The sequence below is a fragment of the Ananas comosus genome, linkage group 13, assembly GCF_001540865.1.
Source record: "Ananas comosus cultivar F153 linkage group 13, ASM154086v1, whole genome shotgun sequence".
Classification (NCBI taxonomy): Eukaryota; Viridiplantae; Streptophyta; class Magnoliopsida; order Poales; family Bromeliaceae; genus Ananas; species Ananas comosus.
The window spans coordinates 8,818,334-8,890,422 of record NC_033633.1 but is presented as its reverse complement, the minus strand read 5'-3'; the positions used below and the strand labels follow the sequence as shown (position 1 = coordinate 8,890,422).

General features: G+C 37.7%; 1 protein-coding gene and 1 long non-coding RNA gene across 2 annotated transcripts; one reads left to right on the top strand and one right to left on the bottom strand.

Annotated features, from left to right (window-relative positions):
* LOC109719281 lies at positions 36,056–39,888 on the top strand. Its single transcript, XM_020245856.1, has 2 exons — positions 36,056–36,200; positions 39,524–39,888. Exons 1-2 carry the CDS (start codon positions 36,056–36,058, stop codon positions 39,886–39,888), a joined length of 510 nt encoding a protein of 169 aa, XP_020101445.1.
* LOC109719155 lies at positions 41,171–46,272 on the bottom strand. The gene is made up of 3 exons (XR_002218626.1): positions 46,042–46,272; positions 43,673–44,102; positions 41,171–42,498 (listed from the first exon to the last, which is right to left on the bottom strand). It is a non-coding gene; the product is annotated as an uncharacterized LOC109719155 (long non-coding RNA).

The window sequence follows — 72,089 nt, the reverse complement described above, 5'->3', positions numbered from 1 at the left end:
ATTTTAACACCTTCGGACTTTCCGAAGTGTACCATCCTCGCACTTTGGTCAATTTGACTAAAGTTCGATATCTACTTTTCGAATTTTCGGTATATTACAGAGAGAGAGAGAGAGAGAGAGAGTCTAGCTGGGATACTATCGATAGCACCAAGCGCTTAGTGCTACCGAGTTTTTTGCCATTAGATTTAATCCTTTGACTATTTTTACCCATTATATTATACTATTCAAGCAATTACTAACTCAACCTCACGGGACCCACATTATCGTAACCGTATAATTTTTCATCCAAGGGCCGAAAACCTAATAACATCAATAGCTTGGTGCTATTGATAGTATCACAGCCTATATATATATATATATATATATATATATTGAGCTCCAAGTTATTGGTGCTTTTACATTATTAGCCATTAGATTAAGAGATGTGCGGTTAGGATGATGTGGGCCCCCTAGGGTTGAGTGGGTGGTTGGTTGAATAGTATAATCTAACGGATGAAAATAATCAACGACGTAGATCTAATGGTAAAAACTTTAAAGCACAAAATGCTTGGTACTTTTACAAGCATCGTAGCTGGACTCTGTATATATATATATATATGTATATATACATATATGTATATATGTATATATATATATATATATATATGTATATATACATATATGTATATATACATATATATATATATGTATATATACATATATGTAAGTATATATACAATACATATATATATACATACATATAAACATTAATATATACATACATATACATATATACATATATACATATACATATATATTTATATATGTATATGTATATATATAGAATATATAATTATATGATTATATAATAGATATATATATATATATGTATATAATATTATATATACATATATATCTACATAAATATGTAAATATATATATGTATATTGTATATATATGTATACTATACATATATATATACATATATATATATATATATACATATAATATACATATATATATATATAGTATATTATTACATATATAATATGTATATATATGTATAATATATATATATATGTATTATATAGTATATATAGTATATACATAATATGTATATATATATATACTATATGTAAATAATATAATACAATATTATATTACATATATATTAGATATAATATGTATATATACATATATAATCATATATATACATTATATATCTAATAATATACATACATATACATATATATCTATATATATACATATACAATATATATATACATATATATTATATGTATATATGTATATACAATATATATATATATATCATAATATATACTTACATATATAATAATATATTAATGTACATATATATTATATGTATATTGTATATAGTATATATATATAGTATATGTAATTATACATATATAATTACATTATAAATTATGTAGTAAAGTATATATATAATATATATATATATATATATATATATATATATATATATATATATAATAAATTTCTGCTATTAGATTAACCCCTTTGATTATTTTAGCACGTTAGATTATACTATTCAAACCAACCACCCACTCAAACCGCCAGGGGCCCACACATCATTAAACCGCACATTTCTCGATCCAGGGCTAAAAAACTAATAGCACTAACAACTTGGTGCTATGGACAGTATTCCAGCCTATATTATAATACATATATATATATATATATAATAATATAATATATATATATATATATATATATATATATATATATATTATATACTATATATAGTTGAGCTAGAATATTATCGTTATTAAACGACCGTTTTACTAACTCATTTGTTTTCGATATAGAGCTCAAAGTTGATCGATCGCTCCGTTGAAATATGATTAAACCATTTAAAACTATCCAGAAATCCAATTTCAAGCACTTTCAATATTCTTCTTTTATCCATCCAAGTGAACAAAGAAAATAAATGTGAAATGAAAATAATCATTATTAAAAAATAGATATATGCTTGTAATCAGATCAAGAAAGAATTTTGTTTTAAATTGTTTAAAGAATTGTCTATACAATAAATTCAATTGATTTTGGATATTTACAAACCGTTAAACGAAAAATACCCTTTCGACCATTAATATTATAAAAATTTGAACACGCTTTGAAATCATCAAGCAAATATGTCGAATATATTTGAAATTTGATTTCCTAAACACTTCAAGGTATATCGATCATGTTCAGTAAACGACCGATCTCAATTGGAAAGTTCTATCATCGAAAACAAATCGAGAGTAAAACAGTCTTCATTTACTTGCCGAAGGAAGTATTCTAGCTCACTCATCTCTCGTCCGTCTCTCTCTCCTCTATATATATTATATAATATATATAAGGAGAGAATAGAAGAAGAGAAGAGAGATGATAAAGAGAGAAGAGAGTTGGCCAGAAAGTGGTGCTAGATATACTATTGGTACCCCCACCGCAAAAGCCTTTTTTGCTATCAAGATTTTAGCCTTAGATCAATTTTTCAATCATTCTAGCCTTTGGAATAAATATTATAATCAGTGGGGACCACTCAACCCTAGGGGATGCATCAATACCATAAGAGACTAATATTATCCTAACCACTCAATACATTTTCATCCAAAGGTTAAAACTAATAGCAAACAAAGACTTTTGCTTATTCAATAGTATTCCAGCCCAACTCTCTCTCTCTCTCTCTCTCTCTTCGTCTCTCTCTCTCTCTGCTCTCTCTCTCTCTTATATAATAATAATATATATATATTATTATAGTTGAGTCAGAATGCTATCGCTGGGCTCCGTTGCCACTCATTATTTTTTGATGATACAGCCTCAAAAATTGAGGAGTCGGGCACATTGAACATTGGAATTTATACTACTTAAAGTATCTGAAAACTAAATTCAAATAATTTGACATCCATTAACCTAATGATCAAAGGGTTTCAAAATTTGTAATTTTGATGGTCGATATAAGGCGTTTTCTCATTTAATGGTGTAAAGATATTTAAATCAATTGAATTTTGGTTAGAAAAATTTTAAACTATTTAGAACAAGATCTATACTCTTGATCTTGATTATAAGATTCATATCATCACTTTTTAAAGGATATTCATTCTCAACTGTTCATTTTTGTGTCCACTTGATGGACAAGAGAATAATATCGGAAAAGTATAAAATTTGATTTCTAGATGATTCAAATAGTATAAATCATGTTCAATGGTACTAATCATCGATTTGGAAGCTCCATTATCAAAAACAAATGGGTGGCAACGGAACCCGTTTGCTATCGACAGTATTCCAGCTCAACTCTCTCTCTCTCTCTCTCTCTCGTTCTCTCTCTCTCTCTTTCTCTCTCTCTCTCTATATATATATATATATATATATGGCCACTATACCTTTATAAGTATGATCTCTTCGTACTCATAAGTTATTTTTGATGATGGAGATTCCAAATTGACGATCCATATAGTTAAATATGATAATATTTAAAATTTTTAGAAAATAAATTTGTATTTTTTTAAAATTATATTAAAGTCCATCAAGTGGGAATAAAATGAATGGTCAAAATTGAACGATTTTCTAAAATAGATGATCGAATTCTTCAATTTAAGATCAGAGTTATTGATCATTATTTAGATAGTGGATAGAATTTTTCCTAAAAATTCAACCAATTTCGATTCTTTTATACCTTTAAATTAGTAAGTATTCTATACCGACCGTTAAAAATTATCAATTTTAAGATAATTTGATCATATGGTAAATGATGTGGAAAAATTAAAAAAATTGATTTCTAAAAGTTTTAAATTCTCTAAATCATGTTTAACGGTATGGATAGTCGGTTCGAAAGCTCTATCATTGAAAACGACTTAATGAGTATAAAGACGATCATACTCATTAGAATATAATAGTCGTCCTCTCTCTCTCTCTCTCTCTCTCTCTCTCTATATATATATATATAGCTAGGCTTCTACGCTTTCGACAGTACGAAGGAATCTGTGCTTGTAAATTTTGATGATGGAATATCTGATTCGACGATCGGCTTTGTTAGACATGATCTACGGTATTAGAATTATTTAGAAATCAAATTTCATAATTGTTTGACTCTATTTGCTTTAGTGAATGAGTAACCTCAAAATGAACGGTTGAAAATAAAAATCTAACAAAAAAAAGTGATCTAGTATGCTTTTAGAAGCCCAAAGCCCTCCATACTTCCAAGTTATTTTTTATGTTGGGGCTTTTGAATCGACAATCGGCTCCGTTAGACTTAATCTAGAGTATTTGAAGTACCTAAAAATTAAATTTTAAAATTTTTCGATATCATTTATCTAGTGATTAAGGAAAGCGACCTAGACAAAAAAAGCACCTCTTTTCCTTTATTTCAAAATTATTACAAATATCAATTAACGGCCAGGGATCATTGTGCTCACCTTATGGAGGATCGCACAGGCTCGGATGGCCGAAGAGGTGCAAAAAGGCTACAATGAGCCCTAGCTCAGCAAGGCAGGGAGCACCTCAGCTCTGGCCGACTGCCGGCGACTTGCCGGCACGCTCGCCGGCTGGGGTTGGGTGCGGAGGCCGAGGGGAGTCCGGTGCTCGTCCTGGCCGGCGACGGGGAGCGCTGGTGGTAGAGGTAGGAGGAGCTCGGCCAGCACAGATCCCGTCCAGGCTAGAAAATACCAAGCTGCAGGGACGGCGGCTGGGGGAGGTTGGGATCGTCGGCGGTAGACCTTCTAAGGTTAGGGAAGACGGCGGTGATTGCGAGGAACGGCGGCGATCGCCGCTTAGATAGAGACGGCTCCTCTCTGTCCGAGTCTGTGCAGGAAGGAGCCCGGCAATCGTGGCTGCCTTTATGGCACTCGGGGTCACCGTGGGAGGGGTCGCCGGAGGTGGGACAATGCATGGAGGGCCTGAAGGAAAGGCACAGCTCTCCATGTAGCTCGAGTCATAGAGATAAAGAGATAGGGAGAGAGAGACTAAAAAAGTGAGAAAGCGAGGTTAGGGAGCTTCTCCAGCAGCCGGAGGAGGTCGCCAGCGGCCGTGTAGGGGCGCGGCACACGCAGAGGAGGTGAAGAGGCGGTTAGGGCTAGTGAGGGGTGAGGGCGGCTAGGGTTGCGGCTGGGAGGGAGAGGAAACCCTAATGCTCAAATGTGTAAGAATAAAAAAAATTACACATAAATCCTCCAAACATCAGAATTTCAATCCAAGTCCCTTAAAGCACGTGAAAAACGCATGATGACACCTTAACGTGCGATCTCGCGTGATTCAGTACATAAACTGTTGGGGATTTTGCAAAAATACTGATTTCCAACTCTGAACCCTCCTCGAGAAACATGCAATTTTGGGTTTTCCGCTTGTCGGATCTGCGAATGGACTACGCAAGCGCTTCCGGCACTACCTGTAGTATCCTTATACCTATGTATATGATGACACGTGCCCCCATGCATGCATGCATGCATGGATGCTTATCCATTAGAGGGTTGCAACCTCCGTCTCCTTAATTAACTTTGCATTTTCTTCTTCTCTCTCTCTCTCTCTAGAACCGATTGTGAGCAAGGTGGAGTTCGGGTGGAGTTTCGTCGCCGACGTGGTGCCGCGGAGCCGTTCGGGNTATATATATATATATATATATATATATATATATATATATATATATATGTATGTATGTGTGTATGTATAATTCAAATTTGAAATCAAATTCGATATTGGTTTGAATTCCTCAATTCCAAATATCCCAGATATCAGGCTAGGTTCCTTAGAGCTGAGTTTTGGTAGGCTCGATTTTTCGGCAGCTGAAGACTTCGATAAGCTTATGAAGTGTGAGTACCACACTCTTGGGACCCTGTGGAGTGCTCTGCTCACCTTTCTTGCGATCGACGAGGTCCCAGTGAGTGCGATGATCTCGGTCGCTTTCGGGATCAAGTCTTTGGTAGACTTTCTTGTTGTTTTGAAGCCTTCCTACTGTTGTTTGCGCTTCATATAGTGAGCACGAGTGTCATCATGTTGAGACGAATCAAATTGATTGGTTGGTGGGATCCGTTGCAATGTGGATTATGGTAATGATCTTGAAACCTGATTTTATGTGTTAATACTAAATGTAATAAAGTAGCAGCATTTATTGCTAAATGCCGCAATATTTGCTCCGCAACATTTATTTAAATCATGTCAATTAATATATTTAGTAGCATTACTTGATAATTGCCACTAAATTTAATTATTTAGCAGCAATTTACTATTAATGTTGCAAAATAGGATAAATTAGTGAATGCCGTTAAGGGTGCGTTTGGTTCGCACTATGAAATATTACTAGGAGTAAAAAGATATCCGAGAATCTTATTCCTATTCATCCTATTACTAAGAATGTAGTATTTCGGTATTTGGTTCGTACGGTCATATTATTTAGTCATGTTATTTAAGATTACGAAAAATATGTAATTAATTAATTAATTAATTTAATTTTAAATAATACTATAAAAAATTTCAACATTTTTTAATGGTTAGAAAGAGAGAGCATAATTAAAGAAATAGAGTCGATGTTAGAGAGAATGAGACGGTTGAGATTTTAGAAAAAAGGGAGAAAAATAGCTTAGTTTAGAGAGAGAAAAAGAGTTGAAGTTTAGAGAGAAAAAGATAAGTTTAGAGAGAGATATGAGGTTAGAGTGTAAAGAAAAATAATACCAACTAGTCGGCGGGTGAGAAGAAAGAAAGAGATTAGACATATTATAATTACTCCAATCCATTAATATAAAGATACCCACCTTCCCTCAAAGGAATGAGATTAGTACTTTGGGATGCATCTTATTCCCAAGTAAATCCAGTATTACCAACTATATTACTTAATGCGTTTGGCCAAACACCGGTATATTTTTTTATTCCTATTGATTACTAAAATCTAAAAAGATAGCGCGAACCAAAAGCACCTAAATATAATAAACTAGCAGACTTGTTACTAAATATTATAACTAATTATATATAATTATTAATATATTCTTTTTTTAGAATTAAAAATTTAAAATTAAAGTTTAAATTCGAAACATATAATTTTAAAAATTAAACTTATAATTTAAAATTTAAAAATTTTAAAATTTATATTTTAATTTTAAATTCTAAAATTATGTTAAATTTTTAATTTTTAATTTTTAAATTTTTAAATTTTAAATTTTTAAATTCATTTTAAATTTAAAATTTCAAATTTAAAACTATTAATTTTGAAACTTAAAATTTGATATGTGAAAATTAAAAATTTAAATTTAGTATCTAAATTTAAAATTTTAAAATTTAAAATTTTAAAATTTAAAATTTTAAAATTTTGAATTTTAAAATTTTAAAATTTTAAATTTTAAAATTTTAAAATAGAAGACTTAAAATTTAAAAAATTAAAATATACATAACTAATAGTCGCTAGCCCAAATAGCAAAGAGCTTGGTGGTTGGTACTCGAGGTCTCAAGTTTGAATCCTAGTTGATTCTCTTTTCCGACAAAGTTTATTTCTAAAAGAAATAAACGAAGCGGGTAGAATCTCAAAAAAATTAAAATTGAATTTAAAAAGAAAATTAAAATTTTAAAATTTTAATTTCTAAAATCAGATATTTGTAGTAGCGGCATTATATTTATGTGCCACTAATAAACAATTTAAAATTAGCATTTAATCTCTTTTAGCGGCATGTTCCTAATGATACAAATTGATCTACATTGGCGGCATTTATAATAAATGCTGCTAATACTTTTAGCAACATTGGTATAGGCAGCATTTGGTGTCATATACTGTTAAAATTTTTCGCAGCATTTGTTGATCATTTAGCAGTATAAATATTAGCCACTAATGACTCATTTTCTAGTAGTGTTATTTGATTAGTGTTTAGTGCAATAGTTGAATTGTTTGCGTGTTTTTGGTAATTAGGACCCTGTGCACTGCCCTGGACAGCATGTAATCGCTGTTAGCGACCTCTTGACTGATTGTCAAAGGTTCGAGTGTTAGATGTTTGCCTTAGAAACCAACCAGGCCGACATATGAATTCTTTACAGAACATAAATTTATATTTGACTTTAAAATATTATGAATAAATTTGGATTCTTATTTCTATTCATGTTGTGTATGTGTCGATGAATCATCCAAGGAAGTAATAAGATGATGACATATATTCTCAATAGTTGAGAATTTGAGACATATGTCATTGGTGGTTAATTCCTAAATGCTCCCGATTGATGGATTATCACGGGAACGGTGATTGATCCGGTGAGATTGGTGCATAGGTCCCTTCCTTTTTGGGTAGACAAGTCTCGAGTCGACAGTGTGGGGACACTGAAGCGAATATACAGGTAGCTGTTAGAGAACAAGGGTACCGAGCGTGGCCATCGCGAGAAGTCACTTGGATGTCTACTTACTCGTCAGTGACTTTCTCAATGTCGTAGTAGTGTGACTGGTCCTTTGACCTGCAGTGCCTCGGCTATTCACAATGAGGTTACTGTAGGTTGGCTGTACATACACTTGGTCCCTAGCTATTCGGGTCCTTGCGGTGCATGTAGGCTGCAATAGGTTAATTGTAGGAATATGGTGTGCACTTATATGGAATCTATCTCCCTTGGTAGATAGGGGCATTAGTCCTATATGATTTATAAGACCGAGTTTAGAAGATCTTGGCTAGGGCAGAGTTAATAGCGGAAAGAGTTTTCGATATTAGAAACTCGAGGCGAATAAATTTAACATATGACAGACAATGGGGTTTGACGAATTATTCCATTACCTCCGTCTAGTCAGGACTCATGATAGAAGGATTGTATCACACGGTAACTGCACCAAGAGGTTCAGTATTCCTGTCACGCCCCGAGACCGGTCTTATTTGGTCGGTTCGGGCACGTCGAATAGACACCGAACGGACAGCACCTCCTTATCCGCCCAAGGCTCAACACAAGTACAATCAAGTAGAGATATTGCACATGCAGAAACATACATATATGGGTTGCACGAGGGCAAGCAATAGCCAAAGTGAAAGTACTAACTAAACATCATACAAGTAATATGATTTACTTTTAACCACATACATGCATTCAATATTTGTATTCTCTTTACATCTTTTGCATCATTTCTTTTTACATCACATATTTTCCAAAATAGAACTCTTTACATTCTTTTATTAATATATTTGCATCATTCATACAACTATAATCATCAAAGTACAAAAGATGATATATAAAAGGTATGCAACTACACAAAATATAACCAACACGGGCGGTCTCTGTCTATGGCGCGATACCTTTACTGCGATCGTCGGCCGGCTCACTTGGTCCCGGCTCTGTGGAAATAGTGGGGTGAGAACTACAACAAAGTTTCCAGTGGGTTCGGCCGCCGATCTCGCCGACTTTCCCACTAGGTCTAAATCAGGTATAATAGAAGAATAGAGATAGATAGTAGCCAAACTAACAAATGCAGCTAATATGCCTGAACAAGATATAATCAATGATTATGCTCAATAGAATGCTAATGATGAATGCAAGATCACTTTCCAATTCTCGGTCATTTTGGCTAACCCATAGGTTTCGCCTCAACCAACAACTTACCAATTCCGATCCCTATTATCGGGCCCTTAGCTTTCTCCCGACGGGATCAATAGACTCACCAACCCAAATCCCTCATATCGGACCCTTAGCTTCCTCCCGACGGGACCGTCTTTTGGGGCAAACACCTTTCCAGTGATGACAACTCCGGAGCTCATCGCTCGAGGGGGAGCGACCTCCCTCATGGCAAGACTTATAGGCGAGTATGATCAATCCTTAACTTTAAGGATTCCAAGTTCAATCCAATCCTTCACTATAAGGATGCAATGCTCATATGACCCTTAACTTTAAGGTTGTTATGTCATAATGTCAACTATCTCATATACTTGCATTCTTTAACTTTCATGATGCCACACACACTAAGGGGCCGTTTGGTTGTATGTAGTTGCAGCTGCATTGTAGTTGTAACTGCATGTAAATGCAAATTTCGTGTTTAATTTGATGTATTTAACTCCAACTGCTGCAGTAGGAACTCTAGGAGGAGGCCCAACTGCAGCAGTTCAAACTACGCCCAAATTGGCTATAGTTCCAATTACAGCAGTTGGAGAGAGTAACTTTAAATAAAAGGTATGCTTACCTCCTCAATATTTTTCAAACAAAAATTTTATTTCTTTTTTACATTGGAGGTAATCTCACCATCATATATATAAAATAATAAAATTTTAAAATTATTTCTCAACTGCATGCAACCAAATAAATTATTTATACTTACAGCGCTTTCTACTACATCCAACCAAACAAAATTCATATAGTTATAGCTGCTGCATTTCCAACTACATGCATCTCTAACTGCACTGCAGTTATAATTACATCTAACCAAACGGCCCCTAAGTGTTCTTTAACTCTTTTTCATGCATTCATTGTTCTTATTAATGCCACACACTAAGTGTTCAACTGTAGCAATCAAATCTCATTGATGCCACTCAACTAAGAGTCCAATCTCTAGCATTCATAGTCTTTACAAATGCCACACAATCCATATATCATAATGTCATTTTATTTTTTACCTCATCTAGGTCTTTGTCACCATTCATGCATACATAGGGTTTTCACTTTGTTCAACATTCTCATATGCATCTTTATACTGTAAGCATGCAAATAACATATCTCAACCAACCCTACAATGTATGAAGATACTATACATACATATGTTAAAAAATGACACTTTAGATATAAGAGGAAATTCATCGATTTCGGAAAGCACCACCTACATCGTATGGTTGTAAAGGTGCTACGGTTTAAATATCGTGATTTTTGGGCGCATATTCTCTCGCCTGCCGCAAAACGAAGTCAAATTAGGCTTTTTTTCCAATAACTTTGCGTAGACTCGTCGGATTAGCGAATCAAGTCTACCAACGAGTTAGAAATATTCCCAATTTGGTTTCTATAAGATCAATTTTTTTTAAACCAACCTAGGGCAAAAGCCCCAATTTTGGTGCCCTAACAATGTCATTTGCCAAATACTTTGGTTTGATCTTTAAAATAAGCAAAAGCAAGCTTGATCAACATCTAGAAGCTCATCTAAAACCATTTAAACCATTCTTAGGGCCTCTAAAACAAACCCTAAAAATCCACCATGAGAGCTCATGGAGAAACTTGGATTTCATGAAATCTCACGGTCTCTACAAGGTTTCTATTCATGTAAGAAAACCAAAACCAAAGGATTTAGAGCATAACACCAAGCCCTAGCCTCCATCTCACAAGAAACCTTACCTTGGCCTAGAAGCTCACAAAGCTACACCTTGTAGGAGAGCTCTTGATTCTCCCAAAGCTCCAAAACCTCCAAATCCTTCTCCAATCTTCTCCAAATCTACCTTGGAGTAGAGTTTCTAGAGAGAGAGGGAGAGAAATGAGAAGGAAAGAGGTGTTCTCTGCTGTGAATGGGAGAGGAGGGGTTGAAGTCTTTTTATAAGCTGTTACAATAGCAAAAAGACCCTCCAAACCTTTTTATATGCAGCAGACTGCAGTTGCTGTTTCGCAGCGAGCGTACCAGTACACGGGATTTTTGTCACCGGTTACACCGTCGGGCAGAGGCTAACACGAGAACTGCTTCTCTCGGTCAGCAGTCTGGTACCGGTACAAACCAGGGGTGTCACCGGTTCAACAGCCTTAAGCACTCAAACCCGAGAGCTGCTTCTCTCGGTTTGATGTAGGGTACCGGTACTACCCAGGACTGTCACCGGTTAACAATGCTCCAGAATTTTAGTTTTGCATTGTTTCGACTTTGCTTCGCGTCGAGCAATGCTAAAACCTTTCTAACTTACTTGGAACTCAACTTTAACCCTTCCAACATCGTTGGAATGTTAAGTGGACTTTGTCTAAACATTTCTCTCGCACACTTTGGTCATTTTGACTAAAGTTCGACATACTCTACCGAAGTTTCGGTATATTACAATTCCATTCTACTTAAATGCTACTACATGCTGCTAGGGGTTACTGGTGGATTGTGAGATTCATGAGAATTATCTAGATGATCGATAATTCTCGTTAGGCTGAGTTGGAATTATTCCGATCCACTGAAAGGAGTTTCAGTGATATTATTGATAGTGATCAAAATATTTCTCACTACCAGAGAGAATAGAACCTATGGGATCACACACATAAGAGGTTGTGATTGATCGGATAGCTAGATCGTGATTTTTGAATCTTCGGAGGACCTAATTGTCAATATGTTGATAATTGGACTAATTTGTAATAATTACAAATTAGTGGTATTAAAGTGTAAATGTTATAAGAAAGGACTTACTAATAGTTAGTAAATTATCTGTTAGAAAATTGCGTACAGTAAAAACGCAATGAAAATAAAATCAAACAAATTTGATTTTGAAAACTCTTGAGATCCGATCTCAAAACCACGCAATTAATATCCCTCATGTTCTTTAAAATTAAAGGAGAAAAATAAGATCCAATCTTTACCTTTGCATGCATTCCTTGTGGCAGCGAGTGCATTGTGGGTAGTCTCGATACCGAAATAGGTATTCCAAAATCTGGTTGGTTTTACTTTTGGAGTGTGGCTCTCATTCTTGTGCGTTTCATATGCGGTTGTCTCAGCACCTAAAATACCGTGTTTCTGTACAGCGGTTGTGATTTGGAACTGTGTGGGATTACTCAAGACACTTCGTGTGTTGAAGTGGCATCCTGATGAGTTTGTATGAAAATCGGCAGATTTCGAAAATTGGTAAGTGCATTTGATATTACAATTGGGTCGTTGTGTAATGTGGGTGACTTATCATGTTAAGAGTATGTAGATTGATTTAGCTATTGATGTTGGGTTTTTCTATTATAGTGGTTTATGAATTCTTGATTGTGATTTTGAAGTTATTAGTAGTTGGTATAGTTAGTATTTATACATCCTTGCTATTCAGATAGATTGTGGTTGTATATCTATACTCTTACGCCGTGCATATATAGGGGAGATTTTGTCCGCATGGATAGAGAATATTCTGTAGGTGTGGAGGGTTTGTGCTTGTCTCGGACAAAATTTTTTTTAAAATAAAATTATACGCTTTTTCTACAAGAATCTGTTTTGAAAATGGAAGGATTTTTTCGAAAATGCTTTCCAAAGAGGTTCGGAACGTGACAATATAGGACTGTAATGACTATAGATTATAAGCGCTTACTAATTATCACAAAAGTACGTACTGATAGTAAGTTCGAACCCATCGCACTGAAGGATTCAACCATAGCGCTTACAGGTTTCGACCCAACTCAGCCCATCTGAACTTTAGGTATATTGTTGGATCTCTTGCTGTTAGGTTTATTATGGACTGCAGTCTCACTTAATTTATTGAGCTCAACGCAACTCAATTTATTAGTCCCTTGACAAAAATTGGGATCTATTTTAGTCAATAATAAATAGCCATCGGTGATGTCACAAAAAACCAACTTATTCATCTCTCTAATTTGGCAGGGAATAAAAAGTGGAAATAATTAGCGTGGAGCTGAGATGTGAATGTTTTCTTAATTTCAATTTCCTTCAATTGGAACTGTGCAAAATTTGCTTGCCAACTAAAGCTGATCAATTACTAACGTTTGTACCTATTTTGCAACTCTCATAATTGTTGCACATCTTCTTGCAAAGTAAAGGGCCTTTTTCCTCTCCTCTTGTAAAGAAAATATCCGGCTTTCACCTTCTCTCCTTCTGCCCTGTAATCGATGTTCCCTCAAGTGCTGAATGCATTTACAATCTCTGCCAAGAATTGCCCCGGTTAAGTCAAGAGTACAAACACTATTAAGTTGGGTGAATTGTACCATTGAAGTTCATCAGCTTTAAATTGGTCAGTTCGGTACGCATTTCTATGCTTGATGTTTGAGATTATGGGAAAAAAAAAAAATCTTGAATTTTCACAAAGTTTAAACATTATATATTTTACCTAATTCATCACCAAATTTGTAACTGAAAATATGTCACCTTTTCATCCATCTTAAATTTTCCGCTCCACCGTCCAATTTGTAATAAAAATAAAGGTTAATTTTATACATATTTTCGCAAACATAATGAATTGCAGTTATATTCCTACAAAGTTCAATTTTTATAAGTTATTCCTGCAAAAGTCCTAGGGCATGTTTGGTTCGCTTCTTTTTCACCCCGAAATCGGAATCGGGATCGGAATGAACGAATCTGTTTGTGGTGTTTGGTATGCGGGAGTCCTATTTCGATTCCGATTCCCGAGTAGAATGGAAATCTCCCAATCACCTATTTTTCAAATCCGGCCTAGGAGGCCGGATTAGAAGTGGAATTCGGACGGAATGGATATTTATTCGAATTAAATTTATTTTTTCAACTTTTTTTAATTAAAATATGAGTTTAAATTCAGAAATTAAATATATAATTTTAAATTTTAATTTGAACTTGAATTAAAAATTAAAATTTAATCAAGTATTTCGAATCTAACCAGTGAATTTGAATTTAAATTAAATTTTAATTTATATAAAGTTTTATTCAAATTTTATTTAAAACTTAAATTAAATTTATGGATTCAAATTAAAATTTAAATTGTAATTTTAAGTTTGAATTTGAATAAATCAAAATTTAGTATCATATTTTGAATTATCCACTCAACTTCAAAATTTAATTTTTTTTAAAAAATAGATTTAAAATTTTTACATTATTTCAAAATTTTGATGTAAATTTTTGATATTTAATTTTCAATTTGAATTTAAATTAATATATTATAAAGATAAAGTTAGTATATTAATTTGATTACGTTTTTTATATCCACCTGAACCAAACAGCGATAATGGAAATGATTTATTCCGATTCCGATTCAAGTGATGAACCAAGCAGAATTAGGTAATTAGTCATTCCAATTCCGATTTCAGCTTATTTTGATTCCGATTCTGATTCCGATTCCGACTTCGAACCAAACACGTCTCTAATGTATTCAGATATGTATCTATGGTTAGCATCCGTTAGAGAACGGTTTATAGTTTAGTAGTAGGCTTGCGAAATAACATTTTTGCCCCCACAAATATGTCTCTCCAAAACAATTTTTGCCCTCTTCCTCTTTCTCTTCCTTTTCAAGTTGCGGCAGCGGACGGCGGCGGCGGCGGCGACGTCGCGGAGGTTGTCGAAATTGCGGCCGATGAGGACAAAGCTGAGGCACGCAGTGGCGAGGCAGAAGGTGAAGGTGCGGCCGATTCGGAAGTGCTCGTGACGACGGCCCATGCGAGCACGACGATCGGATCATCGACGACGACGACGAAGAAGAAGAAGGAGGAATGCTAACGGCGAGAACATATCTGAATACAGTAGGACTTTTATAGTGATAACTTATGAAAGTTGAACTTTGCAGAGATATATCTGCAATTTACTATGTTTGCGGGAACCTGTATAAAATTAACCCTAAAAATAATTACAGTATGAGATAGGATGAATGAATCAAATGTAAGGATGTACTGAGCGTAGGCAATAATTTGCTCTTTAGAAGTAAATATTTGCAAGAACCAACGTGAAAACTTTTTTAAAATCGAGTTTAGGATCTTTAAGTTGCATACGAAAAGTTTGAGCACAAAAATAATACTTATCCGAAAGATCAGGCACTAGATGCAATTTATTCTACTTGTCCTTAAAAATAATTTTTTTAAAAATGCTCTCTTTATGTATAGCGGATCAGGTGTTAATATACATCTAACAGGTTCTTAATTGGCTTATAGATTACTTTGACAGTGTCAACATTACAACAGAATTACGTTATAGGGACACATATTTGAGACACTTTTGTGTAAGTGTCTCATTTATGCCAAAATATAAAAAAATCTACTAATGCCTAAATATAAAGCCCAATCCAACCAAAAATAAAATGTTACTCTATTCAGCCCACCCCACCCAGCCCATTCGGCTCAATTACAAACAGAAAAGAAAAAAAAAAAAATCGATTACCATCTCTCTTTCTCTCCTCAATCAATCCATTGAAATTCTAGACGAAGAGTCCTTCCCTCTCGTCCTCCTCCGCTACCGCAGCCAACAAGGTAGAGTTCCGGCGGTTGCTAAATGGTTAAATAAGTGTTGATAAATTAGCAGCACTTTTTTTAGGTTATAACGACACTCTTTAATTGTCACTGTATACCCAGCGACCCCACATATAGCAACACTTTTTAAAAGTGTCGGTAATTTAGTCAGCAGCACTTTTTTTGATCTGTGCCGACATTTAAAAGTGTCGCTATAAACCATTTTTTTTGTAGAATGATAGATACATCAATATATCAACGAGTTATAAAAGTAATATTTTAAGCCACCCAGAGATTTCCCTTAATTTAGAGACTCAAAGTGGTTTAAATTGTGTATTATGATACCAATCAACAAAAGAGTAATCTTATTAAGGCTGTGATTACAAATGTATGCAACTTGGTTTATTGGAAGAGTATTATCATAAGTCTCATAATATTATTCTTATAAACTGTTGATATATTAGCACGAATATGTGTGTGTGTGTGGACTAAGACTTGTGTGCTGTTAAGAGCACGAAAGTTTCCGTGCTCCTTAGCTATTTTTGATAATTGAACTTCTGAATCGACGAACTGTTTCATCAGACTTGATTTAGCGTATTCGAAGTATTTAGAAAATATATTTTACGATTTTTCGATACCATTTACTAAATGATTGACGGGTTCAAAATCACCAATTTTTAATTATTGATGTGTCCTGTTCGCAAGTTTAATAGTGTAGTAGTATTCAAATCAGATAAAATTTTGATAAATTTTTTTTTATACTATCTACAGCAAAATTGATATCTCTGATAAAAAATTTTAGTACAATATCATAGCTTTTGTGAGATTTTTATTTTCAACTATTGATTTCGAGTCCTTTCTTCACTAGATAAATGATATCACAAAAACACAAAATTTATTTTCTAAAATCACCGCTTGAAAATATATAGACATTTATATGTGTAGAAGTCCTACTCTCTCTCTCTCTATCTCTATTATATATATATATAGAGAGAGAGCGAGAGAGTTGGGCTAAAATACTATTAATAGTATTTGTCCTTTTTTGCTATCAAGTTTTTAGCCTTTGAATCAATTTTTTTGATCATTTCTAACCATTAAATTAAATATTATAACCCAATGGGAACAACTAAACCTGTCACCCTCGGGCCCCAGCTAGCGAAAGCCTGCCCGGTGCGTGCCCAGACTCGCCACATGCTAAGAACATGTAAGGCGTCTACTACAAACATAACGAAGAAGTACAAGATAATAATAATATCTAACATGATATCAGAGCATAGAATATGGACTACTCTCTAAAGACAAGTATAGAAAAGTAAAATAATTAAACAACAATAATAGTCCTCAATATACAACATGCATTAGGGTATCTACAAAATAAAAGGCTAAATATATAATGGTGGTCTGTATACATCAAGGACAAAATACACTTATCCAACAAAACAAAAAGAGAGGCGACCACCTAGCAGAATCTTCGAGCTAAATCTAGCTAGACGCGACCCTCTTACTGTGATCCCTAGCCTCTCCCGCAGTGGATGACTTTGTAAATAAAAATATCAACAAAATAGGAATGAAAACTATTAGTCAGTAGTTCCCAGTGGGTAAGCCGCCGATATAAGCAAATTACACCACTAGGTCACCGAAGCATAAGTAGTAAAAACATAACTAGAGAGATAGCATGATTATTAAGCAAGTATTGAACTGCTAAGCTACTATGCCTCCAATTAACATAATGTTTAGCATGTAATAAAGCTATTCTATCATGAATGAGTATGTCTAACTAGTATGCACTATCTAGTAGTGATGGTCACATTACACATTTAATGTCATTGTTCAATTCAACTAGGACCTACACAACTGTAGTCCGGCTTGTGCCATGCCTAATGGCCCCATAGTAGTCAACATCCCCCTTCTAGGAATGAGCCTCCCCTACAGTAATCCACTTTGGCGCCCAATCCCACATGGACGAGCAAGTGTAGCATAGGCTAACTCCGGAGTGCCGGCTTGTAGGGAGCGACCCTCACAAGTTTGAGTGAATGAGCACAATGGCAAGTAAGCATGATTAATAATATCCAGTTCTCAGTCATCATGTCTAAAATATGTACAAGTATAAGCGACCCAAAGATCGGATTTTATGTCACATTGTATAGGTTTAGTAATTTAACTAAGTCAAATGTCACTATATGAAGTTCATGTTAACTATGTCATATATACTCCATTTGTCTGTAAGCATGTTAAACCTTTATTTCACTAATCATAACACGATTTCTAACATGATGTGAAGAATATCATCTGACTTGTATGTTTAATATACAACTCTCTCTCTACTATATAGAGGATATAAAGCTTGACATGTAACAAGTATATCTTAAGCATTCGAAAATTCATTTAGACTACATCTAATATGAATATGCATGATTTTCCATTTTACAATATAGAGAATGATATTGGAGGAGTTTACCCATTTCGGTGAGGTTAAATTTACCGGATACTCCTCGAACTCCTTTGTTTGCGCAAACGAAATTGTCCACTAGCCTCCTAGCACCCTAATAAAAATTCTAAGGAGGGTAGGAGCTTTTAACGAACTCCCTACGAAATTCCTCAAAAATCATACCACGCAAAAAAAGGTAGAAAATATCTTAGATTGGGAAAAACTCTTCCAAAACTCCAATGGAGGTTGGGAGGCTTCAATTCCAACCTAAAAGGAAGTTTTGGAACCATCAATTAAGCCTCAAAGGCTCTACCAAGAGAAAACCCAATTTAAATCCTAGTTTTCCAAAAACTGGGTTAAACTCCAAAAATCTTCCCAAAAACACAACCCAAGAGAGTAATCAAGCTACTAACTTTCTTTAAAGCTCCAAACCAAGCTAGGATGAAGCTAGGGTTGGAGATAATTCCTCAACAAAGCTCTATTCTTCAAGTCTAAAGCTTCTCCAAGGTCCAAGAACCACCACCCATGAAAAAAGAGAAAAAAGAGGAGATCAATCCACAAATCTCACCAACCAAATAAGAAGAAAACTAGAGAGAGAAAGAGAAGAGGGCTTACCACACTGTCCCTCAAGATCTCAGCACAAAAGGCCCTTCATGGGAGTGTTGGGGATTATATAGTGATGTAACAATCCCGAAAAATCTCCTAAAAAACACCCAAATAGCAAACTACACGAAAAGCATTTCACTGCACTACGTACCGGTACTAGAATTGAAGTACCGGTACCCGGCACCCAAACCCGCAAAACCCGAGCCTCGGTCATTCGGGTTAGTTACGGTGTACCGGTACCAGCTCGATGCAGTACCGGTACCCGGCCCCAATACCGGGACCCGTTGACTCTGTACCGGTACTCAGTACCCCTCAGCTCAAACCCGAGAGTAGCCCTCTCGGTCAAGCGTCGGGGTTCCGGTACCCCACTGTGGTACCGGTACTTAGCACCCAAAACCTGCAGTTTGCAGATTTTGGTGCTAAGAACTCCCTCTCGCTTCACAAAACATAAGTAATAGGTTGGTACACAGTCAACGACCCTCAAACACACCAAGAATAGTATCAAAATACTATTCGGACACTGGAACCTTACAATTTTCTAAAGTTCAATGTGCTACAAAACCCTAGGGAGACCACTCAACCCTAAGGGACTAATATCATCCTAACCGTACAATTTCTCACAAAAGGATTAAAAACTTGATAGCAAAAGGGTTCAAATACTATCAATAGTATTCCAACCCAACTTTATATATATATATATATATATATATATAGAGTTGAACTAGAATACTCGCAAAAGCACCAAGAGAGTGGTGCTTTTGAGTTTTTAGCCATTGGATGAAGAAATGGGGGGTTGAGATGATGGTGGTAGGTGGTGGTAGGTGGTAGGTGGTGGTAGGTGGAATAGTGTTTAATCCCAAGTCTATTAGTAATCAAGGAGTAGATCCAAGGGCTAGAAACCTAGAAGCACCAAGGGCTTGGTGCTTTTAAAAGTATTCAAGCTCAGTTCTCTCTCTCTCTCTCTATATGTGTGTGTGTGTGTGTGTGTGTGTGTGTGTGTGTAGAAACCAGCTACTATCATTTTAGGAAAATAGAGGCTTTTGTCCTCTTAATTCATTTTCGATAATAAAGATTTCAAATCAATGATCGGAACCGTTAAAGTTGATTTAAAGTATTTAAAGTGTCTAAAAACAAAATTTCATTAATTTTAAAAATTATTTACTTAGTAATCAAAGGATGATAAAATCGATAATTTTTGACAGGCTATATGAGCCTTTTATTTGTTTAATGGTGGAAAACTATCCTGTCACGCCCTTGGCTGATTTTAAAAGCCTTTTTATAAAGAATACTATTTTAGAAATTAGAGTTGTCGAAAATGTGCCTTTTTTTTTTCTTTTCAACCTGGCCTACGTGACGTACAGACCCGCCACAAATACAAAGTTCCTCTGGCCACACGGACAGATTTTCCTTTGCATTTACACGGCGTACCAACAACATTAGGATAACAACAACAACCTACATTTACCAATCCACAAGCAATTCATGCAATGTATTTTCATACAGCTAGCGATCCTTAGAGATGATGCATAGCTCCAAACACTCCTTAGGCGCTGGATGATACGATACACAATATAATATTCATCCTATTTAAAAGTGCTCTCCACCCGAAAGTTTTGTTTTTAAACTCTATTTGATCATTCATGAAAGCCATTCGAAATTTGTTTGAAACTGTTTCCCACTTGGAAACTCCATTTGCAAACCGACTACCTCGAGGGGTAGAAAAACTATGATGCATAAATCCAATGCCAAAGATCTATAAATCTTCAATTATTCCACAAATTCCGTTTGCATGCATAAAAGGAAATCACCAACTCAAATAGTTCACAAATACTCAAACAGTAGTATTGATTATTTAACTGAATCATTTAATTATTTAAATTACTAATGCGGAAATGAAACATAACCAGGGTGACGGTCGCTACTGTAGTCTAGCTAGTACGTTCTCCCATCGGTCCAAAAGCCAACTCCTTGCCCAAGCCACCTGAGGAAATGGGGGGTGAGAAACCACAATCAAGATTTTCCAGTGGGTATGACAGAGCCACGAAGGCAAATCGTATTCACTAAAAAACAAAGGAGATAGGACAACATATATGTATATGGTATAATATAAAAGTAACTACAGTAGTAATAGACACGTGATAGTAAATGAGTAAAAACCAAACTACTACTGTCATAAAAACTCAACTGAACAGATGCCTCAACGGTATATAATCCAAAATCAAACCTAATCTAGTGCTGCCATATTGGTCCACAGACTCAAGCGTTGCCTGTCACAGAGCATACACTGACTTGATTCATGCGTCCACTGACGACCTATCCGGATACGTACACCCCCTGGTCGGTGGCCAAACTAACTGGTGTCTAGAATACACAGTGTTGTGACTAAATCATGCTGATATGCTCAATAAGAAAATCGGTAGAAACTGGTGCCTTGGCCGAAGCCAGATGTAAGGGCGTACAAACACCGAACCACGATCAACTAGATCGAAACAGACGACAAAGGAGTCCATGTTTTGCCTGGACCCAAGGTTCACAGATATACAATAAATACAAGCCTGCTCTACATGTCTACTAACAACTATCATCATACAAGCAACAAGTATAGATAAACGAGCGATAAACAAAAGCAACTGACATGTAGAGACTAAAGTACTGATATACAAGAGTAAGGGAAAGGAAAGCCAAACGATCTCACCGACTACCAGCTCGAAGTACCCACCTGTACTAATGTCGCACCTGTCTCTAAACTATACACGATCATCAACCGGATCTACGAAGGTCTATCGGGTCAGTATCCAACCCACAAATCCAAAATACATGACTCACAAACCCCACACAAATTTTCGAAATCGGTTTTCCAAAACCGATCACTGTAACTCCCCGAAAGTCTTGAAAATCACACCAGGACGCCGTCGGGACCCACTAAGTGTCCCGAAACTGACCGACTCGTGCCACGAGTCAACCGCTGCCACAAAACACATTGATTTGGATGTCTTGGCAGTAAACACAGGATTACACCATCAAATAATTATCGTTGGATAATTATTCGGATCCGGGTTCCCGGAAGTGTCAATTTCGACACCGGAACCCACCGTCGCTCACCCGTCACCTCCGAACCCATGATATGACGATGGTGACCAGCCGACAAGACTCAGTGACAACTCACAGAGCAAACAAACACCGTCGGATGAAATCCGAATCGAAACCATGTTCCACCAGCGAAATTCGCCAAAGAACGCATCGAAATCGACCTCTGATTTCTGCGAAGACTAACGGACCTTGGACGATCAGTCCAAAGATCACCTACTACACGTACGTACTGCCCACAGTAGCCACAAGATGCACAACTGCATAAAAGTCCCTACCTTTACATAAAATCCTATTATTTTATATAAATAAGGTGATTTTGTGGCTCGTTAATGCAAACCGAGGACTTCTGAGGTCCGTCGAAATACGTACTGACAGGTCTTGACGTGCCGGAGGCCGTGCTCATGATCCAGAGCACAACGGCTCACTATAGGAGGCGACGGAGCGACCGGAACATTCAGCAAATAGCGCGTACTCGGGAAAAAACTGCGCTGAAAATATAATTTCGGTGTCCGATTATCCTTTGTGATGTGAAGCACTGTGATCAGCACTGACCAGTGATTATCGTGCTCACCTCCGGAGGCATCAAAATAGCCTCAGATCGTTGAAAAAGCAAGCGCAAACCTGAACAACAACCAAAAACAGCACTGCGAAGGCTTACCGGGCAGTGGGAGCTAGGGCACGGTCGGCGACGGCTCTGTGGCGGGTGCACCGGAGGCCGATGGGTGCGACCAATGTGGGAAGGCCGGCCGGCTGCAGGAGGCGGCAGCGGAGCAAGCCGAGCCCGCACAGGCTAGGGTTCGAGTTCAGGAGCAATGGTATCCAAGGCGGCCGGTAGGGAGCTCATAGACCGCGGCGGTGGGCTACCAGAGGCCAGAAGGAGGCGACACGGCGGACCCAGGCGATGGCAGCGCATGGGTTGGAGATTAGCTTAGCTTCAGCTCAAGCTAGTGTGGGGCAGCTGCAGGGAGCTAGGGCGGCGGCGGCGGCCAATGAGAACGGTGGCGATGGCGCGCGTGGGTCGTCGGAGACCAAGGGAGAGCGGCGCGGCCGATCTAGGGTAACGGCAGCTTGCGGGCCACGAGCTAACTTGAGGCTGACTGAGGCTGGCCGCGGGTTGCCCAGGCAGCGACGGTGACGGGTGGGGACGGCGGGGGAGTCGCCGGAGGTCGGGGCTGCTACCAGAGGGGGGTGCCCGAGGTGAGGATTACCTTGGGTGGTCCACGGGCAGAGGTGGAGTTGAGGGAGAAGGAGGCAATGCAGCTTACTCCGGCCGCCGGAGGCGCATGCCGGTGGCCGGAGTACGCGCGGCAAGGGCAGGGGAGAGAGGTGAAGGTGGCTGGGGGCGCAACTTAGGGTGGCAAAGGCTAGGGTTAGGGTTTCAAGGAAGAAAACCCTCGAATGCTATATATATCAAACTCTAGTTTGCGCAAAAGTCCCTCAAAATCCGATATTTTAAATCGACTCCCTCACAGCGCGAGTGAAATGCGCGAATACACCTCCACATTCAAATTCACGCAAAACGGTACATAAAATGTAGGGCTTATCACAAAATTACCGTTTTACCATCAAAGACCCCTCTTCGATCAACGCGCGATATCAGGAGATCCGTCCGTCAGATCTGTGAACGGATCACACCAGTGCGATCAGCACGACTGAGACATCAAACTCACGATTTTCTTTCACCTGGTTTGGTCACAGATTCGCGACAAAACCCAACCTCTCTCTCTAATAGGTAAAACCATGCACAAATACATAAAAATATATGTATATCCAGATTTCTCGCAATCTGTGCGTCAAACCTGAAATCCGTCAGCGCTAATGATTCTAGAATAGTCAGACCATTGAAAACAAGCTATTGGATTACTGTGAACGGAGTCCGATACGCGCCTGAAGCCATCTCCACTCAATGGCCTCACCGAAAAACCGCATTACTATTCACTTTAAGTGAAAAGTAAAGATCGCGTAAAATCTCCATTCTAACTCTTTTTTCTCCGAAACTTGACGAGTGCTTTTGTAATTAAAATACACACAAAAATATCATCAACAGAGAGCTTAGCTACATTACCAAATTCTCAATCCTTACATATCCAAACAGTTTGAATTTTTGATAAATTTTTTTTTATATATTTAGATAATGTTTGATAACTCCAATCATGAATTGAAAAAGTTTAACATCTCTTTTCACAAGATAATTTGTTTTTGACCGTTTATTTTTCGACTCTTTAATGAACATGATAACAAATTTTTAAATTTATAAAATTTAGTTTCTAGACATTATAAATATAGAATGGATAGAACAGAAAGAAGAAATAAAGAATTTAGAAGAAGGAGAAAATGAAGAAGATTTTAGTTCTGAAGAAGAACTAAGATAAATTAAAGAAATGAAGAGAAAACGAAAAAAAAAGGGCTGAAAGATATAAAAGAGATGAATATCACTTTTAACGATTTCGATTATCGATTTAAAATTCCTATTTTCTGAAATGACTTAGGAGGACGAAGCGCCCTACGTTTTTCTAAAAGAATAGTAGCTGGACTTTCTCTATTTCTCTCTTTATTTATTGATATATTAAAATCCTTTAAAGAATATTCTATGGATGGGGACCAAAACATCTCACTTAGAAATGACAAAATAGTACAATATGGTACTTCTAATTAATACTGCCACATTAATATTCCTGCAGTACAAAATATTATCTGAGGACCATTTAAAACGAGAATGGGGATCAACCAAGATCAACCCAACCCAGTAGGGACAACCACCCACCCTCATGACTCCCAAGGTCCATTTGGAGGAATATAAATTATAAATACATGTAGTTTAAGATGTATACGGTTAAAAATCTTGTAGCTTTATATAGAGAGACAGAGCAAGAGAGTTCAGCTAAAGTACTATCGGCAACAAACGGTTTTCGTTGTTACCGATTTATTTTTAACGATAGAACCTCCAAATCGACGATCGATACTGTTGGATATGATGTCCACCACTTGAAATATCTAAAAATCAAAATTTATATTTTATGATATTGTCCTTTTTATGCATCAAGTAAACAAAAAAATGAACGATTAAATATAAATATCTATCCTTTAAAAGTGATCATATATTCTTGTAATGAAGATCAAAGAGTATAGATTTTATTTTAAATAGTTTAAAAAATTTTCTAATCAAAATTCAATTGAATTAAATTTATTTACACCATTAAAAGCAAACCCTTCAAATCGACCATTAAAATTATAATTCTGCAACCCTTTGAATATTAGGTTAATATTATCAAAAGATTTAAAATTTAATTTTTAGAGATTTCAGGTGGTGTAAATTATGTTCGATGGTGCCGATCGTCGATTTGGAAACTTGATCCATCATCGAAAAATAAACCAGTAGCAATGAAGCCAATTTACTACCGATACTATTTTAGCTCAACTATCTCTCTCTCTCTCTCTCTCTCTCTCTCTCTCTCTCTCTCTCTCTCTATATATATATGTATATGTACTAGGGCGGCTATATATATTTTTATGAGTATAGATCTTTTCGTACTCATCAGTTGTTTTTGATGATGGTGCTTCCAAATTGATAATCTATACCATTATATATGATCTAGAGTATTTGAAATTTTTAGAAAATAAATTTCGTAATTTTTTAAAATCAAAATAAAGTCCCTCAAGCGAGTATAAAATGAACGGCCAAAATTAAACGGCCTCTTAAATATAAAGGATCGGATTCTTCAATTTAAGATCAAAGTTATTGATTTCTATTTAGATAGTGAACAGAATTTTCTATTAAAATTTAACCAATGCCAATTTTTTTACACCATTAAATTAGCAAGTATCTCATACCGATTGTTAAAAATTATCAAATTTAAAATATTTGATCGTAAGGTAAATGATATAAAAAAATTATGAAATTTGATTTCTAGAAATTTTAAATATTCTAAATTATGTTTTATGGTATGAATCGTTGATTCGAAATTTCTATCATTAAAAACGATTTACGGTATGAAGTGTGCTCGTACAATTATAAGAGTATAGTAGCGGACTCTCTCTCTCTCTCTTCTGTTTCTAATTGTTTTATTGGACTCATAATGGGCGAGTAGGGCTACTTATTATCTTATGAGTAATAGGAGCTCTTCGTACTCATAAGTTGTTTTCGTAATGAGCTTTCGACATCGACGATCATCCCATTTAAGCATGATCATAAAGTATTTGAATAATTTCTAAAATAATAAAAAGTTTTATTAAGCGGGCATAAATGATATTTGGTTAAAATCGAACGAACTTCAAAAAATGGTAGATAGGATCGATTTATCAATATAAGATTGGAGTTTAGTGATTTTTTAATCTAGATATGTGAACTAGAATTTTCTTATCCAAAATTCAACTTTATTTTAAGTCTTTTTTTAACACTATTAAAGCATAGCAAAGTTATATCCTTACGGCCGTTAAAATTTATCAGTTTTGGACATTTTTGATCGCAAGGTATAATGATATCGAAAATTATAAAATTTGATTCTAAAAGTTTAAATGGTTTTAAATAATGTTTAATAATATGGATCGTTGCATTCAGGCAAGCATCTATTCATCGAAAAACTAGCTTATGAGTACTGAGAGCGATCTGTTTCATAATGAGTATAGTATCGGGGACTTGCCAATAATTGCATAATAGAAAATCTCACTTGTATATAATTATATTTGTCCATCAAAATAGTTGCGAGAATATATGAGCAAATTTTATTGCTTTATATATATATTGGTTGGAAATTACTTCCAACATAGAAGATAAGAATATCTTTTCAGTGATAGAGGTGTGATTAGGGTTATTAATATTCAATTAAACAGTTGAATTCTGTTGCATTGTAATCCAATATATAGAAAATTTTGACATTAAAATCAGCATGCGTAAATAAATAATAATAATATTATTGTAGTATTATATATGTACATCGTCAAATGACTGCTAAAAGCAAAGATAAACATTATATATATAAAAGATAGGGAAATTTTCAAAAACCCCCTGTTGTTCTAATAGTTTTGACTTTGCCCGCCACTGTGGTGTTTAAAAGTTATTAAATGCCTTGTGGTTTCGTTTTATCTTTTCGATAGCTTTTTTGTTATATTTCATTAAATTTGATATAAAAAACTTCAGATTTAACCCCATCTAGATTTATCAATATTCACTTTAGTACCTTTAATTTATAACTTTATTACTGCATTTAAGAAAAAAATAATAAATTAATAAAAAAGATAGAGAAAAAGAAACCACAAATGGGAGCATTGATACATATTTAAACGCACAGGGGGGCAAAGTGAGATAATACGAAACCACAGGGTGGTTTTTTGAGTTTTCCCAAAAGATGAATGTGGATCGAATATATGTTATATATGCTAGATGACTGATGCACTACAAGTGGGTACTATAACTAGAGGGGAGGAAATTAAGATTCCGTAGCATCCATACAAAAAAACATGTAACAAACGCAAGGAGAGATGCTCCTGTTTCATTTAATTGTTTCACGGGAGTTTGCATTGCCGGTGCGTGTGTAATATATTAATTGCATTGCACGTGAGATTGGCGGGAATGGTGGGTTTGGGATTGCAGGAAGAAACTATTGCCTGCAACGAAATGTGTATATATATATATATATATATATATATATATAAGAACCACAGCTCCAACATTCTAAGATAAAAATCTTAATATTAAAATCTAACTCATTGTATTTGTCTCAAAAGGGCCTGCATATCAAAAGTCATGAAAGTTGGGACGTTCAAATTTTTTTTTAATAAATTAAACAGTGGCCTTTCTCAGTCTAAATAGTTCTATATATAATACATAATAAGACTAAAATTTTTAATCTGAACTATAGTATTTTGGGCGGTGAATAGACTCAAGATGTTTAAAGATTAAGCGTGTTAGGATTAGAATAGTCGTGACCCCATGAAAAATAAGGATGTCACATCTGGCGTATTGAGAAAATAACTTTTCAAACTATATATACGGCTCATTAAATGGTGAAAAATAAGATTGGATCTTTTATATTGAAATACCTGTGACAAAAGCACACGCAATAATTTCTCCTTGGAGAGGCATCTGGTGCAGGTATCCTATGCCCTTCTCTTTTGTTCTGTTACTTTCCTAGGGTTGCGGATTCTCTTCTGCACTTTTTTTTTTTTTTTTTTTTTTTTTTTGGCCTCTCTAGCTCTTTCTTCTATTATACGAAAATTTAAAATTTTAAGTTTTGAGTTTATTTTATTTGTACTTAATATTTATTAATATTTAATTTTTTTATTTATTTTTTTTGGGAAAGAAAATTCAATGAAATTTTTTCTGTTCCAATATTTTCATCTAATGGGAGAGAATATGAGTCGAATATTTTCTAACGTTTAATTTCTTCATTGCTATATATTTCCTTCCCAGTTCATATAGAGATATATTAAAAAGATATAGAAAGAATTTTTTTTTTCATTTTTTCTTAATTTTTCACTGCTTTTCTTATTCTCTTTATTTATTGAGTGTTGAATAAATTTCCGTCAACTTCTATTACGGTTATGCTCGTAGGAGAGTAATTTCAGTATCTTAAGATGGTGTTTTCAGTAATCCCACACGAAGGACAGAAATACGGTTTAAGTTAATACTACGCATGCTTTTCGGATAAATCAATTTTTTTGAACTTTAGTGCTTATCTGTAAGTTCGAATTTATATTTTATTACTAAATTAGTTAGGTAATTTAATAATAATCAAATTTTCGGTGTAATTTTTATAAGGCACTATTAATTTCTATTCTCTTGGGGCTTCGTTTGGTTCGGATGTAAGAACTGTCTATTTCAGAGATAGATATATGTTCAGATATAAGTTTGGAATAAATCAATTTTGTTTGGATGAAAATTGAGTTATTTTCGGAAACAAGAAAATTAATGTTTGGATAGATAAGATAGAATAAGAAAAATAGTAAGTAGTTATAAATAGAAAATAATAATATTGCACCTTATATTATATTTAAATTTAAATTTTTAAATTTTATATTTAAATTTTTAAATTTTATATTTAAATTTTTAATTTCAAAATCTTAAAATTTAAATTTAAATTTAAAATCTCAATTTCAAAAATTCAAAGTTCTAAATGTCAAATTTAAGATTAAATTTAAATTTAAAAATCTAAAATATCAAATTTTAAATTTTAAAAAATTAAAATTTTAAAATTTTAATTTTAAAATTATAAATCATAAATTTTTAAAATTTAAAATTTAAAATTTAAAATTTAAAATTTTCAAAATATTAAATTGGGATGAGATTAGCTAATCCTCTACCAATTCTGGGGGGACAGGAATAAGATTGTTAACCTCACCGCTAACTGGTTATCTTAATAATTTTCATCCCAAAAAATTGTATTTGGGGAAACGAGTGGGCTAACTCCTTATACCCCTATTTCCCAACCAAACGCCTGCCAAGAATTTTTTGACACAAAAGTTGAAATATATATTTTCTTTTTTATTGAAGAGGGTGCACTTAAGAAATCATTGCACAACAAGTGCACAGCGCACCATACCTTTGAACACTATCACTGTAGTGTCAAAATCAAAATTTTACTTTATTTACTTTATGAGAAATGCTCTACGACATTTGAATTATTAAACATCATAAGTTTGCACCTCTAATCTGCTACATGCACAGTGTAAGACCCACTGATGCGATTAGAGGTGAGTATAGCCTTGGACATTGAGGCATTAAATTTATTTTGGGGTATTAGTGGTCGGGGGACCATTTTGGGGAAGGAAATGTAGTAGTTTCTCTTTTTGAGGCTGTGTTTGGTTCGAATATAAGTAAAAAATATTTATTATAAGTATAAGTTCAGATATAAACATGAATTAGATCAATTTTGTGTCTTGATGAAAATTAGGTTTTTCCTAGGAATAAGGTAAATAGTGTTCAGATGATTAGATTAGAACAAGGGGAATAAGAGTTATAATTATAAATTAAAATTATTTTATCTAATTATGTCGTATCCCTATCTGGTACTGTAGGCATAGAAATAGGGATCTCTCTGTCAGTCGTCTGCTGCAGTAATAAATCCTCTAACCTCTTCATCCTGTCCTCCTGTCGGCGCGCAGCATCCATCTGTTGTCGCGCTGCCGATGTCTGCTGTGTCACTAGCTCAGTCAACACTGCGAGCTGATCCCGCAACTCCCGGACCTCACTGGACTTGGAGGTAACAGAGGTCTCTACCTCCTCCACATCAGCTTCCTCAGCCGCCCCAGCGGTTCTCGAACGAGTCAAAGGCATCTTAAGCTGCAGCACAAAACAAACATGGGTTAATAAAAACTTATACTATTGAATCCCCACTTCTGACATAAACCAGCTAATCAAGCGAAAGTAATGGAATGTAACATATACTAACTTCCGATGTCACGTTGTCCGCCGCCAACGTGGCCCTCTGCAAAGTTTAGTAATTGCACATTCCGATCAAACTTCTACCATTCAGAGTTTAGAAATTACCCAATCAAAATACTTTCGCTAACCAAAACCTCAACTAGACCTCGTCTCTCACGAGCCTAATTTTATAGTCCAACCAGCCTAAGGTTTGCTAGGTCTACTAAGACTCAACCCTAGGCTCTGATACCACTATAATCTGTCACGCCCGGTTACCAGCAGAAGCATATCCGGTACGTGCACAGACCCGCCATACACCTGCAGTATATAAGGCGTCTACAAGAAACAAGTCGATAGGAGGAACATAGCAAAATCCTATCCTGATATCAGAGCAAAGTATAAGTCTATAATACTATCAACAGAGGAACAAAGGGTAACCAATCCAAAAATTCCACATCATAAGGAAATATAAAAAAAAAACTATAATATCTGGTTCCACAACTCATATACATCATAGGCTACTCAAAATATAAGTACACTGGTAGTCTCTCTATACACAGGGACATCACCCTCGGCCGTAGCCCGAGTAGCAAGGTGATCAATTAGCAAGCCCCTAGCAGTGTCTAGCTAGACGCGACTCCCTTGCCACGATCCCTAGCCTCTCCTGACGATGGCTCTGTAAAAACAACGATAAAAAGGGCGTGAGAACTATAAACAATAGTTCCCAGTGGGTAAGCCGCCAGCCTCGGCGAATTACACCACTAGGCTCATGATGTACTGAATGAAAGTTAAAGCAGTAATTGCATGATATATATATATATAATGCTAACAAATAATGAGCATGTAATCAACGTGTGATCATTTTCTACAGTAATGAACCATTTGCATAATAAAGATATAGCAACAACTGTAAGCATGAACATCAACATGAACATAAGCACAAGTGTGTAAGTAACTACTGTACACTATAACCGGTAATCATTCATTACTGTCAATTATTATTTAAAACTTTCATTTCATTCACAAGGACCTACACCAAGTAGTCCGGCTTGCACCGCGCCTAATGGCCCCGTGGTAGTATACACTCCCCACGGCAATCCACTTCGGCACCCAATCCCGCACGGGCGAGCAACTGTCGCGTAGGCCAACTCCGGAGTGCCGGCTTGTAAGGAGCGGCCCTCACAAGTATGTGCGAATGAGCACAATGGCAAGCAAGCATAGTCCAAAGTCCAATGTGTCTCAATCATCATGTTTTAACTTGCAATGTTCTCACTCTTGATCCTTTGATCGGAATTTCAATATAATAACCATGACAATAGCTAGTATCCACTAGATTAATAAGCACATGAAAGTAATGCTAATTCATATATGGCATTAGAACTTTCTACTATCAAGATACTATCAAAACAGTCACTAGTAATGTCATTGTTGTCTCCTTTACAAAAGCATAATTAATATGTTCATTAGTTACTCAACTGAACTAAACATAAACATAAATATGAGCATAAATACAATTATGCATGAGTTCTCTCTACTTCATAGAGGTTCTATTTCCATTATGTCAAACATTATAGCAAAGATGTTCCAAATCCTTTAGCAACCACATAGTGACAATAACACACGACTATATCAATTCTATAGTAACATATAGAACATAGGGGAGCTTCACTTGCTCTGGTTAGGTCAAACCCACCAATTACTAGGCTCAAATCAACCCAACGAAGCCCCGAAAATCAGCTCTACTAGGTCTCAACCCTGTTGGAAACAAAACATCGAAACCGTATCAAAATTACAACCGAAATGTCCAATTTCGGCACACTTTGCACTTAGAGTAAAGTAGTAACTTAAATCCCTGTTTTAAGTTACATTCATACCTCAAATGCAACCTCCAAGAGTCCTCACAAGTCAGCTGAAGATGATCCAAGGCTCGATCGCAATCTCGCTGCGAACAACGTCCAAATGGCATAATAATGCTTGTATACGTGTTAAAATAGCTGAAATCTAGTGATTTGAGTTTTCTAACTGAAATTTCAACTTACCCTTAGTTTAACCACCTTCCAAACTAATCCCCCAGGTCACAAAATTAGCTCAACGTGGTTCGCAAACCTGCTGCGAAGGAACAATTCCAAACTGCATCAATTACTCGATTAAACTTCATATATTTCCAAAATTAGGTCAAAACTCATTAGTTATCTTTATTAAGATTTAAAGTAACCTTTCTCTGAGCTAGAGTGGTTAATTCATAGCTAAATAACCCTTCTTTACTGCTGAAAACAAGCTCTAATTCAGTTGGAAGCAAGAAAATCCAAACGACTCAAAATCCGATACAAAACCGCAAACTAGAGAGAAATCAAATTAATTACCTTTCTACAGCTGAGATTCAGCTTCTCTGAGAATAAAACTCGCAAAAATTCAGTGAAACACCTCCTCCCCACGTTCCAAGAGCATCCTTCAAGTCTCCAAGTCAGCAAACATCAAGCGGGACGCGCAATCGACGCGAATCGGCGACTTTCACGTAGAGAGAGAAAAACCCTAGAGAGAGAAAGAGGGAGAAGGTGGGAGAAGCTTTCTCTGAACTCCAGCAAGCTTATCTGAACATCAGGGGTCGAGCAGGGAGCTTGTAGATAAGCTTGGGTAGTGAAATGACCAAACTCTCCCTGCTGCCACGCAGCTGCTGCTTGCTGTACCGGTACAACGTAATGCCTGTACCGGTACACAATGCAAAAATGGCCCAATTCGTAGGAGCAATGCACTTTCTTATCTCCGACAATCCGATCACTCTCAAACTTATTCATAAACATCTTTAAACCCCTTTAGAATATGTAGGAAGGTTCCGCATATCATTCCACACACTCGAACTCCGCAAATTGCAAAAGTTCAGTGTATTACAAATTAATTACATAAAAATATTATTTAAAAATAATTTAATAAATTAATAAATTTATTAGCTATGAATGTTGTATAAGATAATAAAAATATATTTATTATAAATATAAAAATAATTTAACTTTTTAATTAGTTAGTAAATTATTTTAGCTAGATAACTAGTAAAAAAAAATTAATTAGATTAATAAAAATATGGGGAAACTTCAAATACCCCCCGTAGTTTCGCACTTTCTTACTTAATTAGTATCCTATGGTTTAAAGTGTATCAAATTAGTATCCTGTGGTTTCGCACTTTCTCACTTTAGTACCCTGTGATTTCAAGTGTATCAAGTTAGTACCCTGTGGTTTCGCACTTTCTCACTTTAGTACTATGTGGTTTAATATTTCGTTAAATTATATACCCCGAAATGGATAATAAAAAGAGAAAATTGAAACCGAAGGGTACTTACTTGATACAAAATTGAAATCACATGGTACTAACTTGATACACTTGAAATCATAGGGTATTAAATTAAGAAAGTGCAAAACCACAGGGTACTAACTTGATAAACTTTAAACCACAGAGTACTAAAGTGAGAAAGTGCGAAATCACAGGGATGGTATTTGAAGTTTTCCCTAAAAATATTAATTATTGCTCAATATAAATATTAGTTTATGGATAAATACATTAAGTTATTAATAATTAATTATAAATAATAAATTAATTAATTATTTTAATATTTAAGCAATAAATAATAATTTAAATATATTAATTATATTAATTAATAATTAAATATCATAATTAAAATAAAATTTAGACTTTAATTAACCTCGTTTCTATCTGGGAACAAGCTTGTTCTAGAAAAAGGGTAGAACAGTAGTTCCAGCCTTATACCAGTTTATTCCAAAAATTCAAAAACTACTGTTATCGAGTACCAAACGCAGCATTTGGGAACGAAAGGGGCAACAAGAGCTTATCCGCCGCTTGTTTCCCAACCAAACGCAGCCGGGAATAAATTTGTAGTCTTGAAACAGCTCTTCCAGGCCCCTAACTGAAACAAGCTTATTTTCAATTGAGAATAAGCTTAATTAAAGCCTAACTCTAATTTTAATTATGGTATTGAATTATTAGTTAATCTAATTAATATATTTAGTTATTATCTATTAGGGTATGTTCGGTTGGCCGAAAGTGAAGCACCGAAAGTGACACTTTTGAAAAGTGACATCTTATCAGTTTTTTGATTTGTGAAAATAAATATAAAGGTCACTTTATAAAAGTCTATGAAAGTGGAGAGCTTTGATAAGAGATTATATTTAGTCTTAACTTTAATCTTTGAATTTATTTTTAATGTTAAATTTCATCTTAAATTTGGATTAATGTCATGATCACATTATGGATTTTATTTGTAAATTTAAATTCAACATAAAATTCTTAAATTCAAATTTGTGACTTTATATTTTAAATTTTAAATTTTAAATTTTATTTTTATTTAAATTTAAAATGTAGAATTTAAATTTGAATTTTCATCAAATTATTTTTAGCTAAGAATTTCAATTTGAATTTTTTATTTGAATTGTTCCAACTATAAATTCAAATTATTGATTGAAATTTGAATTTAAAATTTAAATTGTACATTGAAATTCAAATTCAAATTCCAATGTATTACTTAAATTTAATTTCAAAAATGAATTTCAATTTGAACTTCGAATTCGAATTATGAATTCAAATGTTCAGTTGGAATTGTAATTTAAATTTAAATTTAAATTATTAATTCGAATTGTGCATTCATATGAAATTTAACATCAAATTATAAATTCAAATTTGAAAATATATTTTAATTTCTGTATTGAATTTATTTTAAAGTTTAATTTTAGTTATGAGTTATCCGAATTATCTCCGAAGCTGTACCTATTTCCGTAATAAGGAATTTCCGTTTATTCATGAGTCAAACTATGCCTCAAAGGTTATACCAAAAGAGACATGTAAACTCTAGAGTGGTGGGCCCCACAAACAAGAAACCAATTGTTTCATTACCTGTATATATATTTTGATGACACTATGTAGGCACAAATGAAAAATAATTATCAGAATCTGAACTGTGAATCATTTATAAAAGGTGTTTCTTAATTACTAGTGTAGTGGCCCGCGCGATGCGGCGGATAGATAGTGTTGTTGTAAAAGATTTTCTTTATCAGATAGACAATAGTAAAAAAAAATAAAAAATGTCTCATAAGTTTTCAAGAAAAATAAGTGACACATCCTAACATTGCATAAATTCTTAAATAAAGAAAGCAACTCAATCAGCTTATATACAATAGGCAAAAGAAGGAAGAAGCAGAAAAAAAATTAAAGCACTTAAAGCTAAAATAAAACAAAAACAGCTGTAATTCATCAATTTTAAACAATTAAAAATCTGATATACTTGAAAACTTTTAAAGATCAAATATAATGAACTTATATATGACTTGGAAGTAAAAAGTAATAGTAATAGTAGCATGACATTTTTTCTCATTCCTCGCGACATAGAAACTGCACCATAGTAATAAGAGTAGCAACCATTTCAAGTATAAAGTAGTGTATGATTTTTTTTTTTTCTTTTTTTCCTAGAGGAGAGATGGGGACGGTGGCGTTGGGGGTGGCAATGGCGTGCACGGCGGCGGATGTGATGGTGCAGCACCGGATGCAGAGTGGGTAGCGGTGAGTGAGGGCGATGGCGATGGTGAGGGAGTCCGAGGAGCAGTGTGCCACGCCTATGGGGAATCTACGGCAGATTACGAATGCTATGACTATGGAGATGCATTCGGAGCTCACCACCGAGGGCAGGAGCAAGCTCAAGATGCTCATCAACTGCAATGGTAACTTCCAACCTTAACTAACAGTTTAGTTTTTGCAACAAATTTTTTCCACCCAGTTAGATACAGTAGCATTAAAAAGGAGTGTTTGAACTTTGTCGACTTTCTTAATATCGCCTGTAACACAACTCATTAATAATGAATTAGTGAATCGAGATGACTTAATACATTATTATTTTGGCCAACACCTAATAGTAATATAAAAATTTAAAGGTCTGACATTCAAATAAAGACACAAATCACAAACTTAATACTAACCATTTAAAAAACAAAAGAAAAAGAAAGAAAGAAAAAGTAGAACTTAAGATTTGCAATAATTGCTAGTGTTTGGCATAAAGCCGGCCTGTTTACAATGCATTTGTAGTTCAATAATAAGGAAAAAAAGAAATAGCTAGTCGGGCCATAGGTCTAAGATGTCCAAGGATTCAAACAAACTAAATAAGAGTAGCATTAGAAAGTAGATACAATATATTTTTGAATATAGAATTGTCTCTTAGCATAATTCAAATATCAAATGATCTGAATGTATCACATGAAAATAAATCAATCAAAGATAACTGATAGATGAAAGCAAAATATAGAATTGTAAGTATAGTGGTAAAGTGTTGTGATGCTCAGACGGACGAATACGCCAATGTACTCTTATCAAATTTGTTTAAATTGTTGGAAATCTTAAAAGCGTAACCAAGAAACCAACAATAGAATTAATTTATAAACAAAAAGCGAAGTGGGAAATGTTGAAGTACATATAGCCGCTAAATATGTCGCATCAGAGTACCGTATCTATCATTATCATTATTTAAAATGAATCAATTTAGGAAGAAACATATAAGAAAATAAAGCTAAGAGAAGGTAAACTACACGTAAAATATTTGAGAATACAAAAAAAAAAGGAGAATTCATGATGTTATTGTTGTTAAAAAAAAAGTATGCAGCAACAAATTTACTTCATAGGTAGATGAATCAGACCAAAAAAAAATAGAAGCTCAGATAAATATATTTTTATAGGCAATTTTGCACAATGTAAAACGGTCTTCCTTATTGCCAATTGAAAGTTTTCAATCATTAGTAGGTGCAAGAGTTGCCCGTAGGCCGTCAAACTTGACCCATTATTTATTTTGCTATCATCATAGCTTATTTTTCTACATGTACTTATTAATTGTAAATTCTTACACTTGTGGAGTTTTAAGATACATATAGTTGTTCAGCTGTAAATTACCTTATTTGACTTGTTTTTTACTTTGTTAGCAAAGCTTACAAAGTCAAACATGGCCACTGACAAATCAACATATTACATATCTATATATGAATGTACATACGAACTAAAAGAGGCAATAAATTAGCACAATATATATCAATAGATATCGATAAATCTCTATGAGTTTTCAATAAGTAAGCCACATAGAGTAAGTGCTAGTGGAGCACCAGTGATGTAGGTTTCATTATATAACTTGGTACTATCAGAGACGGCATCAACCATTAGCATTAGTAATGATGTAAGGAAGAGAAATAGAGGGCAATGTGATAGAGAGGCAAGTAATGGTACTGCTGTTAATTCTCAGAGAATGTAAGAGATACTTCTTAATGCTGCCCAATGCAATACGGAAGCAGAATATGAAGAATAATCCACAAAGCTAAAGTGTAGGATATATGAGCTCAGATATTACCTTCTGTATCATCAGTAATATACAAAGCAAAATATTTTGTTGCTTTTCTTACTTGATACTTTCCAAAGAATAACTGCAAGAGTTGCCATAAGACCGTTAAACTTGTCTTGCGCTTCATTAATTTTGAAAGATTGGTAATTTACTTTTTGTATCATCATCGGCCATCGTGCAAGAACTTTTTAAAAATTGTCAGAACCACAAAAATCAAATTTGTACATGAAAAAAATCCATAAATTTTTAAGTATTGTANTATTATCATTGGTTAATGAAGAAATATTTAATGAAAAGAAGACTCATAGACTATCACCTTAAAAAGTTCAAAATTAGTAAGATAAAATTTGTGGATACTCTTAAAAAATAAAAAATACAAAATTAAAAAAATATATGAAATTTAAAAACTTGTATAATGTTGAGCATATTATAAAGATTTGATAGATATTAAAAACAGAGGGTTGGATTTGGCATTTCATCAAATAGATTAAGGGCAAGAACAAACATTAAAATTAGCAAGATGAACTTCCTAATAAATCCAACAAAAATAGTGAAATGAAAATATCTAAATAGCAGAGTGTACTATAATATAGGACAACAAAAATAGTAAATTACACCAAGCTCTTAGTAGACATTGAAATAGGATGAACACTGACAAAATTAGATAAATCAAAGTAGTACTGTATCAAAATGTCAAAACAAATCTAATTAGTAGAAACAATGGATTCTCATAAAAGAAACTTGTTCGTATAAAAATATTAGAAAGAAAAAGATAATAAATAATCACACTTTCCATCCAACAGATATAAATAGCTATTAAAAATGAACCAAATAATAGAAAATTAAAAAGATGTAAATATTTTTGTTGGTATTTGATAGAAAATGTGAAAGAAGACTTAAACTGACATTTGATCAAACAACTGAAGGGCGATGGCCAACTTGGAGGCAAAGGCTGAAGATAGATAAGCTTCACAAAGCTTTAAAGCAATGGTGACAAAGTGCGTTCGAGATAGGCTGCTATAGCTATAGGAGGTGGAGAAAGAAGAGTAGCAACAACAAAATATGAATGATGAAAAAAAGTAAAAGAAAAGAAACTAAATCCCACCCGATCAGAATATACCTCACAAATCTAAGCATTCTCTGCAAATCTTTGATCTAAGGGGTTACACTTCCGACGATTGGATCGTCTTCACCTCCCGTAGCTGACCATGCAACAGATTGTTGCAGGATCCACCATAGCCTCCTTACCTACAGATTTGAAGCCGAAGTCGAAGCCGAAAGATCGACAGGTTCTGCGAATATGGTAGCAAAACCCTTCGGATTCAACATATTTTGAAAACCGATGCGGTGAAGGGGAATGAAGCGTCGGAAATGAAAGCGACAGGGAGGGAAGAAGGATAGACTTCACACCAAACCCTATTTTCTGTCTAGAAACAATGGGTTTTCTGTCTAGAAACGGTGAACACCAGGAGTCGGAGCGACACCCCGCAGGGGTAATGAACCAATTTACATTAATTACATTAGTTTACATTAAATCGGTGAGAAAGAAACATATGGGTCACATGATTTATGTTGACAGATAGGTCCCACAGCCCAAGAGTTAAGAAAATTCTGCCACGTGGACAAAAAATACGGGGATTAATATAAGTTAATAGATGTGTTGTGTAGGGCCCACGACGAATCTGTGGTGGGCCACGACGAATCTAGATACAATCTATGTGTTGTGTAGGGCCCGCGACGAATCTGTGGACCATCTTTTCACTCAATGCGTGTTTATTAAGTATATCATGGTGATGGGACTCGAGGATGTGCGCACGGAGGAACTGGGTAACGACGTACTTGTAGTTTGGGATAAGTGGATGCGAAAGGCAACGATGCGAGGTAGGAGTAATGGACTTTCCGAATTGGTCGCATGCTGGTGGACAATTTGGAAGGTCAGGAACAACCTTATCTTTATTAATCAAAAGTTCGACCCTGTTTTAGCAGTCGAGAGGCTTAAGATTCTCCTATCTTCGTGGAAAGATTTGCTTTGATCCTTTTTTTTTTTTTTTTTTTTTTTTTTTATGGAGGCCTTCGTTGCCTCATCTCTGTAGCCAAATTCATCCATTTAATGAATGAAGCAGGTAGCGTGCTACCTATTCTAAAAAAAAAGGTGTTTCTTACGAAAAATCTGCTAGTTTTGCCTTGTTGTAAAGATGGGCCATATTTTTCATCTTTTCAGATTAAGTTAAATAAAAATAAAAATAATAAATAATAAATAATAAATAAAAGAAAGTGCAATTTCTTCTAAAATAGTAAAATCCAAGTGCAAATCATGCAATACAGGTGCAACTTTAAACAGATTGTGCAACATTTTTATAAATAGTACAATATTTATGTAAATAGTATAATAAAAACATATTCCTTAAATTATGCAATATTTTTTTCTTTTTTAATATTTTCTTCTTTCTTGTTTTCTCGGTGATTTTCTTCCTTTCTTTCTCTACTTCTTCATTCTTGTTGCATGGGTCCTTGTGTGAAGCAAGGATCATAGCCGGAGCTTCTCTACTCTTGGGCCTCGCTCTCCTCTATCTGTAGCGCTGCTCACCGCAGATCGGCGGCTTCCAAGGACCATATGAAGTGCCTCTTCTCGGAGGCCACCGATCTGTGGCGAGCAGCGCTACACATAGAGGAGAGCGAGGCCCAAGACGGTGCTATCATGTCTCGAGCCCACAGTAGAAATTCCCCGGTGACGTGTCAAGACCCACCGCACGGACAAATTTTTCTATCGGCATGAAGTGTTTGCAAAATATGTACATTGCTTTCCACAAAGGAAAACAGTAATATATATACATGGCATTGCATTGGTGGGCATCTTAATTATGAGCATAAATAGAAAAGTTGATACTAATTTAAACCATCATCCACCCAAAATTAAATAAGATATACAATTACTTCCTTTTCCAAGTAGATACATATACATAACTCCTTGTACATCATGTATAGTTTACTCCAAAATGCAACCATAAATATCACATTATGTTTTTCGAAAACAGCTATCTTGCTTGCTCTACAAGGGTGCATTAGTCATAAATGATTGAGGTAACAACTAGTTATGGCGTGACTCTTTTACCTTGATCACGCTTGCATACCTCTCCGTCAACTGTTGGACCTACATCTAAAAAACCACATAAACCACAAGGGTGAAAAGTTATTTTCAGTGGGTACGGCCATCGAGAGTGGTTTTTCGCCCACACTAGGTCCAAACGAGGAATAATAGTAAAGAAAATGGTACTAACAAAGCTGCAATTATATACAACAACTGATAAATGAGAATTATTCAAGTAATAGAATACACTACACTTTATGCCTCAACAAGAAAATACAGGGTACTTCTCTAGGTTCAACTTATCAAACTATGCATCAAGTGTTATCACCTTACATTACCCCATCTTTGAGGACTGCACCATCGGCTTGTCAATTACGTGTCCAACTTGGTCACTATACGATCGATACAACTTACTAAGTCTATGCTTACATTATTTACATGATGTCACCAGAGACTTAATGTGTCAAGTCCATAAGAGGCAACCTGTGCTCCATATCCAATCCTACTTGAGACCGCCCTTGCAGCCTGGTCTCATATTATTATTATTATTTTTTTGAGGAAACAGGGATATACTCTATTTATAAAGAGGAGGGAAGGTTACAACTGCGTCAGTACAGAGACAGCTATTGCCCTGGTATAAAGCGAACGTAGAAGCGACAAAGTTGGACAAAACACAAAGGTACAGAAAGGTACAGCACAACAAAACAAAGGATAAAGAAAAGAGTCGAAAGCGACAATCAAAAACGCCTCAGTCAGAACCGTCAGGCTTGTAACGCAGCTCGCCACAGATTGATGAGGCTCAAAACTGTTCGTACAGTTTCGTCGGCACCGGTAGAGCGGGCATCGAATATGCGCCTATTTCGCTCCTTCCACAGTTCCCAGCATGCCGTTGCAAAACAGAGATCGAACACCTTATTGTGCCGCCACTACAACAATATAGATGTACACCAGCAGTCAAAACTGCTGGAAAAGATTACAAAGACCGCTGGTAATATTTGCTCCAGCAGTTCTAAAAGTACTGGTAAAAGTGTAAGTGACCATTACTATATCCTTGCTGGTATTATCCTTTCCCAGCATTTTTATTAACCATAAGATAATCTCTAGCAACATTTTTTAAACTGTCGCTAAAACTACTAAAAAAACACTGGCGTAAAGTATATGTACCGACAGTTTTTGACCGTTGGCAATTTAAAACTAAAATGAAAAAAAAATACTAATATCAACAAATTACAATACGTCTTTTTCATTTGATATTAATTGTAAAACCAACAAATCTATAAAATCCGAAAAAAATGAGAGTCACATTACTAAATTGTAATAGAAAAGTCTATAACAAAACAGTAAAAATATTTGTAACAAAACTATAAGATGGTACAATCATGATCTATAACAATGACAAAATGCAACAAAATAATTTTTTATGTTCTAATAGAAATCAATGCAATAGAAAATTTATTTGAATTCCAAATGTTAGAAAGTTAAGAAAAAGAATAGTGAAAAGCTCCAACTACATGTTCTTGAAATGCGAATATCAAATCCCGCTTGTTGCTTCAATCTGAAACAAGAAAAATTGAAACATATAAGCTACAGAAGCTCATTCCAACAGGAAATCTATCATAAGTACCATATAGTAAAAAATAGAAGTATCGAAAATTAAATTTTATCTATTAAAAGATCTGCTACTCAACAAGCTTACTACTATAGAAGAATTCAAGAATCTAACTGAATAAAACAGGTTAGCGGTGTTCTATTTCAAATAGAATAGCGGATAACTCTTTCAAGAGTTCAGCAGCACCTAGTGGTCTACTGTCTTTCCATTTTCAAGTGTTAGGTAAATTGTACCTGAGACAAATTAAAACAACTAACTGTACCTTACTACTTGACTGATCAATAGGTTCAGTTAAGGTTCAAGTGTTCCAACTATCATATGTATTTACTGATAAGGAACATAGCATCAAATTTGACCTTTTTTCAAAAAATTAATCTGCAGCAGGGAAAACCTCTGTTTTCCCATAATTTTATCGCCTGGATTTTGTTGTTTATCAGTATTAATAATTAGAGCTTGGATCAAATGATGATATTAAATTATATTAGGATGTTTACGCCATAATATTCACCAACTTCTTAAGTTTAGGTGGGAAAGGGGCTTTGATTGGCCACGACAGAGACTGACCTCAAGCTATGGGATTATGACAGTTATTAGCTTATATTAATCAAAGTTCCAGAATGATGCTTAAGATCTTCGGAGTTAGCTAAACCAGGTCCAATTAGGTTTCAAACTCAGGCATAAAAACTTAATCAATATACGGCAAAAGATGGCATATTGAAGTAGAGAACTCACACTGATTCACAAAACCAACAAAAGCATAGCTCTCACAATTGATGGCGACACAACATTAAGGACAATTTGGAAAGAGGACCAAAGAAGGGATAAAGACAATACTCGGTTAGATCTTATACTTCAAGATGTTGAATTCTAACTGAATAGTGAAAAGATGAAGTTTAGTTGATGCAGATGACTTTTGCATCAACTAAATTTTTAATTTTTCTGGAAAAATTTGGTCCAAACTTGAGTATCTAGACTTTACTAAGTGAAAATTTAAGCTAGTAGGAAATTGCCAAAGTCTTCATTGTAACAACTATAAAGTGCCAACAAATCTTACAATATAAAAATCTCAATGAAATTGTATAAAAACTAATTCATGTAATCAATTTTAAACAACTCCAACCTGTGAGGAGGTACATCTTTTAGCACAAGAGAACCAACAGCAATCATAGCGCCTTCACCTACAACAATATATTACCAAGAATTGTTGCACCAGCCCAGATAAGAGCAAATTTGCAGAATGGTTACATACATTCATGTATAAAAACCATTATTTATTTACAATACTTACCGCAGACTAAATTAACCCAATCAACCAACAACAAGATAGTTTGGACTGATTCCATTACACAACAAGTGATCACGCACAACTACTTTGTTCCAACTATAGGAATTCGTACATTTCAAACATGGTCATGAAACCACTCCATTTTCGCATGCACTTTTAGAAGCAAAATCGAGAAAATTATTTACTCCTTCAAAGAATTCATATGTCCATCTATTTTTTTTGATCCAACTCTTATCCATTATAATAGAGCGTCAAAAATTTATATCTGCATGTCAAGGAAAAAAATTAGTACAATCAAAAAGCAGTATGTAACTAAAACCTTATAGAATATACTAAAATAACCATATAACTTCTTTTTGAACTATTAGAAGAAAAACCCTAATGAATTATTTAAATATTAATAAGGGAGTTCCACAAAAGCTCTAGTTAATTAAAGAAGATAGGTTGATTATGATGGGCTAGATTTGTTTTTGAGTGAAATTGGGCTAAGAAGATTTGGATCCTATGTGCTAAACTGGGCTTTAGGCTAAATGTTCTTTCTTAGGCCATGAACTGGGCTGTATGTGACTTGGATTTTATTTTGGGCTGAAATGGGTTGGATTTATTTTATATGTGGATTGGATTGGGTTGGGTTTTATTTGTAGACTAAACATTAGCGAAAATATAACAAACAATTGCAATGTTATTCTAATACCTGCCACTTGGATTGCAACAGAGGAATGAAATGTAGAAGCAAAAGCAATAGAAGAAAGTAACCAACCATAGCAAAAGAAGAAAATGAAGGGCCCCCACCCATATAAGAACTAGTTGTGAACAAACATTTCAAAGCCTAAGCAAAAACGGGATTATTTTACATATTCATCATCAAAAAAACTCAAACTAAATATACACACACACACACACATGAGAATAAACCCTACAAATGAACACTAACAGAAAGAGTACTTTGGTTTAATTTAACTACATTCTAAATGTCATTTCAGCTATGAATTTGCCAATTTTTTCCACATGATGGCTCACTATTTGGGAATGCTTGGTTAAAATGTACACAAACCGCCTCAAAATTTTTTGTGTATTCTAAAGTGAAAAAAAAAGAGTAAGTTACATAGTGATCATTTGTTTAATTTAACTATTCTAAATGTCGAATTTGCCAATTTTTAACTATTATAATAATCTAATTAATGGAGCGAACTCAAATACGGAGATCAATTTAGAAAAAGTTGAGAAATGTCATTCCTTAAAATTCATTTCTTAAAATAACAATGTAGGGCCTGTTTCATAATGGCATTTAGTTGAGGGGTCGTCGATTAATTTTTAACTTTGTAAATTCCATTCCTTTCTCTTTCGTGAAAGTTGGACACACTGTCCTGGAAACTTCGAAAGAAAGAGAGTTTCTTTCCTTCGTTTTTAAATTAAGAGTAGAGTTGAATCAGGATTTTTAAATTACGAGAGTAAACCTAAAACATAATCAAATTATACAATTACAATATGCAATTAAATAACAAAATGCCTCCATAAAAATCAAATCAAAAGGAATCAACTTCAAATAAACATAAAACATAATTACATACCACGTGCTACATCGGGCGGTCAGTGGGTTGGACTCTAGGAGACAATATGGTCAGCTCATAATTATATTAGCATGTTGCTTATAAAAAATTGTCTGCATTAGGGCTTATTATTAATTAATTTTTAAGTAATATATTATCAGAATAAGATATTTCGAGTTTCGACTTCTAAGTTCGAATCCTATCACACTCCTATTTTTATTTAATTTTTTTATTTAATTCAAATCTACATCTTAAACTATTAAAAATGTCTTGAGTCCAAATATTAGTAAAATTTTTTAACATAATTTAATTTTTTCGAGACAAAATAATTATTTCTTATTATTTTACAGGACTGAACATGTTATCCGGCTCCCTCTTATGATCTCTCCTCCTAACAAAATAAAACTATAGTTTCAGAAAAAATTAGAAAAAGTAAGCACAGTAAAAGTGATTTTTAATAAATTGTTGAACAATTAATAAAACAAAATGCAAATAACTCAAATTATACAATTAAGAGAGTAAACCTAAAACATAATCAAATTATACAATTACAATATGCAATTAAACAACAAAATGCCTTCATAAAAATCAAATCACAAGGAATCAACTTCAAATAATTGAAAAAATGTGAAATATTGTGATTGGAAAACTCACGCTATAGAATCAGCTGAAATCGGTGAAACCCTTTCTTAGAGAACTTGATTGAGGTCGATTTAGCAGCAAATCGCCCAAAATTTTTGGGTTAATCGTTCTAAGAAGACTAATTTCTGCGTAGATCCGAAAATATCCGAAAATCGCCCCGAAATCGCCCAATCTCTCGAAGCTCGCGGTGGAGAAGCACAGATTTGCAAAAAAAAAAAAAAAAAAAAGGGAAAGGGAGAGAGAGAGAGAGAGCGTGGAGAAGCTCCGATTTGAAAAAAAAAAGAAAAAGGGAAAGGGAGAGAGAGAGAGAGAGAGAGAGAGATGGAGAGCTCAGATCTAATTAATTAGAATCTTCATATGGAGGTCCATGGCTTTTCAAACTCAATATTGGCCCAATTTTTGGCCCAATTGATAAAATAAACTAATAAAATAGAGCCCAATATAATTTATACAATTAAAAATTATTACCACTATATCAGTGGTTTACTAAATGTTACAGAAAAAAATAAAAAATGCCGGTATAATATAGTTTGAGCAGCAGTTAGCTTAACCGCTGGCTAAAAAACTGTTGGAACAAACCTTATTTGTTGTAGTGTGCCCACTCACAGATTTTCTTGCTTGGTTCCATCGAGCAGTCAAATTCCCTGATAAAGAAGCAATCGGTTGTGGGTTGATCGAGATATTATGAAGCAGGTGAGCCCATACATCCGTCGCGTAGCGGCAAGAAAAAAGGATGTGTTCGAGATCTTCACCTTTCTTCGAGCAAAGAGATCACATGGACGGACCATGCCAGCCCCTTTTAGCTAAGAAGTCATCGGTCAACATTCTGTTTCTCGCAGCGAGCCATAGAAAGACTTTAACTCTAAGTGGAACTTTGATTCTCCAAAGAAATAGAAGGCTACCATCATTTACCCCATCAAAACTATGGAAATCATAGGCGCCTTGTACCTCAAACTGACCATTGACATGCCAACGCCAAATAGTTGAGTCCTCAGTATGGTCCAGGGTGATAGTCTGGATCAGCGATTTTAGTCGCGGTAGCTCCTCCCATTGCCCCTGGAGGCAATTCGAAGGTTGGAAACCCAGAGTGTCCAAATGAGCGAAGCGCCGCATCCAGTTGTAGACCGAGAGGCCCTTGTGTGACGAGATGGTATAAAGGTTAGGGAATAGACTCCGAATAGTGTACGGATCCGACCACCTAGCATGCCAGAAAGACGTAGCTTTCTCGTTGCCCACTATAAAAGAAGTGGACGCATGAAAGGGTGCAGCCATATTACAAAAGCCTCTCTAGATTGGGCAGCACCTAGCAGATGTGGTGTCGCGAATAGGTGGCAGCCTGTGCTTGTAATGTTTCTGCATAAGGAGTCTAACCCAAGGTAGGTTGGGCGAGTTGTAAAAAATCCATTGTCCCTTCATCAGAAGTGCTGAATTCATCGCTTGGAGGTTTCGGATGCCCAGCCCTCCCTATTTTTTAGGGCGGCACACTTGCCCCAAATTAACCAGGCAGTGAAATCCATTGTGCAACTTTTTCCCTCTCCAGAAAAAGTGGCGACGAATTTTGTCGATGGAGTTTAAAACCCAAGCTGGTAGTCTAAACAACGAGCAGAGATAGGAAGGTATGGTCGAGAGCACCGAATTGAGGAGGACGAGTCGGCCCCCCCGTGAGAGGGAAAGACCTTTCCACCTTGCTAAGCAGTTATCGACCGTCTCGATTAGAGGCAAGTAATCAGATCTGCAGAACCTCTTTGGGGAGAGAGGCAACCCCAAGTAGTTGAGAGGAAAACTTTTAACACAACACCCAAATGAGTTAGCTAAGGCGGCAGCTTGATTAACCAGCAAGTTGATCGGGGTGAGAGAGCTTTTAGAGTAGTTAATTTTGAGACCTGAGTACGCCGCGAACGAGTCGAGGATGAGCTTGATAGTAGCCGCAGACCTAAGAGAGCCATCGAAGAAGATGAGAAGATCGTCTGCGAATTGAAGGGTTTGGATCCTAACCTGGCCGATTCCAAGATCAGGTAGCAGCTGGGATGTGGCGGCCCTCTGGAGCATTCTGGACAAAACGTCAACGCATAGGATGAAGAGTAGAGGAGAAAGCGGATCTCCCTGTCGAAGCCTACATTTGCAGGAGAAGCTATTGCCTGGAGTACCATTTAAAATCACAGACGTGTTAGCAGAGCGAAGTAGAGCTTGAATCCAAGAGATCCAGAGTGGACCAAACCCTCGCGCCTGGAGAAGGTCAACGAGGAAGCACCAATTGATGTTATCAAAAGCCCTCTCGAAATCAATCTTCAAGAGTGCAGCTGAGAGCTTAGAGGTGTGAAGGTGGTGGACGAGGATGTGGGCGGTGCAGAAATTATCGGTAATGCGACGACCCTTAATAAAAGCTGCTTGATGAGGATTGATCAGAACATCCATAAGGCACGAAGCTAAAACCTTAGATATGAGTTTCGCTATGCTATGTACGAGGCTAATAGGTCAGAAGTCCTTGGCCGATAAAGCCTCTTTTTTCTTCAGAATAAGGCATAACCAGCTGGAGTTTAACTCGTTAGCAGAGTATAAGCTGTTGAAAACAGCCATAATGTCGAGCTTGAGGAGATTCCAGAACCGCTGGTAGAAAATCATAGGGAGCCCATCGGGGCCAGGCGCCTTCTCCGGCGCACAAGAAAATAAAGCTTTCCTCACCTCTAAAAGAGAAAACGGTGCCTGGAGGCTCGAGAGATCAAGGAGTTCATCCCTATAAATCTCTCGAAGATTAATAGTCGCGGAGGATGCATGTTCCATACCTAGCTGATCGGAGACAAAGGAGAAGAGATGGTTGGCAATGGGCTGAGGCGATGAAAGCATAGAGGATCCATCTGAGAGTCGAGAGATGAAGTTTCAGTTCCTACGACCGTTGGCCTTGAGGTGAAAGAATCTAGTATTAGCGTCTCCTACTTTGAGCCATTGGACTCTCGATCTTTGCTTCCACTTCAACTCGTCCTGTAGGTAGAGTTCTTCGTACCGAACCTTTAGTCTCGGTCTCAAGCAGCGTTCAAAGGTCGTAAGAATCCTTCCTTCTTCCGCCTTGTCGAGCTAGTTGATCCAGAGGAAGCAACGAGTAGCTTGTTGTCGAATCTTCGAAAAGAGGCCTGTGCTCTAGGACCGAAGGGCAGATTGAACAGAGTTAATTTTCAAAGAGAATTGGCGAACAGGATCCGTACCAGGTTGAATAGAGTTCCACGCCCTGGAGATCACATCATTGACAGCTTGGTAGCGTAGTCAAAAGGTCTCGAATCTGAATATGTTGGCAGCAGGGATAAAAGAGTAGGCCGATAGGACGAGAGGCGTATGATCAGAACGAGGTCACGGGAGAGCACGAAGGGTGGAGCGGGGAAAAGCAAGAAGCCAGTCGGAGGAAACAAAAGCGCGATCCAGTCTTTCCAATGTTGGGGCGCACCTGCCATTGGTCCAGGTGAAAGATTTGTTCAAAATCGGCAAATCAACCAACCCTAACTCATGCACTACCTCCCTGAATTTAAGAATATCAGAAATACTAGTGGTGGGTCCAGTCTTATCGTTAGCGGAGAGAAGGACGTTGAAGTCGCCAAGAACAGTCCACTCGCCCACAGAATGCACGTTGATTGATCGGAGCTCTTGGAAGAAAGTAGGCTTAAGGTTAGCAGCTGTAGAACCATAAATGTTATAGATCGTAAAGGATCTCCCATCAACATTCCTTTTAAGCACAACTGTGAGAGAAAAAAGGCCAACCCATTCGTGAACACAGTCAAATAGAGCCGAATTCCACGCGGTTAAGATACCACCTCTGGTCCCATCCGCATCCAGAGTCCGAAAGACGCGAAGATGGAATCTGCAGAAGGAGCGAAATTTAATAATAGAAGTAGAGGATAATTTTGTTTCCTGAAGACATACCACACAGCACTTGCAATTACGGATGAACGATTTAACAACAGCACACTTGGAGGGATCGTTCAGACCTCGCACATTCCACGTGAGAAAATGGAAAATTCTATTCCTAGCCATAGATAAACGAAGAGAAACCCAGTAGCACCAAAAAGGAGAACCGGTGCTACGTGCCAAACGTGATAGCACCATCGTTTCCAGCAGCAACTTTCTTAGTGGAAGGCTCTCCCCCCTCGATCGCCCCAGAAATGCCACAGACGGTCTTGATAAGATGGATCTCTTCAGCTGTGAGGGAAAGCGCAGGGTCTCTCTTCAGACTAGGCGTATTGTCTTTCGTAGGCTACATTCTGAGGTGTGTCTTGTGTTGCTCATTGCTGGTCTGCTGTAACAGAGGCGGATGCGGTAGATCCACCGCAGAGGAGGAGGAAGAAGAGGCGGCGCTAGTCGACTTTGCTGCCTTGGTAGCTAGAATCGTCAATTTAACCTTCTTGCACATTAGAGCCTATGCTTTCTGCGAGGAGGACTTGCGGGTACCCTTATTTTTAGCCGCTAGGCGAGGGCTGGGCCTGAAAGCGAGGAGCTTCCCAGTGGAGGAGCGGATGAGGCTTAGGGGCTTAGGTTGCATGGCCAGGTGAGTGTCCAGCGCCGAGGAGGGCTTCTCGGCAAACAATGTCGAACTAGACTGGAGCTAGACTGGAGCGCTTCAACTCAGCCCAACGGAAGATTGGTACTAGTCTGGGCGGAAGGGAGAAGACTGGGGTTCAAGGGATGTCCACCGGTAAGGCCAGCGAAGTTGGGCGATGACCTAGTTAGATGCCTAGACAGGGCGTGGGGCGAGGCCGGATGGGCCAGAACAGTAGGCCCAGTGTCTGCTCCAGCACTCACAGAAAGCACTCCTTCCCCCCCGTGCGAAGGCCCAGATATGGACCCAGCCGAGGTGGGGGTCAAGTTAGATTGGTCCACAGCAGCAGGCCGAGCCGACGGCCCGTCCCCCACAGAATCCGAGCCTTTCCCACAAGGTCCACCCAAACCAGGACGCAGCAGACTGGGAGGGGTGGGGTGGGCGAGATTTGGGTCTGAGGTCGCGTCAGCATGATACGGCACAGAGCCCAGAGCGAGCAGCGATGTAGAAAGTTGGTCACGGGGCTCAACAATCCCATTGACAAGGGCAGACTTACCCCTGTCAGAATGTACGTCCCTGGCCTCCAGGTTTGTATTTTGAAAAAAACCCCCAATCGGCCTCCTAAGCCGCCGACGATGGACGGGGGGAGTCGGCGAATGCTGCCCCAGGGCCGGTCGATGCCTAGAGCGAGCATCTCTGTACTGCAGGATGGGGAAGGATCCCGGATTCAGATACGGGGGAACAGAGGAGAACCCAGTCTGGCGGATGAAAGTTTCCTGCGCCTCTAAGGTGTTGAGGCCGAGGTGTTCGTCGAGACCTTTCCCGAGCAGAATAGGGTTAGCCTCTTCAAACGATTCAATCTCGATAGGGACGTAAAACTGTCTGTCCTCCACCATAAGGTCAATTGCTTCAGGGATGAGAAGAACGTCCTGATAGCGGATCATGAGTCGGAAGAAGGAAACGTTGGTGTGTCGATCACTGGGGCCGTCAACCTCCCAAAGCTCTCCGAAGCCACTAACCGCCGCCTTAACATCCTCCTCGTTCCAGCAGAGAATGGACCAGTTTAGAAGACGGATCTATGCGTTATGATGAAGAAAGCCCCGCTCTTTCTTCCCCATCTCAACCCAGCTTGAGAAGCGGAAGTAGAACTCATCGATCCTGATGGGACTTCGTGAGATAGCAGATTCGCGTGCAACCCAGTAATTGGGGAAGAATACCGCCCTAGCCGTTGGCAGGAAGGAGGCAATCGTGTAGTCAGAACAGGATCCTCCAAACCTGGCCGCTAGGCCACGGGCCAGGGTCTCGTTGACGTTAACGTTACCCGAAAACCGGGCAGGGAGATCGACACGCGCCACACAACCCGCGAGGTAAGGTTGCCAGCAGGAGGAGGTCTAGGGGGTAGAAAAGCCGGGGCAGCGGAAGTGCGGTTGCTGGAGGGGCCCGTCTGCAGAGCGAGATGACGGGTAGGAAACGCTAACGGAAGGCGGGCGACAGAGAGGCTCGAATAGTGGATAGGTGAGTTGCGTCCCGGATCCATAGAGTGGCGAGGAACAGCAGTAGAGAGGGGTCGCGCGCTGGCAGAAGGGGAAGCCCGAGGACAAGAGGCCCGGCGCAACTTACAGTGGAAGGCCTAGTGGCCGGAGCTCATACACAGAAGACAACGACGCGGCTCCCAGCAACGAAAAGCAAAGTGACCCCTCTCAAAACACTGGTAGCAACAACCCTTAAGAGACGGGTTAAGAAGAAATCTGGGAGGGTGAAGTGGCAAGTGAGGGGAGGAGTTAAAGAGCCGGACAGTGGGCGGGGCCCTACGGGGAGGTAGGGCGGAGAGAGCGGCGAACGGAACGGGGCGGGATGTAGGGACGCCCACGAACGAGGCGAGGTAAGCGAGGTTGGAGCGAGAGGCGAACGGAACGGGGCGGGAGACCTACCATTTTTCCCTTGAGGGCAAATTATTGAAGTTTATCGCCTGGTCTCAAATTAATCAAGCATATATAAACTAAATACTAACTTTTACATCATTTCAAACTTCATATGTTACTGTTAAATATAAAAATGTTTAAACATGTTCTCTAACAGGTTAAGCTTTTAGAGTACAATGGTTGTTTCACATAGTATCAGAGCAGGAGGTCTTGAATTCAAGTCACGCCAGGCTCCTAGCATATTAATTTCCTCCCATTTAATTCAAGCCCACGTCATGGGCCGACTAAAAAAGTCTCCAGCCCATACGTGAGGGGGAGTGTTAAATATAAAAATGTTTAAACACCGTTCTCTATTTGCTCCAGAAGATAGATGGACTCTCTATCTACTGCACTCGATTCAGTGTGCCAATGGAGAATGGACCTATGAAATAGGAGTGAGAATTATGAACATAGTTTCTAGTGGGTACAACTGCTCAAGAGAAAAGTTTGGCCCACTAGGATTAAAGGAGACATAATATGCGATAGATATAATGTAACCAAAGATAAACATACGCTAAAAAACTATGTGCAATAAAGGAAATACTTACTATAATGTCTCAACAAAAAAGATAATGAGATCTTCGGAATTCAACTCATGAATATACTTCATGTTACTTACTATTCACTTTACCCAATCAACAAGGATCAAACTCAAAATTCATCCAATCTTGAACTCAACTTAGCCATTATAATTAGTAGCAAAATCATCGTACTTACTTTTGGCATACAAGTCTATGGGTAGCGAAATTATCGTATACACTTGGGGCCAATTAATAAGCAGCAAAGTCATCGCATTCACCCTTGTATGGTCTACACCTCTGGAGGTTTGTGAGGGAGCGACCCCTAATGAGCAAAGCTGGACAAGCTAATGGCCTCTGGAAGCAGTGATCATATGCACATGTTTAAGGGTCACGATTAAACAAGCTCACTACTATTCTAAGATTGGCTCAATCAATCTATGTTATCAACCATTCTAGGTTTCTTGGCACTATTGTCCAAGTAGTGACCCAATCAACTTTTATTCTCAACCTATGTTAGATAGCACTATATTCGATAACTACATACTCATATCAAGTTCTTTAATTTGTCCTAGAGAATGTCATACTAATTTAATAGTTCGTAATATAGATTAGAAGGCTTTTGTAAGGTACTGGACTTTTAAAATTATGAAGTTACGGTGTATATTGGTTTGGTGAGCCATTTGAATGGTTCCGGTGAAGTTCGGTGAAGTTCGGTGAAGTTCGGGAACATTCGGGCGTTTCGATACGTGTAGGCGCGAAAACAGAACCCGAAAGGCTATGTTGGGCCGTGAGCTAAATCCGGCATTAGCGTGGATGAAAAGGTGATGAAAACATGCTCGAAAACGTGTTTGGAGAGTCTCGGTTCGATTTGAAATGAATTGGAGGCCTAACGAGCAAAAAGGAGCGAAAACAGACGAAAAAGCTGAAAAATGCTGAAATTTGGCTAAGTCTAGAAAGTGCTGAAATTCTGGACCTACGGGGTCCGGTCCCTTAAGCCAAGGACCGGTCCCCGAGACCTAAAAATGCCCAGTTTGAGTAGGGGCAATCTTGTAAAGTGGTGGGGTTGCTTCTAGAAAAGGGCTTTAACCTTTCTTCCTTTCTCAACCCAAACGCACACACACATACACATATGAGCTAGAGAGAGGAGCTCCTCCTTCTCTCTAGATTTCTCTTCTCTCTCTCTAGAAGTGGAGCAAGGAGAAGAGATGGTGGAGGAGAAGGCTTGAAGAAGGAGCTCTACTTCTTCTTCTTCTTCTTTGGTCCATTGGAGCAAGCTTGAAGAGGTAAGCTTGATGCTCTTTAATGGCAAGTAGCTAGGGTTTGATTTATAAACTCTAGATTTGATTTTAGATGACTGCTATGATGCTAAATAGTTGGATAATGCATGAATCTAGAGACTAAATGATAGATTATGCAATTGTGGCATCTGGGGCTCCAATTTTGGGGTTTTTGGAAATAGTTGGGTTCGATCTCAATTGACCTTCCGTAAACCTAATTGCTAGGTATTCCGACGCGTTGGCGAAGTCGGTTCGGTGATCCGTCGAACCTACGCGAAGATATTGAAGAAACGGACGTTCGGAGCTTCGTTTCCGCCTGGAGGACCGAGGCGACGTCCAAAAATTATGAAAATGGATTTGGAGCACCGTGGCGGCAAACCGTAGACCTATAATTTCCAGAGCCGTGATTCGACGCATGGTTGGTGCGCAACTGCAAGATTGGGCCGTGCCGGATACGGGTGCCGCGGGAGGCCAATTGGAAGTGACTACAAGCAATCGGAGAGCGAATTGTGGTAGGTTGTGCTCACCGAAGTGACTAGGTCGCCTCTATGTCTAAGAGAAACGTGAATTCATGTTGATACATATAAATGGTAGAAAAATGCAAGGATTAAATGCTAGGTGAATGCATGTTATAATTGCTATACTATAACTACCATAGAATCCATGATGAGCATGTTATAGAAATGCTAGATAATTGTATGATGACATATGCTAGTGGATAGATGCATGTTAATATCTATATGCGTGGTGGAATACATGCTAGGTAAATGCATGATTACATGATGCTAGGAGAGGCATAATAATGTAATGGCTATTAAATAATGCATGTTGGCATTGAGATGAATGCATGGTAACATACACATGATTAGCATTGTGAGGATATGCTAGATTATATATGCATGTGAATTATAGAATACTCGATTGGACAACTAGGATGTCAAGTAGATCGAGTGGCATCAAACCTAGTGTTAGTAAACATAGGTCGGACATAAATGGCATTGAACCTAGTGTTAGTAAACATAGGTTGAACAAGTGAATCTAGAGTCAAGATCTAGGTAAAGATAACATGTGAACCTAGTGTTGTTGAACTTAGGATGAATCATGAGTGGCATCGAACCTAGTGTTAAAGAACATAGGTTATGGATTGAACATACAGTTAAAGTAAACCTAGGTTATGTGATAGAGGCGTTGAACCTAGAGTCAGTTGGACTTAGGGTGGAAAGGACATCGGACCTAGATAGGTTGATACTATAGGGTTTGAGACCAACCCTTGAGTTGTGAAATGGATTCCGAAATCCCTAGTGATGGAAACTTGCAGCAGAGTACAAGAGATGACATTTAGAATCATAACTACGGGTATATGTGGTTCTCCTCGCCCGGCAGTGATTCAACGGGTATGTGTGGTTCTTCTCCCCCGGTATGCCATGAGAATAATGATCCAACGGGTATGTGTGGTTCTCCTCACCCGGTATAAGCTCAAAATGGGTATGTGTGGTTCTCCTCGCCCACTTAGCTTATTGGATGATGCCGCCTGGATTGACTTGAACCATTGCTGGGTAGGGGCGATGCGTGCGCTGCCAGATGGCTGAGTCGTGACCTGAACCATTGTTGGGTAAGATGTGATGAGTTCGCCGCCAGATGGCTAAGTCATGACTCGAGTCATTGCTGGGTAAGGGCGATGCGTTCGCCGCCAGATGGCTAAGTCAAGAGGTGCGGTGGGTTGTGACGGCAGCCAGGTTGAGGTGCAGCCAGTGCGTAGACTATCTGCGAATGATTGACTCGAGGCCGAGTCGGGTGGATAGCTTGAATAAGGTAGTAGAAACCTTATAAGCTAGTGATAGAGGCAAGAGCTAAGGTAATAGAGACCTTAGAAGCTAGTTGAACTCGAATTGTGAACCTAAGGTAGTAGACACCTTAGAGATGAACGACATGAGCTAAGACTAGCCAAGTGAATGTAGAATCAATAGATCTACTAGTTGTTGCATAATATTCATATTGCATATTGTGAGGTATGTTATCTGTTAGTTGCATAATTACATATTGATATATATATCCGTAGATGTTTTTGGACTAACATGATTGCAGTGCCTCCTTGGACCAATTGGTCGAGCTTTTTTCTTGGGTGGATGTACCCACTGGGAACCATGGAGTTGGTTCTCACCCCCACGTTGTTTTGAGGTGTTACAGGTTCGCACGTGAGCGGCGCGACGGCGCGAGGCAAGGGCGTAGCTCCATAGATAACGCCCTACCCCAAAGACCAGAAATAGCGGTACCCCGAGTCGACATAGCCTAGGGGTATAGGAATGGGAAAAGAACACAATGTATCAAACTTGTAAATAAATGATGTAGTAACTTGATTGTATTTGGAGGTTATAAAATGTAATATGCAAGTGTGATGTAAAAATGAATCTAATGGGAATGGTTGTAATAATATAGGATGTGTTATGTTGTTTGATACTTTCCTTATACAATCATTGTACGAATACTGTTCCTGTTTGGAACCTCTTGTATTGTACTGTTTTTTGAGCCTTGAACGTACATGGGAGACTATGTCTGCGGTACAGGGGAAACCCTGTCCGTTCGGCGCTATCGGCGGTCCGAACCCGGCCAAATAGGCGTGGGGCTTGAGGCGTGACAGCTATAACCAACCATATTGACAAGAGTGTGAAAATCTCTTACATCATGATAGCTAACTTATCACAAGAACGTATATCTCACATAAGAATGCACATGCATGTGTATTTACTATACAAGCTACAACATTACACTTATAGGTTCAACATGAAATGGAAAGCAATCCAACCACTTTGGAATAGCACAACCCATCTTCAATTAGAGTTCTATGCCGAAAGCTTACTTTCTCTATGCAATTGTTTAAGCCCAAAGTCCAATTTGGCCAAAATCCTTCAAAATCGGCCAAATCCCTCAATTGGTTGCGATAATCTCATCATAAAGTGATTCTTTGTTGCTCCCCAATTCAATCCACCCTTCAATTTGAATTTTCAAGGTTTAGATGATTTTAAACTCTTTGGGTACAAAAGCCACAATTTTGATCTAGATTTTCCAATTCAAGAGAAATCCTCAATCATTTAGTAAAACATTGAAATCAAATAGTTCGTCTCTCTTGGTTTTTTTTTCAAAATCTCATTTCTATAAGATTACCCCTAAATCCTAACAAGAAATTGCAAGAGAACTCACCTTTTCTTCCTTGTAAGGTTAGCTCTTTAAGTCCTATGAGCTCGCTTCACCCTCTAGAAGAGCTCCGCAACTTGCTCTCGCTCTAAAATCTCCAATCTTTATACAGAAATTGTTAATAAGGGAGATGGATTAGAGTTAGAGGGAGAGGGAAATGTGTTTTAGAAAAATAGGAGGAGTTCTCTCTTATTTGAGGAGAAGTGAAGAAGAAAAAGAGCTGTAGGGATCTTATATAGAGTTGCACAATTGCAACTTAATCCCCCCAAAAGAGATAAATTGCAACAATCAATTTTCTCCTAGATTATGTGAAGTCCAAACTTCTCATTGAAAGTTCGGATCCTGACAGTTCTACTTGAGTTATGTAGGCAAGGTCCAAACATTCCAGTTGGGGTTTGGATCCCGATCAAGATTGCATGACAACATTTGGTGATCTCTCAAAGTTGAAAAAAGAGTTATGCTGATATACGATGACGTGACCTAGTGTTTTTGATTAGAGATCATGTATTTTTGAAGGTTTTGCCATCTAGAAAAATGCAAAGATTTGGAATGCATGAAAAGCTAAATCCACAGCATATTGGACCTTTCGAGGTATTAGAGCTAGTTGGACTAGTAGCATATCAACTTGCACTATCACTGAGATTAGTAGCATAGTGAGGTGCATGCTGCGTTTTATATTTTTGCATTGAGAAAGTATGTGTTTGATCATTCGCATATGATTGATTTTGCTCTAATAGAATTAAGCGAGGACTTCAGCTACAAAATGTGACTGGTTCAAATGTTGCATAAGAGGAAAATTGTGAAATCGGATCATTCCTTATGTGAAAGTATTATGGAGCAATCATAAAAAGCAAGAGGCGATCTAGGAGTTAGAGGATGTGATGCGAGAAACCTACCTTTACCTGTTCGCGACACTAGAATGAGTACATGTTTTAAGATTCGAAAATGAAACTTTTTGTTGGGAATAGGATGTAATCTATTAAATCTTTACAAACAAGCAAGGTTGTAGTATGAGATGATAGTTGGCACTTCTAAAGAGTGCTAGACCGAGTTTCAGCTATTTTGGCACAAAATGGATGCGAAAACAGACTCGAAAAAGTGAACTAAGCTAAAACTTGTATTTTAGAGCAGTTTCAGATACACTGAGGATGCTGTGGGTGCTCGAAAGCACTGAGCCAATAAGTAGATATTATGGATTTTATTGGCGTATTTGGTGACAAGTCGTGTCGAGTTATTATGGGTCGAGTTGGAGCCTTGAAGTTTTGAAAAAGAAAAGATGAAGCTTGAAAACTTGAATAGTGGGCCTGCCTCGATCTCTAGGAGGCCATGATGCAATCTGGGTGGTTGTTGACCATTTGACGAAGTCGGCACATTTCTTGCCAGTTCACACTACTTGGACGAGGGAAAAATTAGCACAAGTATATTTAGATGAAATCGTGCATCTGCATGTGGTTCCTACATTGATCGTGTCTGATCGGGACTGCCATTTTGTGTCTCAATTTTGGAATAGTTTGCATAAGGCTTTGGGCACACAGCTCAATTTTAGCACGACATTTCATCCTCAAATTGATGGTCAGTCGGAGAAAAAAAACCAGATTTTGGAGGATATGCTCCGAGCTTATGTGATGGATTTTAAGGGTACGTGGCATACCTACTTGCCGTTGGCAGAGTTTGCTTATAACAATAGCTATCAGGCAAGTATTGGTATGGCACCATTTGAGGCCCTATATGGAAGGAAATGCCGATCCCCTATACATTGGAGCGAGGTCGGTGAGAAACTGATTTTCGGACCCGACGTGTTGCAAATTGTGGAGGAAAAGGTCCGTTTAGCGCGATAAAGGTTATTGACGGCACAAGCCCGACAAAAGAGTTATGCAAACAAGCGTCGGCGAGATTTAGAATTCACGGTAGGCGACCGCATTTTCTTGAAGGTGTCACCTATTGTAACATACCGAAACTTCGGTAGGATGTACTGAACTGCAGTCAAATTGACCGAAGCATGGTAATAAACGAATTGGAGAGGTCTGTTGGATGTTCCTGATATTTCAGAATGGTTTAATAGGTGCTTGGACCTTGGAGAGCAAAGTTGGTGAAATTCCAAGTTTGCTGCGTTGGAAATGCTCTCGGGGTCCGGACCCTGTCTGTAGGGTCCGGACCCCGTACGGGTGAAAAGTTGGGTTGAGCAAAGTTGTCTTTTGTGTGAGGGGCTATGTGCATTTGTGTTGTGGGAGAGTATATGGATGGGTTCTTAACCCATTTTCCCTCATTCCCCTGACAACTCCAACCAAAGAGAGTTTTCTTTCTCTCTCTAAATCTCTCTCTCTCTCATAGGGTTTGCTCCAAGAGGTGGAGATTGGTGGAGAGGAGTTTGCGTGGAAGTGAAGCAACCTTCTCTTACAAACTTGGCTTGGGAGAGAGCTTGGATCAAAGGTAGGCTTTAGGAGATTTGAGGGTTTTTGAGTCAGGGTTTTGTATAAATCCCTGAAATGAGTTTAAACGGAACCCTAAGTGATTTTGATCTAAGCTATTGCATGAACCACAAAGAAATTTGGATTATATGAGTTTTTATTATTTCGAAAGAGGGTTTTTCGGTTAGGTGGGTTTTGATCTCAATTGATCTCTTGTAGCCCTAATTGGTGGATAAGCTGACGCGTTGGGTGACTCAGATTGGAGTTCCGACGAGTCTACGTAGAGATATTGGGGAAACACCTCATTTCGGCTTCGTTTGTGGTGGGTCGAGGGTGATCGGCGACCATAAAACATGAAACTTAAGTTGTAGCCTTCCGGCATCACTACGAGGTGGGTGGAGCTATCCGAAATCATCGGATTTCTCATCATGTCTATGTCGCCTTTTTTGAGCATATATGTATACATGTGACATTCATGCATTGTAGGGTTATTGTGATATGTGGCTAGGATGTGGGATCTCTTGTATGCTTTCAGTGTAAAGTGCATATGGAATGATAATAGGCAATGCATATAGAAACCCTATAAATGTATGAATTGAGTGTTGGACTATGACAATAGTAAACAAGGTGACATTGTGACATTGTGACAAGAGGAAATGAATAGCACCTAAGAACATGGTATGCTAGGCGAGGTAAAACCTTATGAGCATTGTGGCAATAGTGGCATGGTATCCTCAAAGTAGAGGATTGGATTATACTCACATTGCGTCTATTATGCTTGAGGGTGGTCGCTCCATCTCAAGCGGTGAACTCCGGAGTGGTCACCAACTGGGTTGTAGCGGAATTCTCCCAGTAGACGGTCCCGTTGGGTTGTAGTGGAATTCTCCCCGATAGAAAGGGATTTGGGTGGTGAGTGGGGTTAACCATGAGTTAACCGAGAGAATTGGGTAAAGGCAAAAGGTAAAAGTGAAATGCATGCATCATGAGCATATACTTGTTGTTCAATTCTTGTACAGGCATTGTAGTAGCATGGTTTGCTATCTATCTCTTCTTTTCCTACATATGCCTGAGTAGACCGAGTGGGTGAGTCAGCGGGGTCGGCAGTCGAACCCATTGCCGAACCCACTGGGAGCTTTCATTAGTTCTCACACCGTTAACCTTGCAGATCCTAGCGCAAGCGAGGCAGTCGAGGATCACGGCAAGGGCATTGCGCCCTAGATAGCGGCTTTCCGAGTATAGTTTATACCCTACTCACTTCCATCTTTTGTATACGATGAAAAGTGTGAAGTAAATGGACATGTGTAAATGATGTAAATGATTAGGGGGTATATACTTTTGATGAAGGTTATGTAATGCATTTGGAAAAAGAGTGTAATATGTGGAAAACTGGTATTTGGTTAAAGGTAATCATGTATGATGTAATAGTGGTAGTATTTTCACTTGCTTGGTAATTGCTTGCCTTCGAGCAAGCCATGTGTATCTAAGTTCTTCTTGTTTGAATTGTTATACATGTTGATGTTGTTGAGCCTTGGGCGGACAGGGGAGGTGTTTTCCGTTCGGCGTCTGTAAACGTACCCAAACCGACCAAATTGGCGGTCACGGGGCGTGACAGTTATGAGCATAGTAAAGCAGTTTGGGCTTCGGGGTAAGTTGAGTCCTCGATATATTAGACTGTATGAGATTTTGGAGCGCGTGGGACCTTTGGCATATCGACTCGCGCCACCACTGAGGCTTGCTAGAGTTCATAATGTGTTTCACATATCCACACTCCAAAAAAAGGTATATATGTACATGATGCGAGGAATGTCCTTCAGTATGAACCGGTGGAGCTTCAAGAGAACATGACGTATGAGGAGTACCTAATGTGCATTCTTGCTCGCGAGGTGAAAGAATTACGAAATCGCATTATCCCTTATGTCAAAGTGCATTGGACAAATCATGACGAGCATGAAGCCACTTGGGAGCTGAAAAGCTCAATGAAAGTGCGTTTCCATCACCACTTTGTCGATTCCAATTGAGATATGCTTTTAGTTTCACGGATGAAACTCTTTTAAGGGGTGAGGGGTGTAGTGTACCGAACATCTGCAAATTATAGAGTTCTAGTGAAAAGTGCCTTAAGAAGCCGTTCAAATAGTCCCGACAAGATTTGGAGAATAATCGAATGTTTTCGGCACAAATTGGCACGACAACGGATTTTAAATATCAAATCTACCAAAGTTGCAGATTCTGCATTGAGTACCGGTACTGAGTTTTGGGTACTGGTATGCAATATAGATAGTGGGAAGTGAGCTCTCGCGCATTGAGGAGCCGAGACTTGAATACCAGAAAAAGATCTGTGAATTTTGTATTAGGTACCAGTACTAGAGTCTGGGTATTGGTACGTAATAAAATGCTGGGAAGTCAGCTCTCGGGTTTGTGGAATTTTAGTTTGGGTACTGGTTGTTAGGTCTATGTGTTGGCAAGTTTCGTGGGTCGAGTCGGAATCTTGAAGAAGTTCGGAGCGGAGTATTGAACTAAATGCACCCTTTTGAGGTTGAACCTCTTTTTGGGTGCCCTGGTTGTGCGCTTTTTTGTTAAGTGATTCTCTTTTCTAATGTTCCACTAATGGCTGAGGTGCCTGAGATGGAGAGAATTGGAGGATACTTAGAAGCGCGATGGGAGGCCCAACAGGTGCGGGAGTGCAGGCTTAGGTGCTTGCGGAGGTGAAGCTTAGGTGCTTCGAAGTTAGTGCGGCTTAGGTGCTGCGGTGAGCTTAGGTGTTCGGGTGCTAAGCTTAGGTGCTTGGCGGCAGTTTATGCGGCTTAGGTGCTGCGGTGGTACTTCTTATAGTACTTATACCACTAGGAAGCGAAACCTCACAACATCTTTTGGTTCCTTATCTTGAGGTTCGTTTCGCCTCTAGTTTAGCTGTATAATTAAAGTTTAAAGTTATAGAGCTAAACTAGATTTTCTCCGAAAAACATCTTTTATCCAAAAACTAGTTTAGGCTCGGAGATCCCAAAGAGTTTATACATAAAAGCACTACGAACTAGTTAATCTCTTCGGGTTATCGAATAAATATCTGAAATCTTAGTTAACCTCAGCTTAATCTTTCAAATAAAGGTTTTTGTCGTGGAACATGGCCTTGTTCCTTACAACAGGTCCCATGTGGTACTGCCTTCTAAAAAGACGCTTCAAGGACATGGGACCTATCCGACAACGAACAAGGCCTTGTCCCGAACATGGCCATGTCGCACTTCGAACATGGCCTTGTTGGTAGTTTGAAGACGCGTTTGCAACTACCGACATGGGACCTGTCTTTTCAGAACATGGCCATATCGTTACGTTAAAAGCGACTTTTACGTAACAAAACCTAAAATGTTTGAGAATCTTTGAAAGATTAGTTAATGTTGAACTTTTGTACTAAGATTCTAGATATTAATTCATACTTAGTGGCATTTGTTCTAAATTTCGAATGGATGCGTAGCACTAAGTACAAAATGCACAAAACGCAGGAAAGGCTAAGAAGCTTCAGAACCTAAGAAGCTAGNGTGGGTTTTTCTCCAAGTTGGAGTTTTCCCACGTAAATCTCGGTGTGTTTTTTATTTTACGCATTTATTTTTATTGTATCGAGATTTGTGGTTTTTGGCCTTTCACCTATTCACCCCCCTCTAGGTGATAGATACAATCTAGATAGATCCTTGGGCTATTCAAAACTTTCACTGGTACTACGAATTGGATGTCGATACGCAATAGAGTGACAGAAAACCCAACGTTCGGGTTCTGTGGAACTAGGAACCGGTACCAAAACCAGCACTGCCATGTAGCGGCACACAAGTTCGAGTATCGGTACACAGTGTCCCGAAATGCCAGTTTTGACTGGCTAAGTGAGTGAGAGTTTGGGGGGCTTGCTGCAATTGTGCAATCTATTATAAAAGAAGGGGGACCGACCCTTTTCCTCTCTTTGGACACCAAAGAGAAAACTCTTTCTCCCATACTACTAGAAAATTAGTCATTAATAGCATTTATTTATACTTCTAAACGATCAACAAATGCTGCTAAAATTTTAGCAGCATATGACACCAAATGCTGCATATGCCAATGTTGCTAAAAGTATTAGCAGCATTTATAATAAATGTCGCCAATGTAAATCAATTAGTGTCATTAGGAACATACCGTTAAAAAGAATTAAATGCTAATTTTAAATTATTTATTAGTGGCACATAAATATAATGCCGCTAATACAAATATCTGATTTTAGAAACTAAAATTTTAAAATTTTAATTTTATTTTTAATTTTTTTGAGATGCTATCCGCTTTGTTTATTTCTTTTAGAAATAAACTTTGGTGGAAATGTGAATCAATTAGGATTCGAACTTGAGACCTCGCATACCAACCACCAAGTCCTTTGCACCACTTGCGCTAGCGACTATTAGTTATGTATGTTTTAATTTTTTAAATTTTCAGTCTTATATTTTAAAATTTTAAATTCTAAATTTTAAATTTTAAATTTAGATACTTAACTTAAATTTTTAATTTTCAAATATCAAATTTTAAGTTTCAAAACTTATAGTTTTAAATTTGAAATTTTAAATTTAAAATGAATTTAAAAATTTTAAAATTAAAATTTTAAAAATAAAAATTAAATATTAACATTTTAGAATTTAAAATTTAAAATATAAATTTTAAAATTTTAAAATTTAAATTATGAGTTTAATTTTTAAAATTATATATTTCGAATTTTAAACTTAAATTTTAAAATTTTAATTCTAAATAAAAAGGGATATATTAATAATTATATATTAATTAGTAACGATATTTAGCAACAGTGCTGCTAGTTTATTATATTTAGCGGTATTCACTAATTTATACTACTAATTTATCCTATTTTGCAACATTAATAGTAAATTACTGCTAAATAATTAAATCTAACGGCAATTATCAAGTAATGCTGCTAGATATATTAATTAGCATGATTTAAATAAATGTTGCGGATCAAATATTGCGGCATTTAGCAATACGTGCTGCTATTACATTTTGTGTCATTTTTTATAAAATGCTTGAAACTTCAGCGGGATTCACTAATTTATGCTGCTAATTTATTGTATTTTGCAATATTAATAGTAAATTGCTGCTAAATTATTAAATATAGGTACCGGTATATAGTACAAAAGCTGGGAACTAAGCTCTCGTGTTCTAAGGAATTGTAGACTCGGTATCGGTACTAACTTGCAAACTTTGTATTGGGTACTAGTACTGGGAATTGGATATCGGTACACAATAGAGTGACAAAAAACCCAACGTTCGGGTTCTGCGGAACTGGGAACCGGGTACTGGAACCAGCACTGCCGTGTACGATACGCGTGTTCGAGTATCGATACGTAGTGTCCCAAAATGCCAATTTTGGCTGGCTGGGTGAGTGAGAGTTTGAGGGGTTTGCTGCAATTTTGCAACCCATTATAAAAGGAGGGGGACCATCCCCTTTTTCCCTCTTTGGACACCAAAGGAAAAGCCCTCTCCTCCTCTCTCTCACTCTTTTCTCTCTTCTCTCTTTCTTCCTTGGAGCTTTCCAACCCTAGGAGTTTTGAGAAGCTAGTTTGGAGGAAGGATTGCAGTCAGAGAACCCTCTTCTTGAGTAAGAAGAAGGAGTGAGCTTGTGGCGAAGGTGAGATTTTTGGGATTTAAAAACTAGGGTTTTGGATTTAGGGTTTCTAAATGGATTTTTATCAAACCTAGGCTAATCTTGACTACAAATTGTAGAGATTAGCAAATAGAATTGGGTTTTTGCCATAGTTTTCGGAAACCCTGGGTTGAGAGAGGGTCTTTGGATTTAAGGGGTTTAAAAATTGTTTAACCCTTTAAAACCGTAATTAAGGGATTGGAAATCATGGGGGACAACATGATTCCATGAAATAAAACTGTTTTAAGGTTCAAAAATGGTAACAAACCATTTCTCTTGTGTTAGGGCAAGAAGATTGGAGATAAGCTTGTGGCATAAGTAAGAAGGCTCTATTTGCAAGTGACTACAAGCAAATAGAGTGCATTATCGAGCTTAAGGTGGGTTGTGTGCATCGAAGTAACTTGGTCACCTCTCATGTCTAAAGTGTAGTATTGAGACTTAGTGGCTACATGATGAAAACTTGTGGGAATAAACACATGTAGCATTGATTACTAAATGTATAAGTGGATGTACTTGCATGTAATAAGTAATGCATGCTAATTAGGACGCTAATTTTCAAGGGATGATTGTATGCATGCATGGTTGAGTAAACCAATGTTATGGACTAGGTAGAAGATTGATTTTCTCTAGGGATATTAGAGAACTTGATACATGAAAATAGAAAACCTAGTGCTATCGGAACATAGCGGTGGAAAATGTAGTAGACAAGACACTACTTGAATCATATACTTGAATCATATGACATGAACTTAGAAATTGTAGGGTAAAGGAATGGACCCATGTAATGGACCTATGTAACCTAGAATGAAGGAATTCCGAAACTCCTAACAACTTATGACCGGGGATGTGCAAAATTTCCACCTAATGCTAAAGGGATGATTTGATGCCCACAAGCCTATGGTCGGGGGTGTGCGGAAAGCCACTGTCACGCCCCGCGACTGCCAATTGGGTCGGTTCGGGTACGTCTACAGATGCCGAACTGACAGAACCTCCCCTGTCCACCCAAAGCTCAACACAACATGTATAACAATTCACACAGATAGTATTCGAGTATACATGGCTTGTACAAGGACAAGCAACAACCAAGCAAGTGAAAGTACTACTATTACATCCACATATGTATCTTGATTAAATTTAACCAAATACAAGCTTTCTACATATTTACATTCTTTTCTTTTTCTAAATACATCACATGTCCTTCAACAAAACATATGCCATTTACATCATTTATACATATCCATTTACATCACACTTTTCATCAAATACAAAAGATGGAAGTAAGTAGGGTATAAACTATACTTGCGGAGCCGCTATCTAGGGCGCGATGCCCTTGCCGCGATCCTCGACCATCCCACTCGCGCTAGGATCTGCAAGGTGGTGTGAGAACTAATGAAAGTTCCGAGTGGGTTCGGCTGCCGACCCGCCGACTCACCCACCAGGTCTATTCAAGCATATGTAGAAAAATAAGAGATAGATAGCAAACTATACTAATGCTACTACAATACCTGTACAAGAAACAAGTATATGCTCATAATGCATGCATTTCACTTTTACCTTTTGCCTTGGCCCAATCCTCTCGGTTTACTCATGGTTAACCCCAACTCACCACCCAAATCCCTTTCTATCGGGGAGAATTTCGCTACAACTCGACGGGACTGTCTACTGGGGAGAATTCCGCTACAACCCAGTTGGTAACCACTCCGGAGTTCACCGCTTGAGGTGGAGCAACCACCCCCAAGCATAATAGACCCAAGGTGAGTATAATCTAATCCTCTACTTTGAGGATACCATACCACTGTTGCCACAACGCTCATAAGGTTTTACCTTGTCTAGCATACCATGTTCTTAGGTGCTATTCATACCCTCTAGTCTCAATGTCACATTTATTTATTAATGTTATAGTCCAACATTCAATTCATACATTTATAGGATTTCTATATGTATGGTCCATTATCAATTCATATATTTTTTTACATTGAAAGCATACAAGAGATTCCATACCATAGCCACGTATCACAATAACCCTATCATGCATGAATGCCACAAGTATACATATATGCTAAAAAAAGGCAACATAGACATAATGAGAAATTCGATGATTTCGGATAGCACCATCCACCTCATAGTGATGCCGGAAGGCTAAAACTCAGGTCTCACGATTTATGGTTGTCGATTACCCTCGACCCACGGCAAACGAAGCCAAAATGAGGTTTTTCTCCAATATCCTGACGTAGATCGTCGAAACTCCAATCCGAGTCTTCCAATGCGTCAGTTTATCCACCAATTAGGGCTACAAGAGATCAATTGAGATCAAAAACCCACCTAACCACAAAACCCTCTTTTGAACCCTAGAAACCTATTTATTGCAAAGATACTCCCAACTCTTCATGATTCATGTGATAATCAAGGTAGGTTTACCTAGGGTTCCACATAAACTCATTCCTAAAGGATTTACACAAACGCTAACTCAAAAATCTTTAAAACCTCATGAGGCTTACCTCTAATCCAAGCTCTCTTCCAAGCCAAGCTTGTAAGAGAAGGCTACTTCACCTTCAAGTGAGCTCCTCTCCACCAATCTCCACCTTTTAGAGCAAACCCTAGGAGAGAAAGAGAGTCTTCTCTAATGTTGTGGGTGTGAGGGGAAATGAGAGGAATGGCTAAGACCTCTCATATAAACACTCCCAAAGGACATTTGCACCAAGGCCCCTCACAATTATAACATTCTAGACCAACTCAGAATTTTTCGTGTATGGGGTTCAGACCCTACAACTAGGGTCCGGACCCCGAGAGCACTTCCAGCACAACAAGCTTGGAATTTCACCAACTTCGCTCTCCAAGGTCCAAGCACCTATTAAACCATTCTGAAATGTCCAGGACATCCAACCGACCTCTCCAATTCGTTCATTACCACGCTTCGGTCAATTTGACTGAAGTTCGGTACATCCTACCAAAGTTTCGGTATGTTACAGCCACCTAATACCAAGGTGAGGGGTGAGATGGATGAACTCGCTACCAATAACTGTAAGATATCGAATTTCGACGATATTAGCTAACCTTGGCCAAATGGGCCAAAGTGGGCGATTAAATGAATTGGATAAGTTCCATTCGGTGTTTCGACATGTTTGGAAGAGTAAAAATGAGTTCCAAAGGTGTTGGATTGGTTTTAGCGTTGCTCGGTGCGAAAAGAACCGAAACAGCTTAAGAAACAGCATTCTTGTGAGTGTGTACCGGTACAGCGCTTGGTGGCTGTACCGGGTACAACATCGGCGGAACAGTGCTCCAATGGTCTGTACGGACAAGGCGCTTTACCGGTACAAAAACCGCGCGACCGAGCAACCCGAGCTCGGTGTTTGCCTCTCTGTTCGCTGATTCGCAGTGCTTGTAACGTACAAGCGAAACCGATGTACGCGTACAAAGGCGGCCAAGCAGGGGGTTAAGTTGCAATCTGTTGAGAAGGGAGGCTTGTTTAGCATTTGTACAATAGAGGTTATATCCCTTTCTCTCAGCTTCTCTCCATCTTCAACTCTCCCCCAGCTCACTCTCTCTTCTCTAGCTCTCTCTCTCTCTAACGATAGGAAGGAGGGAGAAGAAGAGAAAGGAAAAAGAGAGGAAAAAGAAGGAGAAGAAGGAAGAAAAGGAAGGAGAAGAAGGAGAAGAAGGTTTTGGAGCTTTTCTTCACCTCATCCGCTTAGGGCTTGCTTGGAGAAACCCTAGAGGTAAGCCTTAACCTAGTTTTGGATTTCTAGGGTTATGGATGGTTTTTTTGCTTTTGATGGTTCAAATGGGAAACCTAATGAGTTTAGAGATGATGGATTTAGCTCACATTGAAGCTAGCACCCATGGTTTTCCTCATTTATGCTAAACCTAGGTTTTGAGAGGGTTTTGTTACTTAAGTATGGTTCAAATGGGAACCATTGGAGCTTAAGAGAAGGTTCAATCCCAAGTTTGGAGCTTGAAACCATGATCTCTCTATTGTTGCTAAACCTAGGGTTAGATTTGGGGATTTTGCTAATATTAGGGTTTGATCTCTTTTGAGGATTTGGAAACCTAATTCCTATGCTTATAAACGCGTAGGCGAAGACGGTTCGTCGATCCGACTAGTGAGTGCGAAGATATCGCTATTTGGTGCGCTAAAGGGTTAAAGTTAACCCAACGAAAAATTAAGCGGCGACAAGACTAGCACGAGGACGCGTCTCGGAGTGTTTTCGGCATCACCCAAGGTGGGGGAGTGCCATCCCGAAGTCATCGGGCAACCCTCTATGTCTAAGTTTAAAGTTGATCTATTGCATCTTGCTTATGTTCATATAGGGTTAGAAAATGATTATTGTTGCTTATACTTGCATGCTAGTAGTTCAATAAATATATTTTGCTTGGTTGGTTATGATCTAGTATGCATGATGATTGTTGATGAAAACTACATGTTGAGAATCTAGACCCTATATGAGATGATTAATGTTTATGTTGCTAAAGAACTAGTATGATGAAACTAGTGTTAATAATGAGTCAAAATTGATGAGTGACATCTAGTTTAGAAAACTATGACAAGTGGCATCTAGTTAGAAAAACTATGATGATTGACATTGATGATGTTCCTTGAGATGATCACGTTAGTGTAGTTGAGACACTATGAGATTGGGTACATGTATACCTTGCTTCCATGATGATATTACCCTCAAAGGGGTTGTTGTTGTTGCTCGTGAGATGATCTTGCTCACATTGCCTGTCTGCGCTTGGTGGGGTCGCTCCCCTCAGGTTGTGCGCTCCGGAGTTTGGTCACTAGAGAGGCAGCCCTGCTCGCTGCTCGGATAGCCGCTTGTTATCCGCAGGCGTACTCGGGGATCGACCAGTTTGGCATCCCTAGGAGATTGATATGTGAGCATTGCTTGTGAACCTTGCGTTCACTTGAGGATTGGGTTACCCCTTGAGTCTTACCCATGATTGATGTTCATAGTAGCTATTTATTGTTCATTTCAGCTTGTTTGCCTACCTAGTAGCATGTTTATAGCTTGCTATGATAGCCGTCGTAGATGTTGATAGTTGCTTACTTACCCAGCTCTATTATTTGTTCATGCATTCACGATTCCAGATTGAGGCATAGCTTGATATAGTGGTTACATACTGCTTTCAGTTTAGCTCAGTTTTATATATATTGCATATATATCTCTCTATGCCTGCTTGAGACCTAGTGGGTAGATCGGCGGAGTCGGCGGCCGAACCCACTGGGAACTATTCGTAGTTCTCACCCCCGTGTGGCTTTGGGGGTACAGGTACACTGGACAGCGGGCCTTCGGCGATGGATCGTGGTAAGGGCATAGCGCCCTAGCTTTTGGTAGATAGCCTACCTTACCTACTTGCATTAGCTCTATACCCTGTACTTTTGGTTATCTTTTGAGAGTAGATGTTGTATAGGGTGAGGTTTTGGAGAGTTCATGATGTATATTCATTTGAGAAAAGAATGCGAGTTGTATTAAATGATTAAAGTTTAAAAATGTTATCGAAAGAGGTTAAATGTTTCAATTATGGTTTAAATAGCTAAGTTTCTCTCTTTTGTATACTTGTATGATTTTACTTGTATCGCTTGCTCTAGTTGGTTATAGCACTGTTTGTGCTTTCGTTTCGTTGTTGATTGTGTATGAATGCAAGTTGTTTTCCTGGGGACTTGTTGTACACAATCCGTTGCTTAGCCTTGGGCGGACAGGGGAGACTCTGTCCGTTCGGCGGTCGCGCACGCCGCCCTCGAATCGGACCAAATTGGTACCGTTTTCGGGCGGTGCGGTCTGGGGCGTGACAATAACTCTGGCGGTCGGGGGTGCACGGAATGACACCTAATGCCAAAGGAAGATGCGACTTCACAAGTTGAGGATTTGCGGCCGGGGGTGGACGATAACCTCGCCACCTAATGCCTATAAGAGGATGGCGGTGCTCCACTAACAATTGTCTCATGGATGAGATAGGTAATAGGGTGAGAAGGTGGAACTGAGAGAGTAAATGGAATTTACATTACTAATATAGGATGTAATGTATGTTTGTAATTGAGGCATAAGCTATTCGTGTTTATATGATTGTATTGGACTAACCCGTATTTTCTTTGCCTTCTTTGGACCTAGTGGGTCGAGCTTTTCTCTTGGGTGGCCATACCTACTGGGAACTATTTATATAGCTCTCACACCCTTGTTTTTCAGGTCCATTTGAGCCGGACGCGGCGAAGAGAGGAAAGGGTGTGGAGCAGTAGATAGCGTCCTTCCCTTTTTTGGTTTTATTTTCATAGATGTACCCTCTTTGGAATAATGTAATGAATGAAAAAACAGGTGAACTGTATTTTGAGGTGTAAATTTGAATGTAAAAGCATATATACAAATAGATGGAATGTTGTATTAGAGATGATATTACATATGTTGTGTGATGCTTATCTTACACAATTCATGTATCCCATTCCTATTTGGAATATTTTGTGTATGCATGTTTGTGACGCCTTGGGCGGGTAGGGAAAGACCCTATCCGTTCAGTGGGTTTTGTGCAT

Coding starts and splice junctions, on each gene's coding strand:
- LOC109719281 (XM_020245856.1), top strand. CDS start 36,056: ATGGCGATGGTGAGGGAGTCCGAGGAGCAGTGTGCCACGCCTATGGGG. Junction 36,201..39,523: donor GATGCTCATCAACTGCAATG/GTAACTTCCAAC, acceptor TGTGTTGTGTAG/GGCCCACGACGAATCTGTGG.